General features: G+C 43.3%; 4 protein-coding genes across 6 annotated transcripts in view; 3 read left to right on the top strand and 1 right to left on the bottom strand.

Annotated features, from left to right (window-relative positions):
- si:ch211-221n20.8 (uncharacterized protein LOC100034409 homolog) overlaps positions 1–2,597 on the top strand; it is a 20,993-nt gene extending 18,396 nt beyond the window's left edge. For both annotated transcript variants that reach the window (XM_065008952.1, XM_065008951.1), the window contains 5 exons: positions 1,180–1,275; positions 1,376–1,477; positions 1,629–1,734; positions 1,877–1,993; positions 2,173–2,597. In XM_065008952.1, the coding sequence (XP_064865024.1) occupies positions 1,180–1,275; positions 1,376–1,477; positions 1,629–1,734; positions 1,877–1,993; positions 2,173–2,335 (584 nt within the window). In that variant the 3' untranslated portion in view covers positions 2,336–2,597. The remainder of the gene's footprint in view (positions 1–1,179; positions 1,276–1,375; positions 1,478–1,628; positions 1,735–1,876; positions 1,994–2,172) is intronic.
- Positions 2,598–10,227: 7,630 nt separating this feature from the next.
- Positions 10,228–22,930, bottom strand: LOC115108108 (SUN domain-containing protein 2-like). Of its 2 annotated transcripts, none has more exons than XM_029632074.2 (14): positions 22,699–22,930; positions 20,583–20,685; positions 20,340–20,464; positions 19,780–20,061; positions 19,520–19,591; positions 19,076–19,215; positions 18,882–18,935; positions 18,740–18,793; positions 14,214–14,281; positions 12,206–12,338; positions 11,645–11,977; positions 11,322–11,492; positions 11,067–11,156; positions 10,228–10,921 (listed from the first exon to the last, which is right to left on the bottom strand). In XM_029632074.2, the coding sequence occupies exons 2-14, from the start codon at positions 20,681–20,683 to the stop codon at positions 10,799–10,801; spliced, it is 1,746 nt and encodes a 581-aa protein (XP_029487934.2). In that variant the 5' UTR covers positions 20,684–20,685; positions 22,699–22,930; the 3' UTR covers positions 10,228–10,798. The 2 variants fall into 2 exon arrangements, with proteins under 2 accessions (XP_029487934.2, XP_029487935.2); XM_029632075.2 differs by having other exon boundaries at positions 19,076–19,191.
- Positions 22,931–34,465: 11,535 nt separating this feature from the next.
- Positions 34,466–36,226, top strand: LOC115108107 (cytochrome b-c1 complex subunit 6, mitochondrial-like). Its single transcript, XM_029632073.2, has 4 exons — positions 34,466–34,627; positions 34,934–34,966; positions 35,237–35,398; positions 36,053–36,226. The coding sequence occupies exons 1-4, from the start codon at positions 34,583–34,585 to the stop codon at positions 36,083–36,085; spliced, it is 273 nt and encodes a 90-aa protein (XP_029487933.1). The 5' UTR covers positions 34,466–34,582; the 3' UTR covers positions 36,086–36,226.
- An 86-nt stretch (positions 36,227–36,312) lies between these two features.
- LOC115108106 (fatty-acid amide hydrolase 1-like) lies at positions 36,313–59,185 on the top strand. The gene is made up of 15 exons (XM_029632072.2): positions 36,313–37,369; positions 37,665–37,778; positions 44,972–45,112; positions 45,466–45,599; positions 45,936–46,142; positions 46,797–46,837; positions 47,115–47,239; positions 48,007–48,132; positions 50,667–50,764; positions 51,001–51,100; positions 51,229–51,272; positions 57,169–57,208; positions 57,476–57,584; positions 57,801–57,946; positions 58,347–59,185. The coding sequence occupies exons 1-15, from the start codon at positions 37,154–37,156 to the stop codon at positions 58,467–58,469; spliced, it is 1,764 nt and encodes a 587-aa protein (XP_029487932.1). The 5' UTR covers positions 36,313–37,153; the 3' UTR covers positions 58,470–59,185.
- The last annotated feature ends 10,089 nt before the right edge of the window (positions 59,186–69,274 follow it).

The following is a 69,274-nucleotide window of genomic DNA, read 5'->3' as shown; positions in this document are numbered from 1 at the left end:
AAATAAAATGCATTGTTATTCCAATACCATTATTACAGAGAATCAGACAAATGATGATACCCTCTGCCTATTGGCTACTTAGCTTATTCAAAACTGTATCAAAATACAACACTGCCTCCAACACAGTCCTCTTCAAATTGAATGGCACAGATCCATATATGGCAACGGTCTATTTGCATATATGCCTACTTCAGCTCTGATTGGTTATGCTGCACCGGTCTGTGTAGAGTAGGGGCTGAGTATGGCCTCCCGATGGGCGCAGCGGTCTAAGGCACTGCATCGCAGTGCTTGAGGCGTCACTACAGACCCGGGTTTGATCTTAGGCTGTGTCACAGCCGGCCGCGACCCGAGAGACCCATGAGGTGGCGCACAATTTGCCCAGCCTGTCTGTATGTCGTCCCGGATAAGGGAAGGATTTGGCTTGCCGGGATGTCCTCGTCCCATCGCACTCTAGCAGCTCCTCGTGGCGGGCCGGGGGCATACACGCTGACTTCGGTCGCCAGCTGTATGGTGTTTCCTCTGACACGTTGGTGCTGCTGGCTTCCGGCTTCTGGCGAGCGGTGTGTCCAGAAGCAGTGCGGCTTGGCAGGGTCGTGTTTCAGAGGACGCATGGCTCTCGAACTTCGCCTCTCCTGAGTCCGTACGGGAGTTACAGCAATGGGACAAGACTGTAACTACCAATTGGGGAGAAAAAGGGGTGAAAAGTAGAAAAAGGGAAAAAGGGTCTGAGTTGTTAGTGTCAAGGCAATAGCATCCTACTCCGATGCCGTCTGCCTACAACAAAAGCACTTGCATAGTTAGTTTTGCATACTAAGTCTTGCATAGTATGTTTTGTTTCGGGTATGTTGCATTCAAAGTGGATATTATTGTGTTGAAACCTTGGTAGTGTTAGCTAAGGGGGAAAACTCTTGAAAGTTGAGTGAAGTTCAGTCTTGTGCTTCTCTGTGCAGTTTAGAGGGAACATTGTATGTAACGTGCTATATTTAGTTAAAAATGTGAATTTCCGTGCCACAAATATACAGTATAATAATAATATGCCATTTAGCTGACGCTTTTATCCAAAGCTACTTACGGTCACACATTTTACATATATATGTGTCTGTGTGTGACGTGTGTGTGTGTGTGTGTGTGTGTGTGTGTGTGTGTGTGTGTGTGTGTGTGTGTGTGTGTGTGTTCTAGCTCTGTGCACACCAGCCTGTCAGAACGGAGGGAGGTGCGTAGATGTCAACAAATGCACGTGTGTCGTAGGGTGGCAAGGCGCTCGCTGCCAGATAGGTAATAAGATAATGATATGCTGCCCTCTAGTGGTGATAGTACTGTATCTCAGTACTACAATGTGAAGGCATCACTGATTGTGTGTGTTTTTTTCACCCAGAGCCTGTGCAGTGCCAAAAGCCCTGTAAAAATGGTGGCGTGTGTGTGGGCCTCAACAGATGTCGCTGTTCCAGTGACTTTACTGGGAGTCTCTGTGAGACAGGTGAGTGTGTGCGTGTGTGTAAGTGTGTGCCCGTGCGTGCACATGCCTGCGTGTGAAAGACAGACAGGGATGTGTATGTTAATGTGCTTGTACAGTATGACTCAGGTGACTTTGCGTGAGAATAATACATCTAGATGTGTTGTGTCTGTAGCGGTGACCACCCCCTGTGTGCCCCCTTGTCACCACGGTGCCACCTGTAGTCCTCACAACAAGTGCACCTGTCCAGAGGGCACGGCCGGGATCCGCTGTGAGAGGCTGTGAGTACCAACCAGCCAACCCAGCACCAACAAGCTGCACAGCATTCCTTATTTGTCGGCAGTGTAGTGCGCAGCGCTGCAGCACCCCTTTGAATGAATCCCGGCCTGAGTTTCTCTCCGTTTGTTTGCGTGTGTTGATCAGGACGTGTCCTGTGGTCACTACCGTGGTCAGTATGGCCCGTGCCGTCAGGAAGGGTGTGAGGGAGAGTTACGTTGACCGCTGTGGACCCCTGGGAGTTCAGCTCTGCACCAAGTACAGGTGACAGATCTCACACACATGGACACATGCACGCACACTCGCTCGCTCACTCACTCACTCACTCGCTCACTCAGACACACTCACAAACACTCCTTTATAGAAAACACAACCAAACCATCACTCAAACACACTGCACTACACACACTATCCCTTAGTCTGACTGTTCTCTGTGGTTGCAGGATCAACCAGGCGCGTGTGTATCTGCAAGCTTACAGGGTGGGCTATAGGGTCCAATGTCCTGAGAAGAATGGGAGATCTGTTGCCCTGGTTACCAAGACCCCACATCCCCTGGGAAGCTCCACACACATGGTCTCTGTGAATGGTAAAAAAAGACACTTGTGATATAAGAGGCTGTTTGATTCACAACTCAGTAGGAAAATCAACCAATAGAGGTCATACTCATGAGCCGACCCCAAACATTGACCCAACGAGCCAACATGTCTCAAATTTCCTCGGTGTCTGCACTGATCGTTTAATGCAATATCCCAAACCTTTTTTCCCCATTATCTATGACCTCGAAATGGGAAAATGTTCATTTTTACATGTTGTTTTTAATGCTCCTGTATGGCAGCTGGACGTTAGTAAAACATTTTGTTGGATTATTGCCTGTGGATTACTCTTATTATTTGGTTTATTGAGATATACAATACTGCTTCTTCTTCTTTATTCTCCCGAAGCTTAAAAAAGTTTCTGGCACAAGACACGGTAACAGGAAAATACAAAGAAGTCACTTTTTTGAAATGCTAAGAGAAACGGAGGCATTGCAGCCATGGCTTTTAATACATGATCAATCCAGAAGAAACAATCAGACTCAATTATCAATAGAGGTTTTATTATTTCCTGGTCAGGTCAAAGGGTTTTTCCTGGAAAGACGAGATCAGGCGGGAACATTTTTGCCTGAACAACAGACAACTCGTCCAAGGTAAACCTGTCTAAATGACTTGCACTCGCATCTGTAGCCATGAAAAGCTTTGAAAGGCTGGTCATGGCTCACAACAACACCATCATCCCAGACACGCTGGACCCACTCCAGTTCGCACGCCGCCCCAACAGATCCACAGACGACGTAATCTCTATTGCACCCCACACTGCCCTCTCCCACCTGGGCAAGAGGAACACCGACAGTATGTAAGAATGCTGTTCATTGACTACAGCTCAGTGTTCAACACCATAGTGCCCTCCAAGCTCTTCAACTAAACTCAGGAACCTGGGATTGAACGCCTCCCTCTGCATCTGGATCCTTGGACTTCCTGATAGGGTACCCCCAGGTGCTGAGGGTATGCAACAACACCTCCGCCACGCGGACCCTCAACACGGGGGCATCTCAGGAGTGTGTGCTTAGTCCTCTCCTGTACTCCCTGTTCACCCTCAACTCCAACACAATCTTTACGTTTTCTGACGACACGACGTTGATAGGCCAGATCACCGACGACGACGAGACCGCCTATAGAGAGGTCAATGAACTGGCAGTGTGGTGCCAGGACAACAATATCTCCCTAAATGTCAGCAAGACAAGGGAGCTGATCATGGACTACAGGAAACAGAGGTCCGAGCCACGCCCCCATCCACACTGACCAGGCTGTAGTGGAGCGGGTTGAGAGCTTCAAGTTCCACGGGTGTCCACACCACTAAGGAATGAACATGGTCCACACACACTATGCAGAAAAAGTGCTGTAATTTCTAAACAGTTCACCCGATATGGATGAAAATACTCTCAAATTAAAGCGGACGGTCTGCACTTTAACCCCATCAAATCCAACCTCAACTTTTCAGATCAAAAATGTCAAATTAAAAGTGCTGGAGTACTGGTACCCCCTGCATATAGCCAAGTTATCGTTACTCATTGTGCATTTATTTATTCCTCGTGTCATTATTTGTTCTATATCGTTCTCTCTGCATTGTTGGGAAGGGCGCGTAAAGTAAGCATTTCACTGTTGGTCTACACCTGTATTTCACAAAGCATGTGACAAATAACATTTGATTTGATTTGAAGTCCAATATAACTAATTGGAGAGTTTCTATTTTGTCAGGCGGTGTGTCAGGCGGTGTGTCAGGCGGTGATTGTCAAGCAAATAACTGCTGGTCTCACGGTAATTGACCGTTAATAAACATAAACATGTTTAAGCATCTCCTGGCTTCCACACATAGCCCTCAAGCCACTGATGCAGAGATTTGGAACATCTACATTTTAAAAAGTCTAATAAATCCATGTAATATAGCCTACACTTTTACAATAAATCCATTATCTAATTTTAGACAGGTCTAAAGAAACATGATATGAAGAAAATGTCATCTATTTCAGAATAACAGAATGAGTTGTCCTTATGTTAGGCTCTGATCTGGCTATGCCATAATATGGCTGTGGGCTACACTAGTTCATTTAGCAGACAAGATTTGTGTCGAATTTTGTGGCATTATTTTATAGTAGGAAGAATACAATTGAACATAGCTGACTAAAATAGAAAGGATATTTTCTCCAAACTACATGAGGGAGTGCGCACATGAGGCTATTCTGTGTGTTTAGCAGTTAACAAAGAAACAGGTCCTCTTATATGCTTAATTTAGAGCTATTTATGGAACTTTAGTTGTGATACAAATGTTGGGCTATATGTTTAGATTTTTAGTACATTCTAAGGCTGCTGTCGTGACTTTACTTTCATTAAATGTATGACTTATTTATTTAATCAACTAAATCTGTTGAATTTTTACCCAATTAAATTAGTAATGTAACAATTAACTCATTAGAATTTGGGGCACCACGGAAGAGCTTGTTTAAAGAGTTACCGTCTCCCGAATTAAACTCTAAATGTATTTACCTATCACATCCATAAAACAGTCAACGTATTAATCATTACCTCATACCATATTATCATTCTGAACCGGCGTAACCTCCTTGCATCCACAAAAACCCCAGCCTTAATCATGATTCAGTCCTACACAAATTGGTTTAATTATTTATTTACTAGCTAACTAAATAATAACACAGAATAAACATACACCCTTCACATGAGACAAAGGTCCCTAGTGGACTGATACAATATGACGGCTTATTACAACAGAGAATGGGGGGAGGACACACTTATCGTGGATACATTTATAACTATTCTCACATGAATCATATACTTTGCACTCAAACTGCCAACCATTTGGAATAAGACATCATTCATGTATTTATGTGTGAGTGCCTTTGTTCACCATTTATCTCTGTCGGAACCAGTCCTTCTTAGGAAGGATGTGGGTTGGCCTTTCAGTGGCACGCTTGTAAGGCTCTGATTGACCTAAAGGGTCTGGACCCGTCTTTTCTACTGTTGTTCACTCTGGAAGATAGCCAGCTGTGTCGACGGTCCCCATTGGTGATGATGGTAGGAGAATCCGGTGATTTGAGACTCGTAGTTGGATGGGATGGTTTGAAGAGTAGTATGATGGTCCCGCTTAGATTTGCTTTTCTCGATATCTGACTTAGGGCAGCTAATAAGCCGTACCAGTGATTGTCTTGGAGGTGAGCTTCTCGCCTACACATCGTGTTGATTATTCAAGGTTCAGGATTCAGACCACATTACATGCACAGCTGCAACCTGGCAATGTTCTGGTCTGAAATGTGCATTCTTAACTAGTCTTTTTAAGCACTCTGGTCAAAAGGGAAAGTTCCATTGGGCTGACACGCTCTTCTGACCTCATTTGGGACGTGACTACTTACTGTGCGAATCTAACAAAAATAATTTCATACTTCTTTATATTATAAGCACAACGTATTGGATGGAAGCTTGACTGATAAAGGAGATATACTTTCCAAGTTACAGTATTTCGCCCATACAATTTGTTATGACATCACAAAATAAAAATCAATATGAAATGAGTTGTCTATAGCTCCCAACTAACCACTCCCCACATTCCTATGTTAGAATTATTGTTCCGGTATTCACGTTTGACTGTGTTAGAGTTTCGTCAGGAAAATGTCTGTTAACAAAGAACATTCCTTAGGTTAAATACAGGAGGGGGAAAGAAAGTCTCCTTCTCCTGTAATTTACATCAAGGTGTGAACTGTTGACCATCCAGATTGAATGGTCCACATATATTTTTCGCCAGCCAACAAGATGAGTAGGCCTAACAAACAGCAAAAGCACTAGCCTATCAACTTTTGTACTATGGGGATTGACAAAGGCTCCCATAGTACAAAAGTTGACCTATTCTGTGAGAGAAATAAATATTCCAAACATAGTCTAGGACACATGCCAGTGTGTCCATATATTTATATGTATATATTTTTATTCCATCCCTTTACATGTGTTTATTAGGCAGTTGTGAAATTGTTCGATTACTTGTTAGATATTACTGCACTGTCGGAACTAGAAGCACAAGCATTTCGCTACACTCGTATTAACATCTGCTAACCATGTGTGTGTGACCAATACAATTTGATTTGGGCAGTTGTGGAATTAATACAACCCCTAGCATCAAACAAACTTTTTTTAAGCAATGAGGCTGAGGCAACAGATCGTTTAGCTTAAACTGTTTATAAACTAGTAGGCTATTTCTTCACATTATCAGCGCAGCAATGCGCACACGGCAGTAGCCTATAAACGCAAATGTTCCAAAATGCAATAAATTAGCGGGAGAACGCCGTTCTCAAAAGTGACCGCAAATGCGAATATGCATGTAATGCTTTTATTATAAAGGGGCATATTTATGGAGAAAATAATTTTCCCCAAACTTGAAACTCAGTTGCTGCTTGGTGTATGTATGCCAGTTATGCTCTACACCAGTTGTAAAGCTGATTTAATGTGCTTAATTTTAAGAAGTTATTTGGCCACTTTAGTTGTGGTGGGCTCTCATGAAGTGTTTGATTCGATTTTTGATCACATTTGCATTGATGTCAGAGTGATTAGAGGAGCAATAGAATGCCGAGTACCAGGCAAATTTGGTAGGCTACTACTGAACATCAGCAGCATCAGAGCTAATTGCCGTGACTAGGCAGTGTGGAATTTGACTGCTGTCATGACTGGTGACTGCCGGTGTGGCGGTAATACTGTCACCGTAACACCCCTAATCGCGTGTCTCTATTATGTGTGGGAATACTTGGGAACAGATTTACAAAATGTAAATCACTTGAAGTAGATTTCCTGGTAATTCTACAGTCTTTTATGCCCGTTGGCCACCTGTCGGGGAATCCTACTCTAAAAAATAGTTAGTAGAGAGGAAGGCTACGTTAGGGATAAAGGAGGGACAAGAACCTCAGATGATCCAGGAGTGACTACAGAAGGTTCAGGAGACCAAACACTCAGTAGAGCTCAGCAAGAAAGATGCAGAGAGAGTGATAGCAGACCGCTTGCATGTCTTCACTGCTCTGGCTCTCTCCACTGAGAGAACCCGGGCTGAATTCATTGACGTTGTTCAGGAGAAGCAGGAAGCAGTCGAGAAACTGGATTTAGGGCTGATTAAAGAGCTGGAGCAGGGAATCACTGATCTATGTAGGAGACACACTGACCTGAAGCAGCTCTCACATACTGATGACCACCTCCACCAAAGCTCCCTATCCCTGTATCTCCCTACACTTACCAAGGGCTGGTATGAGATCAGTGTTTACAGTAAGCTGTGTATGGAGAGAGCTGTGTCTCAACTGGAGGAGACAATAAATACATAAATAGCTGAAGAGGATGCAGTAGCTGTGACTCTGGACCCTGATACAGCAACTCTTCATGCCTGAGGACAGGAAACAAGTGTGATTGGAGGCAGAACACAGAATCTCCCTGACAACCCAAAGAGGTTTAATGTAGATGTGTGTGTGGGGGAGGGGGGCTTACTGGGAGTTAAGTGGCCAGAGAGTCCCATCAACAGGAAGGATTTTGTGTTGACACGGTGACCTAAGGATGGATACTGGAATGTGGGACTGAGAAATAGGGATAAATATGAGTCCTTTACCACTCCTGTTTACTCACCTCTTTCTGAATGAGAAGCCTCAGAAATTGGGGGTGTTTGTGGATCATGAGGAGGGTCAATCTCCTTCTATAATGTGGAGGCCAGGTCTGAAATCTACTCTTTCATTGGCTGCAACTTCACAGAGAAACTGTATCCATATAGCCACCCTGGTAATGTTATTGGTGAAAACTCAGCCCCATTGGTCATCACTCCTATCAATCACTGAATCAGGGTCCAATAAATTTACAGGGCTTTCACTTCATATTAAATGTAACTAAATGTAATCAAATGTAATCGAAGTAAATGCCCAAAGTAATAATTTATCATGAGCAGGCCATAAACAATAACTAGTAATGCTGGTTAAAATCTTAGCAATTTATAACTATAAAGTTGAGGTGTAGTCACTTTCAAGGACACAAGCAAGTACACAGTACAAATATGGTACAAAATATTAAATATGATGTATTTCCTATTCAACTTAACTATGAATACAGTACATTAGGAAAGTATTCAGACCCCTTGACTTTTTTCCACATTTTGTTACAGCCTTATTCTAAAATGTATTAAATAGTTTTTTCCCCTCATCAACCTACACACAATACCACATAATGACACAATACCACATAATGACAAAGCAAAAACGGGTGTTTAGAACTTTTTGCAAATTTATTAAAAATAACGACACATGGACACTATCAACACCATCTCAGTAACACACATCTATCATTATGGTTAGCTGGACCATCTAGTTCATCTTAAAGTCCAAAAATGGATGTAACAATTCCAGATGACCCTTTTTTTTAAAGCAATCCCTGATAGAAAGTGAACAAGTGCACATTTCAGAGAGTATAGTGACATAACTCCATGTGAATCCCTGTGATTTAAGGTTATGGTGTGTATAAAACCTAAGCACCATAGTACTTAGCTATACTTTAACAAAATAAAATATAATCTTTCCAAAATCTTTATATATAAAATCAATGAATACATCGAATTGCTGAACGATTGCAGTGAAAATAATCAGGAGGTAAAAGCAGAAGTTAGGTTTCATTAGTCACCTCAATGTCACTCTTAACCTTATTCTACCACAGGCCAGCACCCCCGGCTATAACAGTCAAAGGGAAGACTTCTGCTGTCTCAATATATTAGCCTGCATTAATTACATGCTACAATATTGATGCATCATCAATAACAAATCAATGAAATAAGTTGGACCACTGATTAAAGATAAATTAAAAAAACACAATGACCCTAATGAAATAAGACTATTATGTTCTCCTGGGCCGTGTTCTGTTGAGCACCATGTAGCAAAAATGTTTTGCAACAAAATAATTGAGCATTTTTTTATGGAACAAGTTCAGGTACTACCAACATTTTTAAAATCCTACTGTTTAAAAAGATTTTGTTTTGTGCCAATTGAACACACACCTAGCTAAAAGTATATTAAAAAAAAAAAAAAAATTCTAAACATCTGAAATACCTGTTAAGATGCCTCGCTTTCAAATAACTATTGCATGAAAGTAACACAACAAAAAAAAGGGTATTTTAAAAAGAGTAGAAAAAGATGTCATACACATTCATTATTTATATATTGCCAGTCATTTCAGGAATTTAAATTGCATTCCTAATGGAAACATTCTTTGTCCAATTCAACAGAAAATAAGTAAACAGAAATTGACCCGGAGTTGTAACTTCAGATCAAAACAAATACCTCAAAGTGCTATTGAGAGCAAATCATATGATTATTTTCTCATATTAGTATTTTCTTACAATCAGTCTTTTGTTAGTCTGTACCACTACTGCAAAATGTTTAAATCAATAATACTGTAAATGTACAAAAAGTTACATATGACTCCTAAAAACATTCAGATTATTTTAAATCATACAATAGCAATGAGTAGGTTACTTTTGTACCATTTACAAATGTTTGGAAGTAGAAACCCTGACATTTGGACTCACTGACATTGAAATGGCCTCATTGCTTTTGAGAGGAAAGAGTTATTCAAGACAAAATAAATATGTATTTATTTTCTATGATTTGTACCTTGCATCTGGGAAGTTGCCTGGATGTGCTTTCACTACTATCAAAATGATTTGAATTGTTCAACAACAACAAAAAGGCTAAATTTTAAAAGAGTAACTTTAAATAAATAAATGTGACAAGCCATGTAAAACTAAGATGTGCTTTGGGTAAAGACAATACTCATGGAGTGTGCCTGCCTATTTCTTTCTATTCGGTATTATTGTGTAAGGAAACGGAAACGCCTTTATATCAAGCATCTCAAATCATATACATCCTTCAATAGGATGCCTATTGGCAAGGTACTTCAAAAACTTTTATAGTCATTCAGAGCAACAGAAAATAATCATTTGCAACCACATTACATCCTAATCGCAATAAAATATATGAACAATACATCTTGATACTTGCCAAATATACACCCACAACAACGTTCTTTCTCAACATAATTCAACTGTTGTATAAGATACAAATAAAAGAAAACAAAATAACTGAATAAGAGTCCAGTAACACAGGCAGGACTGTTATACACACACCTTCAAGGTACAATCTGAAATGTCTGCCTGCTGTGGCCAGACAAAATGCAAACAAACAATCTATGCTCAAAAGCACACGCACACAAACTTCAATCTCAGAAAAACCCATCCCCTTACTCCCACCAGGTCAGCACAAAAAAAAAAAATCACTATAGATCTTTAACCTCACGACCTCTAACCTCGCACTAGACAGAAGCCAGTGTATGAAACCACCCTGATTCTGCAAAATAGAGGGATTTATTTAGACTGTTCTGTCATGATGTTGACGGAACATGAAAGCGTAGCCTCTCTGAGAGTCTGCGGATGGGATAGATGGTGGACGGTGAGCCCTTCTCATGTGGAGGATGGGGCCATGTGTCCGTGAACACGGAAGCGGTACACGCATGTGTACTTTAGGTGACCCCAGTTACTCAGAACGCGCAGCTCCACATAGCGATAGATGGCTGTGGCAGGGTTCTGAGAGAAAGAGAGGGAGATAACAGGAAGGATAAAGAGTTAGCATGAGAAACTCAACCGAGTGTGGCAGATTTCAGCTGTAGCAAGCTCCAAAAGTTCAACCTAGCTAGCCTAACCCTGACTAAGTTTGAATGACGCGACTCACGGGCAGTTGGAAGGTTTGGATTGGCTCTCCATGCTGGTCATAAGTGAAGGTTCCCAGGCAGGTGCCGTCTTCTGTCTCGGTGGACATACCCTGCACAGAGAGAGAAATAGACGAGTGAGATCTTTTAAGGGAGAAACCAGTCCTTAGCGTACTGCGCCAGACATCTCGGTGGGAAATGTCCGACAGAAGATTCTACATGGAATAGGGAGGGTGGTCACGGTATCACAGTTAGGTCAGGTGTCAGAGGTGACTCACATAGACAGAGAAGGCCTTGGGGGCGCTGTCGATGCGTCCGGTGGGGGCGGTGGATACAGGCAGGTGTTCCAGGGTGACGTGGGTGAGTCGAGCGGGATGAGACAGGGCGATGACTAAGGTGCCCTGCGCACCGTGGAACGCCCAACACTTCCCAGCCTGCGCAGGCTGGCCCTGAGGGGCGGGGACAGGTGAGGTTCACGTTTAGTTAGATTAGAAAATGCAAAAAGGAAAGGAGACAGAGAGAAAAGGAGAGTGGAGATTCCTATTGACATGGTGGCAACAAACAACAAAGAAAGGATATAAAAAGAGCTAGAAAGAGGTACCTGGATAACAGTGCGGGGGCTCTCAGAGGAGTACCAGAGAGGTATGCCCAGGAAGGTCACACATGCCGAGCGAGTGCGGTACGTCTCGGAACACCGAGTGCTCACAATGCTGGCACCTTGGGACTCTAAGGCAAAGTCCGGCATCCTGTCGGCCAATGGAGGACTGCAGTCCTTCACAATCTCTTTCACTATCCGTGGCTCATTATGGGGCAAATTCTCATGCAGCCATTTGGCCATGGCCTCTTTGAGCTCGGTGGTCAGGTGTGCGTTGGCTTTGGTGGGGCTGGGCTCTGGGGGAGGCTGGTTCTGGACAGAGTAGACCTGTTGCTGCAGCTACACAACAGACACCAAATCCATTAGGTTAGGAAGGCTCATCATTCATGTTGTCGGAGTCCAAAAACGGCACCCATTCCCTATAGGTGCAGTACTTTTGACCAGGGCACTACATAGGGAATAGGGTGCCATTTTGGACTCAGCCATTCATATTTCAGTTATTCAGCACAAGTTAAGTGCTACAAATTTGACCGGGTTTGTGTACCTGTTTGTGGGTGTGTACATTACCGTGGCAGTCTGGTCCTCCAGGGCAGCGATTCTCCCCCTGACGTGTGTGTGTTGCTCCTTGAGGTCGTCTACCTGACTGGAGAAGCCGGCTGTCTGCTGGCTCAAACGACGTTCCCAATCCAAAGGATCCACACTACAATAGAATAGAATAAATTAAAATAAACATGTGTATGAATATTTGTATGAATATAATAAGATTCAACAACTGAGACATAAACTGAACAAGTTACACCGACATGTGACTAACAGAAATGGAATAATGTGTCCCTGAACAAAGGGGGGGTAAAAATCAAATATAACAGTCAGTATCTGGTGTGGCCACCAGCTGCATTAAGTACTTCAGTGCATCTCCTCCTGATGGACTGCACCAGATGTGCCAGTTCTTGCTGTGAGATGTTACCCCACTCTTCCACCAAGCCACCTGCAAGTTCCCGGACATTTCTGGGGGGGAATGGCCCTAACCCTCACCCTCCGATCCAACAGGTCCCAGACGTGCTCAATGGGATTGAGATCCAGGCTCTTCGCTGACCATGGCAGAACACTGACATTCCTGTCTTGCAGGAAATCCTGCACAGAACGAGCAGTATGGCTGGTGGCATTGTCATGCTGGAGGGTCATGTCAGGATGAGCCTGCAGGAAGGGTACCACATGAGGGAGGAGGATGTCTTCCCAGTAACGCACTGCGTTGAGATTGCCTGCAATGACAACAAGCTCAGTCCGATGATGTTTTGACACACCGCCCCAGACCATGATGGACCCTCCACCTCGATCCCGCTTCAGAGTACAGACCTTGGTGTAACGCTCATTCCTTCTACGATATCCGTGAATCCGACCATCTCCACTGGTGAGAAAAAAACGTGACTCGTCAGTGAAGAGCACTTTTTGCCAATCCTGTCTGGTCCAGCGACGGTGGATTTGTGTCCATAGGCAATGTTGTTGCCGGTCATGTCTGTTGAGGACCTGCCTTACAACAGGCCTACAAGCCCCCAGTCCAGCCTCTCTTAGCCCATTGCGGACAGTCTGAGCACTGATGGAGGGATTGTGCGTTCCTGGTGTAACTCGGGCAGTTGTTGTTGCCCTCCTGTACCTGTCCTGCATGTGTGATGTTCGGAGGTATCGATCCTGTGCAGGTGTTGTTACACGTGTCTTGCCACTGTGAGGGCGATCAGCTGTCCGTCCTGTCTCCCTGTAGTGCTGTCTTAGGCGTCTCACAGTAAGGACATTGCAATTTATTGCCCTGGCCACATCTGCAGTCCTCATGCCTCCTTGCAGCATGCCAAAGGCATGTTCGGGCAGATGAGCAGGGACCCTGGGCATCTTTCTTTTGGTGTTTTTCAGTCAGCAGAAAGGCCTCTTTAGTGTCCTAAGTTTTCATACCTGTGACCTTAATTGTAATATTTAGTGAGAAAAATATGTTTGACTGTGATGGTATGAGGGACAGCTGAGAATTTAGTCAGGACACCAGGGTTAACACCCCTACTCTTACAATAAGTACCATGGGATCTTTAGTGACCACAGAGAGTCAGGACACCCGTTTAACATCCCATCCAAAAGACAGCACCCTACACAGGGCAGTATCCCCAATCACTGCCCTAGGGCATTGGGATATATATATTTTTGACCTGAGGAAACAGTGCTTCCTCCTGGCCCTCCAACACCACTTCCAGCAGAAGCAAGCCAGCAGTGGGATGCAGGGTGGTATGGAGGGTGGTATGCTGCTGGCTAGGTTGGGATGTTAGATTGTCTCATACTTTTCCTATTCACCAATGTCTTAAATCCTTTCAAATCTGCATAGGGAGCATGGGTAAGGAGCTAGGGGCATCTCAGTGCTAGAGGCGTCACTACAGACCCTGGTTCGATCCCAGGCTGTATCACAACCGGCCGTGATCGAGAGTCCCATAGGGCGGCACACAATTGGCCCACGGCGTCATTGTAAAATAACAATTTGTTCTTAACTGACTTGCCTAGTTAAATATACGTTAAATAACTAAATTAAATAAACACTCACCTGTCCACTCTCACATTCCTCATGTCTGTCCTCACGTCTGTCAAGTCTGTCTGTAGTCTCTCTACCATCTGTTGGGATAGATAAGCACAGAAACCACATCTCAGCCCTGTACGTAAATAACAACACTGCTATAGTATAAAACCCTGGAAATGAAACTAGTGCTGAGCGATTAACCAACATTACATTTTTTTCGGTTATTAAACAACTAATTGACCGACATCGGTTCAAGTACTTGAATTCCATTTAGTTCGGTTTTTTTCTGAGCCCAACGCACCGTTTCTGTAGACAGAAATCAAATCATTCACGAAAGAAATCAAGTCAAGAACTATGTGGGACGCTGGGCTGAAGGGAGTTGTCGTTTTCATTAAGCAAATATTCAACCTAGTTCAGCGCAGAAATGTGGTAATTAACCTCAATGTCCATAACCCACTGCACCAGTTTTTTTTCCACCTCAGACAGATCAGAGAAGAAGAGGCGAAGTGAAAGGTTTCACTCTCGCCAGAATCTGTCCAAAATAAGCCCAATGCATTTCTATGGGCTTATTTTGGACCTCAGCTTGTCGCCTTCCTTCCCTCATTTGAGACAACGATTCCCAATGTCAGAGCAGAGACATGAGCATCTCGTTATTATAAACAGACCTCTGGACATTGTACACTTTATTATCTGCTACGTTAGGTTAGATACACACAGTCATTGAAAATAAGAATTTGTTCTTAACTGACTTGCCTAGTTAAATAAAAGGTAAAATAAATGAAAATAAATATATGCAAAAGTACTATCTCACAACTTGATGAAACCCTCACTCTTGCGCAGACATTTAGAAACGAAACATGCCAATTTGAAAAATAAACCACAGGAGTTTGAGTGAGAATTAAGGCGACGTTAGAGTAGTAAAACATGTACAGTTGATGTCGCAAGTTTACATACACTTAGGTTGAAGTCATTAAAACTCATTTTTCAAACACTCCACAAATGTCTTGTTCAGAAACTATAGTTTTGGCAAGTCAGTTAGGGCATCTACTTTGTGCATGACACAAAATTAATTCACTGTATCACAATTCCAGTGGGTCAGAAGTTTACATACACAAAGTTGACTGTGCCTTTAAACAGCTTGGAAAATTACAGAAAATGATGTCATGGCTTTAGAAGCTTCTGATAGGGTAATTGACATAATCTGAGTCAATTTGAGGTGTACCTGTGGATGTATTTCAAGGCCTACCTTCAAACTCAAAAGAAATCAGCCAAGACCTCAGAAGAAAAATTGTAGACCACAAGTCTGGTTCATACTTGAGAACAATTTCCAAATGCCTGAAGGTAACACATTCATCTGTACAAACAATAGTACACAAGTATAAACACCATGGGACCACGCAGCCGTCATACCACTCAAGATGGAGACGCGTTCGGTCTCCTAGAGATGAACGTACTTTGGTGCAAAAAGTGCAAATCAATCCCAGAATAGCAGCAAAGGACCTTGTGAAGATGCTGGAGGAAACAGGTACAAAAGTATCTATATGCACAGTAAAAACGAGTCCTATATCGACATGACCTGAAAGGCCGCTCAGCAAGGAAGAAGCCACTGCTCCAAACCCACCATAAAAAGCCAGACTACGGTTTGCAACTGCACATGGGGACAAAGATCGTGCTTTTTGGAGAAATGTCCTCTGGTCTGATGAAACAAAAATATAACTGTCTTGTCATAATGACCATAGTTATGTTTGGAGGAAAAAGGGGGAGGCTTGCAAGCCAAAGAACACCATCCCAACCATGAAGCACGGGGGAGGCAGCATCATGTTGTGGGGGGGCTTTGCTGCAGAGGAGGGACTGGTGCATTTCACAAAATAGATGGCTTCATGAGGCAGGAAAATTATGTGGATATATTGAAGCAACATCTCAAGACATCAGTCAGGAAGTTAAAGCTTGGTTGCAAATGGGTTTTCCAAATGGACAATGACCCCAAGCATACATCCAAAGTTGTGGCAAAATGGCTTAAGAACAACAAAGTCAAGGTATTGAAGTGGCCATCACAAACCCCTGACCTCAATCCTATAGAACATTTGTGGGCAGACCTGAAAAAGCGTGAGATCAAGGAGGCCTACAAACCTGACTCAGTTACACCAGCTCTGTCAGGAGGAATGGGCCAAAATTCACCCAACTTATTGTGGGAAGCTTGTGGAAGGCTACACGAAACGTTTGACCCAAGTTAAACAATTTAAAGGCAATGCTACCAAATACTAATTGAGTGTATGTACACTTCTGACCCACTGTCAATGTGATGAAAGAAATAAAAAGCTGAAATAAATCTCTACTATTATTCTGACATATCACATTCTTAAAATCAAGTGGTGATTCTAACTGACCTAAGACAGGGAATTTTTACTACGATCAAATGTCAGGAATTGTGAAAAACTGAGTTCAAATGTATTTGGCTAAGGTGTATGTAAACTTCCAACTTCAACTGTATAAAAGTGACATACCATTAATAAGAAGGGGCTAGAAGCGCCTTATATGGTGAGCTACCGAGTGGCGATGACAGGCAAGCCCCATACTATTGTGGAGGACTTCATTGTTCCTGCTGCCACAGATATGGCTGGGACAATGCTGGGGGAAAAGGCCCAAAAAAACTATACAGACAATATCTCCATCAAACAACACGGTTTCACGACGCATCAGTGACACGGCAGGAGATGTTTTGAAACAATGACTGCTTCGCATACAAGCCAGTGAATTCTATGCGTTACAGCTGGATTGGTCAACAGACATGGCGGGCCTGGTACAGCTCCTGGTATATGTCTGTTACGTTTCTGGGGGATCAATTAAGGAAGACATCCTCTTCTGCAAACCACTGGAAACCAGGGCAATCTGAGATAATATTTTTAAAGTACTGGACAGCTTTGTGACATCAAATGGACTTTTGTGGTCAAGATGTGTTTGTATCTGTACTGATGGTGCAAAAGCCATGACAGGAAGACATAGTGGAGTGGTAAGGCGCGTGCAAGCAGTTGCTCCCGACGCCACTTGCATACACTGCAGCATCCACCGAGATGCTCTTGTTGCCAAGGAAATGCCTGACAGCTTGAAAGACGTTTTGGACACTATAGTGAAAATGGTTAACTTTGTTAATGCAAGGGCCCTGAACTATCGTGTATTTTCTGCACTATGCAATGTCATGGGCAGTGACCATGTAACACTTTTACAACATACAGAAGTGCGCTGGTTATCATGGGGCAAAGTCTTGACACGTTTTTTTTTTTTTTTTTAATTGAGAGACGAGTTTAAAGTTTTCTTTACTGACCATAATTTTCACTTGTCTGACCGCTTGCATGATGACGAGTTTCTCACACGACTGGCCTATCTGGGTGAGGTTTTTCTCACCTGAATGATCTGAATCTAGGATTTTTTAAATATTTAACTAGGCAAGTCAGTTAAGAACAAATTCATATTTACAATGACGGCCTACCGGGGAACAATGGGTTAGCAAAACGACAGATTTTTACCTTGTCAGCTCGAGGATTCGATCCAACAACCTTTCGGTTACTGGACTAACGCTTTAACCACTAGGCTACTTGCCGATTACAGGGACTCTCCTCAACTATATTCCATGTGCGGGACAAAATTGAGGCTATGATTAAGAAGTTGGAGCTCTTCTCTGTCTGCATTAACAAGGACAACACACAGGTCTTTCCATCATTGTATGATTTATTTTTGTGTGCAAATGAACTCAAGCTTACGGACAATGTCAAATGTGATATAGCGAAGCACCTGAGTGAGTTGGGTGCGCAATTACACAGAAACTTTCCCGAAACGAACGACACAAATAACTGGATTCGTTAACCCTTTCACGCCCGGCCTCCAGTCCGCTTACCGATATCTGAACAGGAGAGCATCATCGAAATTGCAACAAGCGGTTCTGTGAAAATGTAATTTAATCAGAAGCCACTGCCAGATTTCTGGATTGGGCTGTGCTGAGTATCCTGCCTTGGCAAATCGTGCTGTTAAGACACTGATTCCCTTTGCAACCACGTACCTATGTGAGAGTGGATTCTCGGCCCTCACTCGCATGAAAACTAAATACAGGCACAGACTGTGTGTAGAAAATGATTAAAGACTGACACTCTCTCCAATACAACCCAACATTGCAGAGCTATGTGCATCCTTTCAAGCACACCCTTCTCATTAACCTGTGGTGAGTTATTCACAATTTTTAATGAACAAATAGTTTTATATGTAAGATGGCTAAATAAAGAGCAAAATGATTAATTATTATATAATTATTATTTGTGCCCTGGTCCTATAAGAGCTCTTTCCCACAAGCCGGGTTGTGACAAAAACTCACACTCATTCTTATGTTTAATAAATGTATTGTATAGTGTGTGTGTGGCAGGCTTTACAATGATGGCAAAAAAACAACATTTGAGAGTGCGCTGACCCTGGTGCTAGAGGAGGGGGTGCGCAGCTGAAGGTTGAATGTCTGAAGGAGTACGGGACTATAAAAAGTTTGGGAACCACCGCTGTAGAGTACTCACCTCGGTAACAAATTTCTGCTGGTGGTCTTTTTTCTTAAGTGTTTCTATTTCTGTCTGCGGGAGAAACACGCACAACTCAGTTCAGCAAAAATGAATACACCCAAATGAACTATAGTTTGTATTCTCTCTCTGTCTCTCTTACCAGGATGGTGTTCATCTTGGCTTCCAAAGCAGAATTGAATACCGACGCTCCATCCTGCAGAAGGAGTTGGACAAACCTTATTGTACAATCCAGGAGTAGGTTACATATGCAGTGCGTCAATGCAGCATCCTTTCAAATCAAGAGAAAGATGATAGAGAGATGACTCGCGGGTATGTGGCCCTATCAGATCCTACCATAGCCTTGGGAGGCAGACTGAAGACAGGGGGTGGAGTCGGGGTGATGAATGGTCGGTTCAGGGTCATAGTCGGAGTCAGGGTGGACCATACTAAGGGGGCAAGGTGCCAGCAGCCTAGCAGAGAGAGGCAGAATAGACCTGAATACGCCAAGGGGAACCGTATCGTACAGGTTTCACAGAAAACATTTAGATGTGTGAACATTATTGTGTCTACATTATTGCTCGTATAGTATGTGTTGTACTTCTGTTAGTGCCATTTTATACGTTCCCTCAGTGAATTAAATCGCTAGTAAGTACTAAGGTTAGGGATGTCATGTGTGGACAATTTACATCTAGCACCAATAAAGTAAAAGTGCAAGTATACACAGCTTGCTGTTGGTTCTTTTCATGGCAGTTCTATATAACTATAGACTGTATGATTATGGGGTGTGATGCCACTCACCAAAAGTCAAGAGGAAGAGGAAGGCAATTAGAATGGCCTTCCCCACACCGGCAGGGACAAACGGAGGGGCTACTACAGGAGGAGACAGAGTTAAAGCCGATGCTAAAAAAAACAAGCTACAATCATTGAGACAAGCTAATGCTAACAAACAGACTACAAGCATAGAAACAAGCTAATGCTAACAAACAAGCTTCAAGCATTTAGACAAGCTAACGCTATGCTAATGCTAACAAACAAGCACACACCCACACATTACTCACTCCAGCTGGCGCTTTTCCTGCTGGCGCCAGAGCTCTGGCTGGCGCTAGCCCTTTGTCCATACAAAGAGGTGTATCCAGAGTATCCTTTGAAACGTCTTGCCTCTGAAGAGGAGTAACCAGAGCTGTCCATGGCGCTGCTCTGGCTCTGGGCCTGGTTAAGGCTGGTCTGGCAGGAGGGGAAGCCCTTGGGGCTAGGAGCCAGATTCAGGCTGGGGGCTGGTGCTGGAGCCACACTGGGAGGCTCCTGGAAGGTCTTCCTCCTCTGAACCAAACTTGAGACCCCTGAGGGGCAAGGGTTGCGGGGAGAAAGAGAGAGGGTCAGATGGTCCGTTTTGAATAGCCATAATAGATAACTATAACCACAGACAGAAAAGGCTTGCCAGCTAGCTAACTAACAACAACAAAAAAACAGCTACCCTAGCTATGTAACTACAATTCAAAGCTAACCTACCTAGCTCACTGTAATACAACGCATACAGTACTGAGTGCACAGTAGACGGTGAAAGTAACTGAGGGAGTGTCATTGGGACCGTGGATGCAGAAAGTGGGGTGAACCGTACCAATGTTGTCCTCAGCATTACTGAGTGGCTCCATCGTGCTAGTGGTGCTAGCCACGCTGTTGGCCCGGCTGGAGGTACGAGTGGAGGCCACGTTATGACCCCCTCTTTTCCTCTTGGTAAAGACCCTGATAGAGAGAGAAAGAGGAGGTTGATGAGAAGAGAGGGGGAGAGTTTGACATGGTGTTAAAGAAAGTATTAGGCCTACTGTATAAGGTTATACTGTACAACATGGAAGACACACACCTCACAGGGCTCTCCCTGTAGGAAACTGAGGAGGATTCGTCATCCTCGGAGGATTGGTTGTAGTATCCCCCTAAAACCAGCCTCATACTCCGTCGCGACATGTCTGACAGAGAGAGAAACAGAGAAGTGTCAATGCCACATATAGGCTACTGCGTGACAAGCCGATTTAAATTGGAGGAATCACTCACACACCTATCAATAACAGCACACGTTGTAACATTCACTTGGTTTACAGGTCTTCACACGTAGGACTTTATTTACAGTAACGGTCAAATAAAAGTTGTTAACACAAGAGTTACATTAAAAAAATTAAATTAAAAAATGTTTCCAATAAATAGCCTCGGTAGCGTAAGGGTAGTCTAGAGCTAGTGGTAGGAGAGCTCTCTGGCAGATGCTCTCCTGTATAATCTCTAATCCAGTTACTCCCAAGCACCTCACACTGCTTTCTCTCTCTCACACACGCTCTGGGCATGGTACAATGGGTGTGAGTGTGTGTTTGGTTGTGCAATAAAAAAGGTTTCTCAGTAGATCTTGTGTAGGACTGAATACAACACAGGTAGAATTGGTATAGTCATATGAAAAGGCTAGAGCTACCAAATCCATTTTACTCAGACAGCATAGAAAGCCAGGCTGTTTGGGAATGAACTTCAACTTCCAAACAGGGCTAACACTGGTTAGAATTAGCAGACAAGTACTGCGGAGAAGCTCATATACGGGGAAAGGCACGTGCGGAGTGAGATGATGTGAGTTTGTATGTTCACAGAGACAGGAAGCTAGAGCGTGTATCTGTGTGACTGATATGCACATTTAGAGGACAGGGTTGACAGCGAAAAGGAAGTTGACTCACACTAATCGCCAGGTTTAACAACTACAGTAACAAGTTTAGGTTGCTTAGGCCGCTAGTAGGCCGGATACAGTGCATGTTAGTTTCCATGGTTACTGACAGACAAACAGCCACTGGTCGGACTAGTGACCAAGTGGGATAGAGCCAACACCACGAGCTCGGGAAAATAATAACCAGCCCGGTGTGCATTCAGTTCATTAAAGTTCAAACGTTTTACTAGCCTACATTGTGTGACAGTTTGTACTGAAGGACACGTTTCTCCAAAACAGTGCACCCTGTTCTTCAACAATCCTTGTGGTAGCCTTTTTGCTCCAGTTTGTTGGGTGTGGCCCGGCCCGACAGGCCAGGTATGGCCTGATCAATATGGGTGACCATTTGAAATAGCAAAAAGCTTATTGTGAGGTCCCTTGTTAATTCCCAGCCCTATTACCGTTCTCTGGGTATGTAATAACCTTTATCTTCACCGAGAGTGGAACATATTGTACTGTAATTCTCTCAAACCTCCTCTATTCCACTGAAAAGGACACTGATACTAAAGACACAAAAAGACACGAGCAAACACGTGAATGTGTTGCCACAACAACTTGAAGCTGATCCTAATAAGTACATTGAATGATGTTCCTCCTATGTGAACTACAGCGGAGAGAGTGAGGGTTGGAAAGTGAGGGCTCTGTGTTCAGGGTGGGGTAGAACGGGGAAGCCATTGAAGGAATAGATAGGATGACTACTGGCATAAAGCCAGGTAAAAGAGACCACCACACACTTAGACAGACAGACAGTGTGCACAGCAATGCACATATAACGACACACATACTGAGAAACAACATCCATGAATGCATCGCGTGTACATATTTTGGCAAACTTTTTAGATATATGGTTCTGTGTACAAATCTAATAAGATTGCATGGCTCATTTTACAAAACAATGCTTAGATCGGCTATAGCAGCTTGCAAGATGGTCATTACCCCCACAAGTCCTCTTGACAAGTGGAAATATTTCAATTCTAGCTTCGTTCTAGCCAGCAACATAGCCAGCTAAAAAAACAGCTAAAGTTAGTTAGCTACATTTGATCAACAAACTGCTGCTGGACCTTATCGGACGCTGTCTGTCCAGACATAAACAAACGCATCATCAACAAAAGAGTAATTCATCTGCTTGGTTACTAGCAACATGACAGCACATCACGAGTTCACAGCATAGCTAGTGTAGTACAATTAAAAGTGCATAAACAACGTTGGTGTAAAAATAACGGAGATATTTGTCCTGACTTACTCCGTTGTTGGGGCGCCTTCGTGGGCAAGGCATAGGCAGCGGGCTGTCAAACCACTTCCAATTTGAAAGATAACTTGGCCAGTTGCAACCATGCAGCCCAATACATTTCCAACCACTAACCTATCGGCAGAACGGGGTAATAAATGAGCCAACCACTTTGTTTTTGCTCTTCGTAACACTTTTACAATCTGATACAGTTACTACATGGACAGCTACGTGAAGGTTGCTGTACTTGACAGCTTGGAAGAGGAGGAGCCGGCGGGCCAGAAGTCGCTTGCCTGTCGGCTTCTCATCGTTTCGAACAGAAAACACGACCATGTGCGCCACCCTGTGGCAATATCGTGTCAGCAACAGTTTTCCCAATTTCTCTTGATAGATTAATCATCGTGGCAATTTTCCACTGAATCTTGAAAGTTAAAATTAATTCATCAAAAGTGTGAGACATGCCCATGTAAAATCAGGGAGATCACATTTAGAAAATATTACCGTAATCTTGTAAAATCTCCTCAATCAAGCAGATACCTGATTTGGGTTGTTGCACTAACGATATCCATACTTAACTTGATATTGTGTTGTGTTACATGTATGTTATGTTTTTTACAAATAAATTCACGCAATTCAGTGTGAGGCTTGAAGTCATAATCAGTTGATTATGACGTCAGGCGTTTGTCCACAGGCCTAGGCAGAAACACACACAATGAAGAGTTTGTGAATTTATTTCTAAATTATAAATCCGTATTTAGGAAAAACGAATTATTTTATTGGGAATAGGCCTTTTGGAGAAAGTGATTGTCAGACATAGCATTGACTAGCTCCTTTTCAAAATACCCAGTATTCCTACAGTATGTAGGATGTAACATCCAGAAGGAAGTAGGCTACTTCGTTAGGATGTATGCAGTGTTCATGTGCTAGTCGGAACTACTCTGAAATGTAGGCCTCTGCTGTGTGTGTGGGGCCGGATTAATGCAGGGGTTTACAGGGACAATAAACCCAGGGACTAAAATAGATAAAGGGACTAAAATATAGGGACTAAAATATATTTTAAAAAAATACGATTTTATGTTAAAAATATACACACACAGTGCATTCGGAATGTATTCAGACCCCTTCAATTTCCCCCCATTTTGTTACGTTACAGCCTTATTTTAAAATGGATTACATTGTTCCCCCCCCCCCATCAATCTACACACAATACTCCATAATGACAAAGCAAATGTATTAAAAATAAACAACTGAAATATCACATTTGGCAGTGGTTACAGCCTCGAGTCTTCTTGGGCATGACGCTACAAGCTTGGCACACCTGTATTTGGGGTATTTCTCCCATTATTCCCTGCTGATCCTCTCAAGCTCTGTCATGTTGGATGGGGAGCATCTCTGCAAAGCTATTTCCTGGCCCCTCCAGAGATGTTCAAGTCCGGGCTCTGGCTAGGCCACTCAAGGACATTCAGAGACGTGTTCCCAAAGCCACTCACGTCTTGTCTTGGCTGTGGGCTTAGGGTCATTGTCATTGTCCTGTTGGAATGGGAACCTTAACACCTCTCTGGGATAGGGGGGATGCAAATGTTCCACTTGGCCAATTGCCAGGGAAAATGCAGAGCGCCAGATTCAAATAAAATACTATAAAATTCAAACTTTCATTAAATCACACATGCAAGATAGCAAATTAAAGCTACACTCATTGCGAATCCACCCAGCATGTCAGATTTCAAAAAGGCTTTTCGGGGTCCTGAGCACTTTGGAGCTGGTTTTCATCAAGGACCTCTCTTACTTTGCTCCATTCATCTTTCCCCTGATCCTGACTATTCACCCAGTCCCTGCCACTGAAAAGCATCCCCACAGCATGATGCTGCCACCACCATGCTTCACTGTAAGGATGGTGCTAGGTTTCCTCCAGAAGTGATGTTTGGCATTCAGGCCAAGAATTCCATCTCCACAGAGGAACTCTAGAGCTCTGACAGAGTGAACATCAGGTTCTTGGTCACCTCCCTGACCAAGGCCCTTCTCCCCCGATTGCTCAGCTTGGCCGTACGGCCAGCTCTAGAAAGAGTCTTGGTGGTTCCAAACGTCTTCCATTTAAGAATGATGGAGGGTATTGTGTTCTTGAGGACCTTCAATGCTGCACACATTTTTTGGTACCTTTCCCCAGATCTGTGCGTCGATACAATCCTGTTTCGGAGCTCTACGGACAATTCCTTCGACCTCATGTCTTGGTTTTTGCTCTGACATGCACTGTCAACAGTGGGACCTTATGTAGACAGGTGTGTGCCTTTCCAAATCAGGTTGTAGAAACATCTCAAGGATGATTAATGGAAACAGGACGCACCTGAGCTCAATTTCGATTCTCATTGCAAAGGGTCTGAATAGTTATCTAAATAAGGTATTTCTGTTTTTTATTTTTCTTATTTTTTTTCTCTCCCAGTTTTCACTTTGTCATTATAGGGTATTGTGTGTTGATTGATGAGGATTATATATAAAAAACATTTAATCCATTTTAGAACAAGGCTGTAAAGTAACAAAATGTGGAAAAAGGGAAGGGGTCTGAATACTTTCCGAAATGCACTGTATATATTAGGATGTATGCAGTGTATATATATATATAGTGCATTTCGGAGTATTCAGACCCCTTCCCTTTTCTACATTATGTTACTTTACAGCCTTATTCTAAAATGGATTAATATATATATATATATATATATATATTTCTGCAACCACAGGAGGATTCAGGAGCCCGCTCTCAATGATTGTAGACAGCCTGCTGCCGCTCTGCTAATCGTCAGATTGGGAGGAGAGGAGGTAGGGGGCTCATATGGGTAACTGGGGGGCCCTTCCTTGATTGGGTAACTGATATATATATATATATATATATATATATATATATATATATATATATATATATATATATATATATATATATACATTTACATTTACATTTAAGTCATTTAGCAGACGCTCTTATCCAGAGCGACTTACAAATTGGTGCATTCACCTTTATGACATCCAGTGGAACAGTAGTGTATCTAAATCTTTTAAGGGGGGGGGTGAGAGGGATTACTTTATCCTATCCTAGGTATTCCTTAAAGAGGTGGGGTGTCAGGTGTCTCCGGAAGGTGGTGATTGACTCCGCTGTCCTGGCGTCGTGAGGGAGTTTGTTCCATCATTGGGGGGCCAGAGCAGCGAACAGTTTTGACTGGGCTGAGCGGGAACTGTACTTCCTCAGTGGTAGGGAGGCGAGCAGGCCAGAGGTGGATGAACGCAGTGCCCTTGTTTGGGTGTAGGGCCTGATCAGAGCCTGGAGGTACTGAGGTGCCGTTCCCCTCACAGCTCCGTAGGCAAGCACCATGGTCTTGTAGCGGATGCGAGCTTCAACTGGAAGCCAGTGGAGAGAGCGGAGGAGCGGGGTGACGTGAGAGAACTTGGGAAGGTTGAACACCAGACGGGCTGCGGCGTTCTGGATGAGTTGTAGGGGTTTAATGGCACAGGCAGGGAGCCCAGCCAACAGCGAGTTGCAGTAATCCATACGGGAGATGACAAGTGCCTGGATTAGGACCTGCGCCGCTTCCTGTGTGAGGCAGGATCGTACTCTGCGGATGTTGTAGAGCATGAACCTACAGGAACGGGCCACCGCCTTGATGTTAGTTGAGAACGACAGGGTGTTGTCCAGGATCACGCCAAGGTTCTTAGCGCTCTGGGAGGAGGACACAATGGAGTTGTCAACCGTGATGGCGAGATCATGGAACGGGCAGTCCTTCCCGGGAGGAAGAGCAGCTCCGTCTTGCCGAGGTTCAGCTTGAGGTGGTGATCCGTCATCCACATTGATATGTCTGCCAGACATGCAGAGATGCGATTCGCCACCTGGTCGTCAGAAGGGGGAAAGGAGAAGATTAATTGTGTGTCGTCTGCATAGCAATGATAGGAGAGACCATGTGAGGTTATGACAGAGCCAAGTGACTTGGTGTATAGCGAGAATAGGAGAGGGCCTAGAACAGAGCCCTGGGGACACCAGTGGTGAGAGCACGTGGTGTGGAGACGGGATTCTCGCCACGCCACCTGGTAGGAGCGACCTGTCAGGTAGGACGCAATCAAAGCGTGGGCCGCGCGGAGATGCCCAACTCGGAGAGGGTGGAGAGGGAGGATCTGATGGTTCACAGTATCGAAGGCAGCCGATAGGTCTAGAAGGATGAGAGCAGAGGAGAGAGAGTTAGCTTTAGCAGTGCGGAGCGCCTCCGTGATACAGAGAAGAGCAGTCTCAGTTGAATGACTAGTCTTGAAACCTGACTGATTTGGATCAAGAAGGTCATTCTGAGAGAGATAGCGGGAGAGCTGGCCAAGGACGGCACGTTCAAGAGTTTTGGAGAGAAAAGAAAGAAGGGATACTGGTCTGTAGTTGTTGACATCGGAGGGATCGAGTGTAGGTTTTTTCAGAAGGGGTGCAACTCTCGCTCTCTTGAAGACGGAAGGGACGTAGCCAGCAGTCAGGGATGAGTTGATGAGCGAGGTGGGGTAAGGGAGAAGGTCTCCGGAAATGGTCTGGAGAAGAGAGGAGGGATAGGGTCAAGCGGGCAGGTTGTTGGGCGGCCGGCCGTCACAAGACGCGAGATTTCATCTGGAGAGAGAGGGGAGAAAGAGGTCAGAGCACAGGGTAGGGCAGTGTGAGCAGAACCAGCGGTGTCGTTTGACTTAGCAAACGAGGATCGGATGTCGTCGACCTTCTTTTCAAAATGGTTGACGAAGTCATCTGCAGAGAGGGAGGAGGGGGAGGGGGAGGAGGATTCAGGAGGGAGGAGAAGGTTGCAAAGAGCTTCCTAGGGTTAGAGGCAGATGCTTGGAATTTAGAGTGGTAGAAAGTGGCTTTAGCAGCAGAGAGAGAAGAGGAAAATGTAGAGAGGAGGGAGTGAAAGGATGTCAGGTCCGCAGGGAGGCGAGTTTTCCTCCATTTCCGCTCGGCTGCCCGGAGCCCTGTTCTGTGAGCTCGCAATGAGTCGTCGAGCCACGGAGCGGGAGGGGAGGACCGAGCCGGCCTGGAAGATAGGGGACATAGAGAGTCAAAGGATGCAGAAAGGGAGGAGAGGAGGGTTGAGGAGGCAGAATCAGGAGATAGGTTGGAAAAGGTTTGAGCAGAGGGGAGAGAGTAGCGGGGGAGAGAGAGCGAAGGTTGGGACGGCGCGATACCATCCGAGTAGGGGCAGTGTGGGAAGTGTTGGATGAGAGCGAGAGGGAAAAGGATACAAGGTAGTGGTCGGAGACTTGGAGGGGAGTTGCAATGAGGTTAGTGGAAGAACAGCATCTAGTAAAGATGAGGTCGAGCGTATTTCCTGCCTTGTGAGTAGGGGGAAGGTGAGAGGGTGAGGTCAAAAGAGGAGAGGAGTGGAAAGAAGGAGGCAGAGAGGAATGAGTCAAAGGTAGACGTGGGGAGGTTAAAGTCGCCCAGAACTGTGAGAGGTGAGCCGTCCTCAGGAAAGGAGCTTATCAAGGCATCAAGCTCATTGATGAACTCTCCGAGGGAACCTGGAGGGCAATAAATGATAAGGATGTTAAGCTTGAAAGGGCTGGTAACTGTGACAGCATGGAATTCAAAGGAGGCGATAGACAGATGGGTAAGGGGAGAAAGAGAGAATGACCACTTGGGCGAGATGAGGATCCCGGTGCCACCACCCCGCTGACCAGAAGCTCTCGGGGTGTGCGAGAACACGTGGGCAGACGAAGAGAGAGCAGTAGGAGTAGCAGTGTTGTCTGTGGTGATCCATGTTTCCGTCAGTGCCAAGAAGTCGAGGGACTGGAGGGAGGCATAGGCTGAGATGAACTCTGCCTTGTTGGCCGCAGATCGGCAGTTCCAGAGGCTACCGGAGACCTGGAACTCCACGTGGGTCGTGCGCGCTGGGACCACCAGATTAGGGTGGCCGCGGCCACGCGGTGTGGAGCGTTTGTATGGTCTGTGCAGAGAGGAGAGAACAGGGATAGACAGACACATAGTTGACAGGCTACACAAGAGGCTACGCTAATGCAAAGGAGATTGGAATGACAAGTGGACTACACGTCTCGAGTGTTCAGAAAGTTAAGCTTACGTAGCAAGAATCTTATTGACTAAAATGATTAAAATGATACAGTACTGCTGAAGTAGGCTAGCTGGCAGAGGCTGCGTTGTTGACTATGTAGGCTAGCTGGCAGTGGCTGCGTTGTTGACACTACACTAATCAAGTCGTTCCGTTGAGTGTAATAGTTTCTACTGTGCTGCTATTCGGGGCTAGCTGGCTAGCTAGCAGTGTTGATTACGTTACGTTGCGTTAAAAGAACGACAATAGCTGGCTAGCTAACCTAGGAAATCGATCTAGACTACACAATTATCTTTGATACAAAGACGGCTATGTAGCTAGCTATGTAGCTAGCTACGATCTACCAAAAGTTTGGGGTCACTTAGAACTTTCCTTGTTTTTGAAAGAAAAGCAATTTTTTCTCCATTTAAATAACATCAAATTGGTCAGAAATAGAGTGTAGATATTGTTAATGTTGTAAATTACTATTGTAGCTGGAAATGGCAGATTTTTTATGGAATATCTACATAGGCGTACAGAGGCCCATTATCAGCAACCATCACTCCTGTGTTCCAATGGCACTAACCAGAATAGAAAAAAATCTGCCGTTTCCAGCTACAAGTAATTTACAACACTAACAATGTCTACACTGTATTTCTGATCAATTTTATGTTTTTAAAGTTTTTATGGACAATTTTTTTTTACATTTCTTTCAAAAACAAGGACATTTCTAATTGACCCCAAACTTTTGAATGGCAGTATATATGTTAATATTTGTAAGAACTTAACAAGATTCAACAACTGAGACATAAACTAAACAAGTTCCACAGACATGTGACTAACAGAAATGGAATAATGTGTCCCTGAACAAGGGGGAGTGGGAGGGTCAAAATACTCTTCCCTCTTTGACTCCCATGTCAGGACCCTGAAACAGACACCTCTCTCATCCTCTCACTGTCACTGGCAGAGCTGTCCAAACAACTGAAGGGTGGAACATTAACTCCAGAAGCTGTGTTCCACTCATACGTGGAAAAGGTAATGCACAACTGTAGGTTACTCCAGCTTTTTGTAATGTGGAATTTTGTGGACTGCATTATTTCTTTAGGTGGTGTGTTTTGTTTTCACTGCAAGCATTGGTGACATATTGTACTCCTGCAATGTTTTCTGCAAACCATTAACCACCTTTAACCTGTTTACGTATTTAAATCGGAAGTCACAGCTAGGGTTGCAAAGGGTCTGAAACTTTCCGGTAAATTTCAGGAATTTTTCCGGGAAATGTTCCATGGGAAGTTAAAGCCATGAAATTTGGGGAATTTTGCTTAAATTCATCAAAAAAGTTAGCTTATAACGTGAACCGTTTTTTTGTGGGATACACATAAGGCAATTCTAGGTCTTGTAGCATATTTTGGTTAACCCCAATTCAATGGAATTGCAACCCTCTGCAGTACATTCATCCATCATGTGTGCGGTGCACTCTTCCATCACATGTACAGCTGATGTTCAAGATCTTGCACACTAATGAGATGCTATTGTGTAGTAGTGTGGGCTCTATCTGAGCCAATAACTACATGCTTTCTGGTAAGTAATGATTACAATACTGGCTGGGGTGAATATATTTTATATGACATACATGATTTTGTAAATAGTAAATAGTTGAGATTGCCTGCAAAGACAACATTACGGACCCTCCACCTCGATCCCGATCCAGAGTACAGGCCTCAGTGCAACGCTCATTCCTTCGACGATTAACGCGAATCCGACCATCACCCCTGGTGAGACAAAACCGTGACTCGTCAGTGAAGAGCACTTTTTGCCAGTCCTGTCTGGTCCAGCGACGGTGGGTTTGTGCCCATTGGCAACGTTGTTGCAGGGGATGTCTGGTGAGGACCTGCCTTACAACAGGCCTTCAAGCCCTCAGTCCAGCCTCTCTCAGCCTATTGCGGACAGTCTGAGCACTAATGGAGGGATTGTGCGTTCCTGGTGTAACTCGGGCAGTTGTTGTTGCCATCCTGTACCTGTCCTGCAGGTGTGCTGTTCAGATGTACCGATCCTGTGCAGGTGTTGTTACACATGGTCTGCCACTGCGAGGATGAACTGCTGTCCGTCCTGTCTCCCTGTAGCGCTGTCTTAGGCGTCTCACAGTAAGGACATAGCAATTTATTGCCCTGGCCACATCTGCAGTCCTCATGCCTCCTTGCAGCATGCCAAAGGCACATTCACGCATATGATCATAAACCCTGGGCATCTTTCTTTTAGTGTTTTTCAGAGTCAGTAGAAAGGCCTCTTTAGTGTCCTAAGTTTTCATAACTGTGACCTTAATTGCCTACCGTCTGAAACCTGTTAGTGTCTTAACGACCTTTCGACAGGTGCATGTTCATTAATTGTTCATGATTCATTGAACAAGCATGGGAAACAGTGTTAAAACCCTTTTCAATTAAGATCTGTGAAGTTATTTGGATTTTTACAAATTATATATGAAAGACAGGGTTCTGAAAAAGGGATGTTTCTTTTTTTGCTGAGTATTTATATAGTTGATGTCGGAAGTTTACATACACCTTAGCCAAATACATTTAAACTCAGTTTTTCACAATTCCTGACATTTAATCCTAGTAAAAATGCTCTGTCTTAGGTCAGGTAGGATCACCACTTTACCACAATGATTTATTTCAGCTTTTATATCTTTCATCACATTCCCAGTGGGTCAGAAGTTTACATACACTCAATTAGTATTTGGTAGCAATGCCTTTAAATTGTTTAACTTGGGTCAAACATTTAGGGTAGCCTTCCACAAGCTCCCCACAATAAGTTGGGGGAATTTTGGCCCATTCCTCCTGACAGAGCTGGTGTAACTGAGTCAGGTTTGTAGGCCTCCTTGATCTCACGCTTTTTCAGGTCTGCCCACAAATTTTCTATAGGATTGAGGTCAGGGGTTTGTGATGGCCACTTCAATACCTTGACTTTGTTGTTCTTAAGCCATTTTGCCACAACTTTGGAAGTATGCTTGGGGTCATTGTCGATTTGGAAAACCCATTTGCAACCAAGCTTTAACTTCCTGACTGATGTCTTGAGATGTTGCTTCAATATATTCACAATTTTCCTGCCTCATGATGCCATCTATTTTGTGAAGTGCACCAGTCCCTCCTGCAGCAAAGCACCCCCACAACATGATGCTGCCACCCCGTGCTTCACGGTAGGGATGGTGTTCTTCGGCTTGCAAGCATCCCCCTTTTTCCTCCAGTCATAATGATGGTCATTATGACAAAACAGTTCCATTTTTGTTTCATCAGATCAGAGGACATTTCTCCAAAAAGTATGATCTTTGTCCCCATGTGCAGTTGCAAACCGTAGTCTGGATTTTTTTTATGGCGGTTTTGGAGCAGTGGCTTCTTCCTTGCTGAGCAGCCTTTCAGGTTAGGTCAATATAGGACTCGTTTTACTGTGTGTATCGATACTTTTGTACCGGTTTCCTCCAGCATTTTCACAAGGTCCTTTGCTGTTGTTCTGGGATTGATTTGCACTTTTTGCAACAAAGTACGTTCATCTCTAGGAGACAGAACGCGTCTCCTTCCTGAGTGGTATGACGGCTGCGTGGTCCCATGGTGGTTATACTTGCGTACTATTGTTTGTACAGATGATTGTGGTACCTTCAGGTATTTGGATATTGCTCCCAAGGATGAACCAGACTTGTGGAGGTCTACTATTTTTTTTCTTAGGTCTTGGCTGACTTCTTTTGATTTTCCCATGATGTCAAGCAAAGAAGCATTGAGTTTGAAGGTAGGCCTTGAAATACATCTATAGGTACACCTCCAATTGACTCAAATTATGTCAGTTAACCTGTCAGAAGCTTCTAAAGCCATGACATCATTTTCTGGAATTTTCCAAGCTGTTTAAAGGCACAACCAATTTAGTGTATGTAAACGTCTGACCCACTGGAATTGTGATACAGGGAATTATAAGTGAAATAATCTGTCTGTAAACAATTGTTGGAAAAAGTAGTAGATGTCCTAACCAACTTGCCAAACTATAGTTTGTTAATAACCTCTCTGGGATATGTGGGACGGTAGCGTCCCACCTCGCCAACAGCCAGTGAAAGTGCAGGGCGCCAAATTCAAAACAACAAAAATCTCATAATTAAAATCCCTCAAGCATACAAGTATTTTACACAATTTTAAAGATACAATTCTCGTTAACAAGAAATTGGAAAAAAATGAGTTTTAATGACTCCAACCTAAGTGTATGTAAACTTCCGACTTCAACTGTATATATATATATATATATATATATATATATATATATATATATATATATATATATATATATGTGTGTATAAATTAAACTGTATAATAAATAAATGTGACTGGTCAATATTTTGGATGAAATCAAATCAAATTGTATTTGTCACATTATCCGATTACAACAGGTGTAGGTAGACCTGATCAACTCTATGCGAAGGAGATGTGTCGCACTGCATTTGGCAAATAAATGGTGGTCACAACAGATACTGCCTGGTTTTCTGATCCTCGCTCCTACTTTTTGTTTAAAGGTATCTGTGACCAACAGATGCATATCTGTATTCCCAGTCATGTGAAATCCATAGATTAGGGCCTAATAAATATATTTCAATTGACTGATTTCCTTATATGAACTGTAACTCAAAAATATTGAAATTGTTTGCATGTTGCATTCATATTTTTGTTCAGTGTATGTTGTTTTATTTGTTATTTTACCAGGTAAGTTGACTGAGAACACATTCTCATTTACAGCAACGACCTGGGGAATAGTTACAGGAGAGAGGAGGGGGATGAATGAGACAATTGTAAGCTGATGCCTATATGTGTAGCCTATATCACCCCCAGCTTGTGTGTGGGTGTAATGTTGTTGCTCTGATCCTACCATCATTTGAACATGGGCACTTGAAGGGCCAATCAAATTCTGCCTTTTTCCTGGACTTTAATCTTTCAGTCTGTCCTCCAAACAATAAGTGCTTACTTTGGTAGAAAGTGTGTGTGTGTGTGTGTGTTGTGGTTGACTGAGCAGTGGATTAACAATTAGAGGCTGTGTGGCAATGATCAATGATGGCAGTGCTCAGCTCACCAGTTAATGTACAGGGCAAACAGCGTAGCCTAGTGGTTAGAGCGTTGGACTGGTAACCGAAAGGTTGCAAGTTTGAATAACCGAGCAGACAAGGTACAAATCTGTTGTTCTGCCCCTGAACAAGGCAGTTAACCCAGTGTTCCTAGGCCGTCACAGCTTAGGAACACAATCAAAGAAACTCTGAAGGCCTAGGAACACTGGCAGTTAACCCAGTGTTCCTAGGCCGTCACGGCTTAAGAACACAATCAAAGAAACTCTGAAGGCCTAGGAACACTGAGTTAACTGCCTTGATCAGGAACAGGTTAAGAACAAATTCTTATTTTCAATGATTGAAAATAAGAATTTGTTCTTAACTGACTTGCCTAGTTAAATAAAGGTAAAATAAAAAAAAATATATATAACCAGAATAAATTATACAATCTTACTTTAGACCATTTGCTGGGTGTTGCGTTTAGAAATTCTCGGTATTGGGTTTGGAATTTAGGAAATGGATAAGTCTACATGTGAATTGACAGCCTTGTGTGACTGAATCCCTTTTTTGACAGTGTGTAACTTCTCCGGGGCACACGGTGGCAGTAGCTTTGGTGGCGTACAGGGATTCGATTGGGTGCCGTTTCATTAACGTAGAATAAGTAACGTATCGACACGATTACGTCTGGTAAGTGACCTGGTCCGTCCTCCAGCATTCAATCAAAGAAACTCTGTGGACAAGTTATTCATCTGACAGCGAGTCATATCAGGGCAAGAGTAGTAACATCATGGTTTTAGAGGAGAAAAGGATCTCGAACGGGGAACCCGAAGATGTAAGACATTAATGAACCATTTTCCATTCAATATGTGGTTAAATAATGAACGGAACCGTGTGTTTAAGGCCTAGATTTGCTACTATAGCTAACAGGAGAGACAGTGTCTAGCCAGCCGGTACGTCAGCTAGCATAGTTAGCCAGCATAGTTAGCCAATAATCTACTCGGTTGTTTTCGAGCAACCAGTGGCAATAAATAGCATGCAAGTTAGCTAACTAGCTTGGCTAACAACAGCCTTGGCAAGTAGTCCAGTGTGTTATATTGGTGTCATGTTTCGAGTGCTTTAAAATGTGTTTTTCTTTCAGGAAGAGGAGGAAGAAGAGGAGGAAGATATGGTGGTATGTATCGATTTGGTATGATGCAACGTAATCTGCCCACCTTGCATTGGTTCTAAAACCTAAAGAATATTTTGTCAACTAGCCAACTAGTTAGTTGTCATGCAACTGGGGGGAATAAATAGCCAGCCTCATATCTGTTTGTGCTATAGCCAAGTCTGATGTATGGTTGTTTGTTATGCCAGACATGTTGGTTATAGCACAAACAGATCTGGGACCAGGCTATGGAATAGATGACTTATGTTCTCAGTAGCCCTGGTCCTTTTGTTCCAGGACCCCCTTGACACAGTGCGGGACAAGTGTGCACAGGCAGAACACTGCATCCACACCCGGGCAAAACTGGAGGACTGCGAATCCAGGGTCGGCTCCAAGTCCGAGACCGCAGAGGACTGCACTGAAGAGCTTTTCGACTTTCTCCATGCCCGGGACCACTGTGTACGTGAAATCTACCCAGACACAGTCAGCAGCGGTTAACCATGGGGTACAAGGGGAAACATACAACCAGGCATGAGTGGATGTTAAAGCAACCAGCTGATTTAAAGCTAGCAGTTCTTGATAGAATGTTACAGCAGGTTGGCTCTCGCTTAGTCTGCCAAAAAAATAACCTGAGACTAAGTCTGGTTGTCAGACTGCCAAGAGAGATGTCAGTGGGTCCAACTCCTTGTCTCCTCAGTCAACTCTATGCGAAGGAGATGTCTGCTACGTACCACAACTGATACACAAATACATTTGTGTGACTCAACATTTTAAACTTCTACAGCCAGATGACACCCATTTTCAGGAGTCAGTGATTTGTATTTCTCTATAGCATGCTTCTCCATTGTTAAGTTCTTCATGATTGGAGAGCTTAGAATTTGAGTACAATAGTTGGATGATGGCGCAGGACAGAAGAATGTGGAGACATGGGTAAAGAAAAGCACACCGACCCTCATATGGTTTTACGGTTATATGCTTTGTCACCAGACGAGGAATGAAGCGAGAATACATTTGATGGTATAACTAGCTACTTTAGGAGACAAGTGTCACTCACTTTGCATACATTTGACTAGACAGTTTGCAATAACTTTACCTCTCATTTCTGTCCCCCAGGTGGCACACAAAGTCTTCCATTCTGTCAAATAAAGTCCATCCAGCTCCCTGCACTACTGGCAGAAATTCCCTGTCAGATATAGAAACAAGTACCTGGTTTTAAACGAAACCTCTGTGTTGTAACCTCAAATACACACTCTGTTCATGTGAATAAATTGTAAATTAAGTGTTGAATCTTTTTTGTAACTGGTTGGATTTCATGAAGTAATATACTTGTGTTAGTTGTGACGCATCTAATCTCATCTACCAGCTGGCGGTAGCTATTGAGACTGGGATCGAGGTTATGCTGTATCAATGTGGCAAGTGCAGCATAAATTAACTTGGTCATTGGTCTCACAATAACTGGATAATTGCAAAGAATTACAATTGCTTTTATGTTCTGCTTAAATGCAATCTCACATAAAGGAAACCTTGTATAGCATGCCTCCATGCAATCAACAACCCCTGGTAAGATCTTACTTTTTATAGTGTGCAATAAAAGCTGTCACAAGTTCCCCATCTGAAGGCAATGAGGCAAATTGGAGCCTCGACTACTTGCTATTGTTTGGCGAAGATTATCTAGACTTTGCCTCTCCCTCTGCTATTGGATAGCCCATCCCTGTGTTGTGATGAGATGACACAAGAAGGGTGCAGTTTCCCCACATGTACTGCAGTGTCGTGAGTTTGGAACGTGCGTTGTCCTAGCTGCATAGTTGCCGATTTGCAGTGGTCATAAACTACAGCACAAGCGGAGAATAGGTCTGAGAAAATTGTAATTGTGACTGCAGCTGAACGTTTCTTTAGGATTTCACAGCCGAGGCCTTGCAAGAAATCCTGTTGGCGAATGTTCTGACCTCACAGGTCCCTTAGCCCGTGTAGGGATGTATTTTGGAATATACTGTGATTTCAGCTGGTGGCTGTAATACACTGTTAACATTGGATGCCAACCACCCTTAATTAAAACCCCTACGAGTAGGGATAAGCCCAGTTCTGCAGTTCGGGGCCGGGCTCACTGTGGGCGGAGTCAAACGCATTTAACCCGAACCGTTCGAGAAGCACTGACACACTGACTGCATCAGGTGTACTTGGAAGTAGGAGGTGGAAGATAGCTGTCAGAGCGTTATGGACAGAATGGACAACTTTGAACAAGTAATTTTTGGGGCTGAGCCGAATTGGACAGTGATTCTGACAGCCACTGCATGCGGTACAGGTGCCCTGATGCTTTTCCTGAATTGGTTCAGACACAAACAGTCGTGGAAGAAAATTCAGAGGGCGAAAGCCCGAAAAGAAACGTCACTGCAACGAGCAGAGCTTGCTGTCCTTCAGTTCAACGAATCTGTAAGTTTTACTTTAGTTTAACAAACGCTAGGTTAACAACCTCAACGAATGAACATCCGACACAGCTGTGACTCTAGCTTGCAGATAGCCACCCCAGTACTATCACAACATCTTCATGTTCAAACCAGTTGCCACTTAGTCATGCATGCATGTATGTATTGAAAGGAGCAGTAAGTATTTGAGGACCCTACCTGAGATGGCATGACATTTCATTTGGATTTTCAGAGAGTAGCTAGATAGATATCTGGTGGTGTACCTAATGTTCATTCTCTTCCCTCTTTGACTCTCATGTCAGCACCCTGAAACGGACACCTCTCTCATCCTCTCACTGTCACTGGCGGAGCTGTCCAAACAACTGAAGGGTGGAACATTAACTCCAGAAGCTGTGTTCCACTCATACGTGGAAAAGGTAATGCACAACTCAATCAACACCCCCAGCAATCACATATACTGTAGGTTACTCCAGCTTTTTGTAATGTGGAATTTTGTGGACTGCATTATTTCTATAGGTGGTGTGTTTTTGTTTTCACTGCAAGCATTGGTGACATATTGTACTCCTGCAATGTTTTCTACAAACCATTAACCACCTTTAACCTGTTTATGTTCCATGGGAAGTTAAGCCCTGGATTTGGAGAATTTTTCTTAAATTCGTCAAAAGTTGGCTTATAACTGAACCTTTTTTTTGTGGGATACACTTAAGGCAAGGCAAGTTTAGGTCTTGTAGCATATTTTGGTTAACCCCAATTCAATGGAATTGCAACCCTCTGCAGTACATTCATCCATCACGTGTGCGGTGTACTCTTCCATCACATGTACAGCTGATATTCAAGATCTTGCACACTAATGAGATGCTATAGAGCCCACACTACTACACTATCTGAGCCAATAACTACATGCTTTCTGCTAAGTTTTGATTACAATACTGACTGGGGTGGATATATTTTATGACATTCTTTTTTTGTTAACTTGTAAATAGTAGCCTACAGCAAAGCTTGTTTAAATCATTTCTAACTTGTTAACAATTTCTGCTAGTTAGTTTTTGCTACCATGTTGGTTTTAGCTTGCTTGAGCCTGCTAACATAGGAGTGTTAATTCAGATGTTTTCATACATGTTTCATTGTAAAACATTTATCTTACAAAGGAGTTGTTTAATCTAACTGCTTAACTAAACTCAGCAAAAAAAGAAACGTCCTCACTGTCAACTGCGTATATTTTCAGCAAACGTATGTGTAAATATTTGTATGAACATAAGATTCAACAACTAAAACATAAACTGAACAAGTTTATTGGTTCCGCTTTTCTGGGCTCTGTTTATTTACTTAACAAATAAAGATCACTCAAAATGTGCACTTATAAATCCTAACAATTTGAATCAAAAAACAGCTGTAGACAGTCAAACATCAGGCTGATGTCTCTCCTGAGTTCTTTCCCGAATAAAAGAAAGACAGGATCTTATATACTCAAGTGACCTATGTTAAACCTACACGTGCAGCTAAAATAACAAGTGATTCTTATTAACACAAGGATTCTGAGAACCAGTCTCAAGTGGTATGCAAATCTGCCCTTGTTTCAGAGAAAAACAGACAGTCTCTCTGTGTCTTGCTATCACCCTCAGGCCCTTTTCTCACCTTCTCTCACAGACGCGGGGCTGCGGGTTTTGGCAGAGAGCTAGACACAGACAGAGGCCTCAATATTCAGCTATACAGTGAGCATAAGTACAATGGCATGTAAGCAAATTAATAACATCATAATCACTGTCGGGAGTCTTTAGAATTTTAGTCCTTCAAGTTCCACAGATGTGTGACTAACAGAAATGGAATAATGTGTCCCTGAACAAAGGGGGTCAAAAGTAACAGTCAGTATCTGGTGTGGCCACTAGCTGCATTAAGTACTGCAGTGCATCTATTCTTCATGGACTGCACCAGATTTGCCAGTTCTTGCTGTGAGATGTTACCCCACTCTTCCACCAAGACACCTGCAAGTTCCCGGACATTTCTGGGGGGAATGGCCCTAGTCCTCACTGTCATAATGTTGGGGGAGGTTTATGACCCCCATAAATACTTTTCCCCTTTTTCTTCTCTCTACTCCACCGATGTGACTATTGAAAATCCCTTTGTTAACCTAGAGCGTCTGGGAACATCAAAAGGTGGGAAACGGAACCTCATTTTGGTAATCCAACCAGTTGAAAATGCGCTTTGGTACTTAATGAATATGTCATCAGTTGGCGTCTGAGACATTATTACTAATGACAGGATGACAAACTGTATCTTGGAAAGTCGACACATTCCAGCTATCAGTCACATGGAATTGTTGTGCAATTTAAATGTTTAAATATTAAACTATTTGTGAAAAGATTAAACGTAATTTTAGTTTGAACGACAGGAGCCTAACGAAATTAGCATCGACTCTCAACGTGAAGGTGACAACCTAAATGCCGGAAGGATGAATTTCAACTATACCAGCCAGAATATAGCATGAGCTTGAAAGTATGGCAACTTGGTATGAACTTTGAACTCTTATTCAGTCCAGAAGTGATACCTCCTAGCCATTGAGTTAGCAGCAGCCGCTGTGAACATGGGCTAGGAAAGGACGGACGATGTATTCAATCTAACACACAACGATACTACAATGTATCCAGTTTACCACCAGAGACATTCTTCAAAGGACAAGAGATCCCTGCTGGGCAACCCCGCCTTCTATCTACGACCAATCTACCGACGCGTAGCTCAGAGTAAATATTTATTGCATTTTCCTTTTTCAAATGGGCAGTTATTTAGTATGCATAAGATAATCTATTTACAATAGCATAGCTGCATACCGCCCAATAGACAATCTTTTTGTTCCTCGGATCTTCCCGCTCTTTCATTCAAAACCCAATCCCCTTTGTTTAACTAGCCGTCATATCTGTTCCGTCCGCTAGGGACCTTTTCCTTTATGACCTAATTTGTAATTATTGTATGATCCATTCTGTGTAAATGTAATTCTGTTTGATTATTTAGGTATTTAGTAAATAAATCATTAAACCAAGTTTTGTATTGCTGATTTAAACTTGTTAGCCAGGGTTCGTGAAGATAACCAAGAATTTACAACTTTCCGATGAGACTAAATAAGGTGACAATTAAATATTGACTGCTATTGAGGTAAAAGATGACCAGGTGTTTAAGCATTTATTCGGAAGATAACAGCTCTATAAACATTATTTTGTGGTGCCCTGACTTTCTAATTAAATTGACATGATTAGCTTAATCAGGTAATATTAATTACAGAGAAAATATTTTATAGAATAGCATGTCATATCACTTAATCCGGCATAGCCAAAGACACGAAATCACCCTCCGATCAAACAGGTCCCAGATGTGCTCAATGGGATTGCGATCCGGGCTCTTTGCTGGCCATGGCAGAACACGGACATTCCTGTCTTGCAGGAAATCATGCACAGAACGAGCAGTATGGCTGGTGGCATTGTCATGCTGGAGGGTGATGTCAGGATGAGCCTGCAGGAAGGGTACCACATGAGGGAGGAGGATGTCTTCCCTGTAACGCACAGCGTTGAGATTGCCTGCAATGACAACAAGCTCAGAGCAGTGATGCTGTGACACACTGCTCCAGACCATGACGGACCCTCCACCTCCAAATGTATCCCGCTCCAGAGTACAGGCCTAGGTGTAACGCTCATTCCTTCGACGATTAACGCAAATCCGACCATTGCCCCTGGTGAGACAAAACCGCGACTAATCAGTGAAGAGCACTAATTGCCATTCCAGTCTGTTCCAGCGACGGTGGGTTTGTGCCCATAGGTGATGTTTTAGCTTAGATTGTAGGACTGCCGGGGTGTTAAGCATATCCCAGTTTAGGTCACCTAACAGAACAAACTCTGAAGCTAGATGGGGGGCGATCAATTCACAAATGGTGTCCAGGGCACAGCTGGGAGCTGAGTGGGGTCGGTAGCAGGCGGCAACAGTGAGAGACTTATTTCTGGAGAGTCATTTTTAAAATTAGTAGTTCGAACTGTTTGGGTATGGACCTGGAAAGTATGACACTACTTTGCAGGCTATCTCTGCAGTAGACTGCAACTCCTCCCCCTTTGGCAGTTCTATCTTGATGGAAAATGTCATAATTTGGTATGGAAATCTCAGAATTTTTGGTGGCCTTCCTGAGCCAGGATTCAGACACTGCAAGGACATCAGGGTTAGCAGAGTGTGCTAAAGCAGTGAGTAAAACAAACTTAGGGAGGAAGCTTCTGATGTTGACATGCATGAAACCAAGGCTTTTTCGATCACAGAAGTCAACAAATGAGGGTGCCTGGGGACATGCAGGGCCTGGGTTTACCTGTTGCCGGTGATGTCTGGTGAGGACCTGCCAAACAAGCCCTCAGTCCAGCCTCTCAGCCTATTGCGGACAGTGAGCACTGATGGAGGGATTGTGCGTTCCTGGTGTAACTCGGGCAGTTGTTGCCATCCTGTGCCTGTCCCGCAGGTGTGATGTTTGGATGTATTGATCCTGTGCAGGTGTTACACGTGGTCTGCCACTGCGAGGGCAATCAGATGTCCGTCCTGTCTCCCTGCAGTGCTGTCTTAGGCGTCTCACAGTAAAGACATTTGAATGTATTGCCCTGGCCACGTCCTCATGCCTCCTTGCAGCATGCCTAAGGGACATTCACACGTGAGCAAGGACCCTGTGCATCTTTCTTTTGGTGTTTTCCAGAGTCAGTAGAAAGGCCTCTTTAGTGTCCTAACTGTGAGCTTAATTTCCTACCGTCTGTAAGCTGTTAGCGACCGTTCCACAGGTGCATGTTCATTAATTGTTTGACTCATTGAACAAGCATGGGAAACAGTGTTTAAAGCCTTTTCAATGAAGATCTGTGAAGTTACTTGCATTTTTACGAATTAAATATGAAACACAGGTCCCTTTTTCAGGACCATTTCTTTTTTTTGCTGAATATATTTATCTGTAACTGATTGTTTATTTGTATTTATTTATTTGTATTTTCCTAATCTTTACAGGAAAATGCCACGGGCACTATCTGATGTGTGGAGACCTTTCATTGCAGCTAATGTAGAAGGAAAAGCTGTGTACATTTGCAAATATTGTGCCAAATTATATGTGAAGAATGTAACAAAGATGCAGAATCTTCTGGCCAAGTGCATAAAGTTCTCTCAGTGCTCACAACAAGCAACCTCTGACAAAAGTCCCTCTACTTCTATTCAAGGTGTAAATGATGAATGAGACACCTTATCGATAGTAACTCCTGGAATGAGAAGTTGTTTTTTTACTCAATGGAGGAACGTAGTCGGAGAAATGCTGATGAATGTCTGTCTTAAGCTGTGTATGCAACTGGTTCACCTCTGATGCTCACAGGCAATGTGTATTGGAAGAGATTTCTGAATGTTCTTTGCCCAGCATGCACCCCTCCAACCAGACATGCTTTATCTACTAATTTGCTGGATGCAGAGTTCAACAGTTCAAGTGAAGGTCAAGCAAATCAGACTGTATTGCAATCATCTCTGAATGGTGGTTGAATGTTATTTTTTATTTTTTTTACACCTTTATTTAACTAGGCAAGTCAGTTAAGAACAAATTCTTATTTTCAATGACTGCCTAGGAACAGTGGGTCAGCTGCCTTGTTCAGGGGGAGAAAGACAGATTTCTACCTTGTCAGCTCGGTTATTCAAACTTGCAACCTTTCGGTTACTAGTCCAACGCTCTAACCACTAGGCTACGCTGCCACCCCAGTGGAAAGGAATAATTAACTACATCTCCACTCCTCAACCAGTATTCTGCAAGAGCACAAACACAAGGGACAACAGACACACCGGTCTTTACATTGCAGATAAGCTATTATCAATGACCTTGGACCACAGAAGTTATTTGCACTGGTGACCGCCAATGCTGTTAAAATGAAGGCTGCTTGGTCTAATGTGGAGGATACCTACCCTCACAGCACACCAATTGGCTGTGCTGCTCATGAATTGAACCTGCTCCTCAAGGACATCATGGCACTGAAAACAATGGATACACTCTACAAGAGAGCCAAGGAAATTGTTAGGTATGTGAAGGGTCATCAAAGTTATGGCAGTAATCTATTTTACCAAGCAAAGTGAAGAATAAGCGCACCACATTGAAGCAGCCCAGCAACACCTGTTGGGGTGGTGTTGTCGTCATGTTTGACAGTCTCCTGGAGGGGAAGGAGTCCCTCCAAGAAATGGCCATATCACAGTCTGCTGATATGGACAGCCACATCAAGAGGATCCTCCTGGATGATGTATTTTGGGAGAGAGTGGTAAGCAGCCTGAAACTCCTGAAAACTATAACAGTAGCCATTGCACGGATTGCGGTAGACAATGCCATCCTGTCTGATTTCAGAGAATAAACCTGTACTGCCCTGCCCACTTCACTGTTGCTCTAAGCAGAGGAAACTGCAGTTCTGAAATACATCAAAAAGCGTGAAGACTTCTGCCTGAAGCCCATCCACGCCGCAGCGTACATGTTGGACCCCAAATATGCTGGCAAGAGCATTCTGTCTAGTGCAGAGATCAACAAGGCCTATGGTGTCATCACTACCGTGTCTCGCCACATTGGCTTGGAAGAGGGCAAGGTTCTTGGCAGTCTGGCGAAGTACACTTCCTAGCAAGTGCTTTGGGATGGAGATGCAATATGGCAGGCATGTCAACATACACTTGAAGTCAGAAGTTTACATAGTTTACAAATGCATTTAAACCATGTGCAGTTGCAAACCGTAGTCTGTTTTTTATGGCTGTTTTGGAGCAGTGGCTTCTTCCTTGCTGAGCTGCCTTTCAGGTTATGTCGATATAGGACTTGTTTTACTGTGGATATAGATACTTTTGCACCCGTTTCCTCCAGCATCTTCACATGGTCCTTTGCTTTTTGTACCAAAGTACGTTCATCTCTCGAGACCGAATGAGTCTCCTTCCTGAGCGATATGACGGCTGGGTGGTCCCATGGTGTTTATTCTTACGTACTATTATTTGTACAGATGAATGAGGTACCTTCAGGCATTTGGAAATTGCTCCCAAGGATGAACCAGACTTGTGGAGGTCTACAATTCTTTGAGGTCTTGGCAGATTTCTTTTGATTTTCCCATGATGTCAAGCAATTGTCTAATTATGATAAGGTTTCTGTCTCTATGATATGCTAAATATATCCAATGAAAAAACATAATTTAAATGGTATTAATATTTCCCATATATTCCCAGTAATTCCTATGGAAAGTTTCCACCTCCTGAATATTTCCCAAAATGTGCAACCCTTGTCACAGCCAACACAGCCCTGAAAAGGCCTATGCATTTATGATGACATGCCTGGATTATATTTGCACTGTTTACAAAACAATGCAGCATGATCAGTCATTGAATGGCTATCACACAATAGGCATAATGTATTTTGGGGCATGCTGGCTTGGTGATCAGTCTGTCCTGGTCCCAGAACTGTTTGGGATCTGTTTTGTGCTCTTGTTGTAGCAATGACCATAGGAGTTGGCAAGACAACACAAACTGATCTGGGACCGGGCTACTAGACCTTTCAATCTACAAGTGCTCCCATTGATTTTTTTTTTTTTTTTTTCCCCATGTCGTGTTCCCACAGACATTGGAGGTGAATAGGAGACTGAACTGTTGCACTGAGGTCCTGCTGGAGAGTTGGGATCAGCTGGAGGATATCGGCTCTCACAAGGATGGTCTCCTTTATGGGGTCCCTGTCAGCATCAAGGACAATATTGGATATAAGGTGTTGATTAGGTGTCACTTCAGTGTCTTTCATTAATTGTTATTTTTCCCTGTAAATATAGCTGGGGTTTCCTAGTCAGATTAAGCCTAGTCCTGGACCAATGCACTTTCAATAGATTCTCCATTGAGCGTGCTTGTTAGCCCAGGACAATGGCTTAATCTGTGTGCAGAAAAGCACCCCCATAGTAGGCAAGTGTCTTTGTTTGTGAACTTCAAGTTGAGTCTCTCGTGACACAGGCCCTACCAGTAACATGGTTCTAGGTTCAGAGATGTTCATGTCTACTAAAATAGTTTTAATTTTATTTTTAATTGTGAATTATTTACTTTTTTAATCTTCCTGTTTTTTGTATTTAGGGTCATGACTCTACGTGTGGCGTGATCTGTAAGTTGGACCTTCCTGCCACAGGGGACAGTGTGCTGGTTGAAGTGCTGAAGAGACAAGGTGCCATTCCCTTCGTCAAGACCAACATACCCCAAAGCCTGCTAAGGTGAATAGTTGTTTTAGACTTGCAAATGCAACAAATGAGATTCAGAATATAATTTGTCTACCATATACAATGTCAACTGATGAATAAACATAATACACTAGCAATACATTGACATAGATGGGGTAACAATGGCTTTAATGTGCCACACCACATTAGGTGATGTAATTTAGTGCAAGAGCTATGACTTGAGCAATGTGTTTGAGGAGTTTGAAGACAATCATCAAAGTCCAATGACCAGACTAGTCCGCACCCAGAGTAAAGCTGATTGGTCACCCCGTGACTAATGTTCTTAGCAATCAGTGTTTTCACCCACATCCGTCTTGTCCCCATGTCCAGCTACGACTGCGGTAATCCCATCTACGGTCTGACTCTGAATCCCCATAACCCTCAAAAGACGCCCGGGGGTTCATCGGGCGGGGAGGGAGCGCTGATCGGAGGAGGGGGCTCGGTCCTGGGCATGGGCTCTGACATTGGGGGCAGCATACGCATCCCTTCATCCTTCTGTGGGATCTGTGGCTTTAAACCCACGGCCAACAGGCTAAGGTGGGTGGATGAGTGGGGGGGGGGGGGGTGCTTGCATGTGTGTGTACGTTAGTGGGTCTGTCAGTGTGTCTTGTTGACAACCTGTGAGGACTTCAGTAATATTTTACAATGTTCCTAACCTTGAGCACAGTTCAAGAACGATTGCATCACAAGACGTTTATTTCCTCTGTAAAAGCATAATTGAGTGTAGCTGGTGCATCGAAGTCAGGTGCAGGAGAGCAGAGATGAGTGGACAAAGCACTTTACTAAGGCAATCATTTGCACAGAACGTAACTGCGCCACAAAGAAAATGCCCAACGAACAAGTGAGGCAGCACAAAGTACAGGCTGCCACAAAGCACAGGTAAATAAAATAAACCCGGCGCAAACCAGCCGGAAGCGTGTCACCAACCTCAACAATAAACAATTACACACACAGACATGGGGGGGGAACAGAGGGTTAAATAACGACATGTAATGAGGGAATGATGACCAGGGGTGTGGGAAAACAAGACAAAATGAAAGGTTGATCGGCGATGGCTAGAAGACCGGTGACGTCGACCGCTGAACGGCGCCCGAACAAGGAGAGGGACCGACTTCGGCGGAAGTCGTGACAGTGTTTGTGTGTTATTGACCTGATGGGCTTGGTTAGATAGTGACTTTTTTCTTTTTTCAGTTCGCGAGGTGCTTCCTCCTGTAGCCGGGGCCAAAAGTCAGGTAAGGCTCAAACGTACAACTTTCCACCCTGCACATGTATAGCTAAATAAATTGATCAACGTTTTCTTGACCCCCTCCATCATAACGCCTACATACATAGAGAAAATGGGGAGCAGAGCTCTTCTGTGGAAAAAAATGTAGAAGTGGTATCAAAAGGATGCTCATTACACACTAACTTTGGGATAGTAACGACATAGTAACAGATGTTATTGTTACCTTTTTAACAACTGACTCGCCACTTTCAAGATGACACCAATTGTTTGTGTTCTTGTTCCAGTGCTGTCGTCCTTTGGGCCCATGGCAAGGGACGTGGATGGCCTGGCTCTCTGTATGCAAGCTCTGCTCTGTGACCACATGTTCAGACTGGACCCTACTGTTCCCCCAATCCCATTCAACCAACAGGTGGGATCTCTCTCTGTCATAGGGAGTAGGGTGATGTTGCCCCTAGACGCTGATCTTGAGTCATTTCATTTTTTTTTCATTTTTTTTTGTGGGAGTTGAAGCTGATCCTAGATCTGTACATAAAGGAAAATTCATCCTGGAGCCTTTGGTATGATACATATCATTGTTCAATGGATATCCCTGAAGACAAACAAATGATATTATTATATTTAGTGATGGGCACCCTTTTGTAAAATCTAATATCAGTTGCAATTGTTTTATTATAACACATCAATGCATATTGATTTTACACGAAACATTGCAGCTGTCTGAATGTTCACTTTTTGTTTTTACTTCCACGGATCTGTGAAGTCGAGACAGCTGCTTGTTGATGTTCTGGTCTGAATGTTCTTGGAGCTTAACCTACTCAACCAGTTTGAATACAATTGAGAAGCCCATGAACTGTTGCTGGATCATCAGCAGGCAATTTAAGTAGGATTATGATAAGTTGACAGCCCGTGAGGTCTGCTGAGAGGGTTTTGTGCATGCAGGAACAGTCAAGTATGCTTTTTTTTTTTTTTTACATAATAGTGTAGGTTGACAAGAATAAACCAATATTACAATATGCCTTGCTCTTATCGATATCAAACAATAGTGTCCATATCAAATGATCAATATTGGATCCCAATATCCATTATAAGGTACATTATGCAGAAAGGACCTATACACCCCCCCCCAAGCAATCTACATTCTATGTATCAATACTGTGTTCTTCCTCTGTTCTCCAGGTATACCAGCGTTCCAAGCCCCTGAGGATTGGGTACTATGAGAATGACGGCTATGCCATGCCCTCTCCAAGCATGGGCCGAGCCCTGAGGGAGACCAAGGCGTTGTTGGAGAGCGCAGGGCACACGGTGAGTAACCCCCAGCTCCAGACTGATCTACTTTGCCTTCAAAAAGTATTCACACCCCTTGACTTTTTCCACATTTTGTGTTAGACTGAATTTAAAATGGATTAAATTAAGATTTTTTGTCACTGGCCTACACACAATACCCTATAATGTCAAAGTGGAATTATGTTTTCAGAAATGTTAACAAATTGTATTAAAAATGAAAAGCTGAAATGTCTTGAGCCAATAAGTATTCAACAACCTAGTTGTTATGGAAAGCCTGCAATTCAGGAGTAAACATGTGACTTGTTAAGCACACTCACACAGTTCTCAATAGGCTGAGTGAATGAGTAGCGGGTGTTGTCAACCTTTTTTTTCAGAGTGGTTGACAAAGTTGTCCACAGAGAGGGAGGGGTGGAGGATTAAGGAGGGAGGAGAAGGTGGAAATTGTTTAGAATATTGGGTTAGGAACAGAAGCTTGAAATTTAGTGGTAGGAAGTGGTTTTGGCAGTGGAGAAAGAGAAGGCAGAGAGGAGGGTGTGAAAGGATGATTGGTCTTCTGGTACTTTAGTTTTCCTCCATTTTCTTTCAGCTGCCCACAGCCCTGTTCTGTAAGCTAGCAATGATTCACGCCGCCATGGAGCAGGAGATGAGGGCAGAGCCGGCTGGGAGGAAAGTGGACAGTGCTAGTCATAGGATGCGGAAAGGGAAGAGTATTGTCGAAGAGGCAGAGACAGGAGGGAGAAGGATTTAGCAGAAGGGAGAGATGAGAGAAGATTGCGACGGCACATGACCATCTGGGTAGGGGCCTAGTGTTGGGTTCGAGACCTGCTCCCTGCCTGTTTCATTACATTGGTGTCAGAAGTGGGATCGGACCTTGCATCCAGGACAGTGCGTGTGCTTGGCCGGTGAACGCGTTCCTGTAAGACGTCCAGTCGCAAGCTGGCGCGGTGACGCTCTCTTTGAAAGGAGGGAGTAGTGTAACGACCCTGGGTTTATAAGCGCGGATATCGACTCTGCCGCTTGAGCATGCATTTGCGGCACAGTCGATAGCACGCTGGACTTTGGGGTAGAAGGTCGAGACCTGCTCCCTGCTTGTTTCATTACATTATTATTGAAATTCCATACATTTTGAAGGATACAAAGTCAAATATGTTACAAAAATCTATACATCCTTAAAACATGGAACACTAAACATCACAAACAGGCAAACAAACACATACAGGGTTTTTACGTTCAAAGAAATTTGAAAAGCTTAAGAGGGTCCATTGATTTCAATAACTTATTCTTAGAGCATACTATTCAATGTGGTAAAGTAATTATTTAAGGCTACCTTAAAAAATATAGATTAAGAAGTTGTTTTCCTTAAAAAATACAGGTCAAATCAAATTTTTACTTGTGAATCTTTCTACAAATCTCTTGGTAATGTGACAACAGTGACGGAACTCAGAGCGCGCGCAGATAAAAACTATGCAAGTATCTTTTATTCACAGCAGAATATTCATAGTCTTAAATGGACTTGTAATAATTCTTAAATTAAATTATGCTTGCAAGTCTTATTGAATGTGTTCAAAATTAAAGCTGCAACAAATCTTTCACTCATCGTGATAAAGGTTTGCGAAATTTAAAATGCATATTTGGGAGTTGTACATGCAACCACTAATCTCAATGTGTGACCACGAAACTCAAAATACAAACTTGCGTAGTTCTGTCATCTTTATAATCCCATACAATTCAACCACAAAGACCAGGAAGCTTTTCCAATGCCTCACAAAGAAGGGTACCTGTTGGTTAAAAAAAGCAGACATTGAATATCCCCTTTGAGCATGGTGAAGTTATTAATTCCACTTTGGATGGTGTATCAATACACCCAGTCACTACAAAGATAGACTACCTTCCTAACTCAGTTGCCGGAGAGTAAGGAAACCGCTCAGGGAGTTCACCATGAGGCCAATGGTGACTTTAAAACAGTTATGGAGTTTAATGGCTGTGATGGGAGGAAAACTGAAGATGGATCAACAACATCATAGTTACTCCATAATACATGTACTAACCTAAGTGACAGAGCGAGAAGAAGGAATTCTGTACAGAATAAAAAATATTCCAAAACATGTGTCCTGTTTGCAATAAGGCTCTAAAAAAACTGCCCCCCCCCCCCCCCCCCCCCAAAAAAAAATGTGGCAAAGAAATTAACTTTGTCGTGAATACATTATGTTTGGGAGGAAATCTGACATGAGATTCTGACATGTATTGACTCAGTGGTGTGAATACTTATGTACATTTCTAAGAACATGTTTTCACTTTGTCATTGAAATCGGTTCAATACATTTTGAATTCGGGCTGTAACACAACATAATGTGGAATAAGTTGAGGGGTATGAATACTTTCTGAAGGCACTATATGACCAGAGCTTGGTTGAACACTTATTTATCAGAGACAGATTTACTTGGACTGCCGAATAACAAACAAAATAATGTGGATGTTAATTCCTTTACAGGTCGGTCTATGACTGTATTGATATTAAATTGTATTACTCTATCTTATCTCACTCTCTGTAGTTGGTTCCCTTCAGTCTCCCCAGGCTGAGCTATGCCATGCATGAGCTGGTTCTCAGGGGTTTCTCAGGCGATGGATGCGCTACCATGCTCCGCAACCTGTGAGTCAGTCAAATCACCCTGGATTGTGTTCAGTTGGGCACACCATAGAAAAACATTTTGAAATGTGAAGCGACAATGAGTATTTCTTCAATGTAGTCCCTCCCTGTTTTCTTCTGTTTAGTTCCTAATGAACACAACCCTGGTAATCCCAAGAACATCCCTGGGAGAGAAATGAACTATCCAGTATTCACACTAAAATGATAAAAAGTAACTTTGTTGTTTGGTGTTATTGTAGGAAAGGAGGGCCTGTCGACCCATCTCTGCGGGTTCAGATTATTTCGTACGGTTTACCTCGTACTGTGAAGAAAATTCTATCCATTCTGATCAAGCCCATAGTGAGTGCTCTCCAAGTCTGCAGCATACAGAGAGGGAGGTTAAAAGTGTATTCTGATGTATATCAGACTGCTAATGTAATATTTGGCTGATACTTCTGTTTGTCAATGGTCTTATTTTTTCCTTTCAGTTTCCTCGTATAGGTGCCTCTATGGAAAGCCTGTGTGGAGCTAGGTAAGAAGAACCTATATCTATTCGTCCTATTGGATTCATATAATTATAATACCTAACATCCGATTTGGACCATAATTCTTAATAACGAGTAAGACTTGAAAAATTCCCCAATTGTCAAAAGCCACCCAGGGACCTCTCACCCAATGCCAAATCCACCTCAGGGAATAATTTAAATAGGATGAAGAAGCAATAGTCCAAGCCGCAGCTCCATACTACTTGTCAGACATAGATAACAGATACTGTATATTGGTTGTTGGGTTGGTAGGTTTGGGGGGCGTCCGTGGGTGGTTATTAATAATTTGTGACTCGTTTCAGGAAACTAGGCGTATGTCACAGGTCACTACTTCACAGGAGTACCATTTGAACTTAATAAAACTAATTTTGATTTAAAAAAATGTTTTTGGGAAAAATGCCTTCTGGAACATTTGAACTTTCTTGTGCCTTAATAACAAACGTGTATTCCATCTGTAAATACGAATAAAATTGTTAAATTATGAGCCTAGTAGGTTTAGCCACTGAAAAAGACGGTAACCTTCCTTCTAGACTTGATTGGCTGAGATAATGGATGGGCTGGACATGCCCGGAGATGAGTTTGGATTGGTCTGCTGTTAGACCAGATCATCTGAAGAAATTGACCATGTAATTATCAAACGTACATATATTGGTAGTAGAAAGGAAACACTCTTTGTTTAAGTATTAAAATTCTCCTTTAGTAATACAATTGCAGGCGGAAGTTGGTACAGAGTACAGTATATGATCGCTCTCCACAGGTTCTGCGAGGTGTCTAAGATATCCTGCAGCTTATATACTGTAGGTATAGGTTCATAACAAGGTGATATTTCACATCAGATTTAGTCTAAGCATCTTCTACCAGGTGGAGGTTTCCATCAGGCCTGCGATGGCCTTGTGTTCTCAGAAACCCAGTCGTATTTTCAGAACCTCAGTCACGGTGGAACCCAGACAGGAGGAGTATGAGTGTAGGCGGTTTCCACCTTCTGATAGTGTCTGCAGGCCATATCACTCAAAACAGGTGTTAACAGGCATACAGAGGTCTCCTGAGAGGAGACCTTAGTTTATCATCACATACATTATTAACCCTTTAAAAGGTATGTGACCTTGGTTTAACCCCTTCACTGCCATGTAGATTGCTTTTGTCTATAGCGTGAGCTGTTCAGTATTTGTTTGCAGTCCTTTCTACCATGCCGGTTTTGAAAGATATAACGTTAGCTATCGAGAACTACAAAAGTTTTGCTACTTTTCTCAACGTTGATGCCATGAATTTAGCTGGCGCTTTTGAAAGATCCGTGGGAAAAGCTACTTTCTGCACATGCCACGGTCAGTGTGAACTGGAGTGACTTGAAACAACGCTGGCCAAACACAATGTAGCTACAAATAAAACAGAGTTGAACGCTTCACGGCAGACTGGAACCATTTATCTATGTATACGGGTAAGAGTCTTAGCAAGATTTTTCAGATGTAAGTTTCTAATTGTGTCTCAATTGTTTTTTATTGCAATGAATGAATTTTATTTTTGTGTCAAATTGGCAACTAGTCCCTGACGGATTGATGCAAACAAACATTACAATAATTCAGAGAATTCTTCTTCCGATGTTCTCTGCAGTGCGCTTTGCATAAAGGGTGAAAAATGTAATGTAAAAATCAATACATAATAGTAAATATGGTTATCCAAACAATAATTATATCCTTAGAGCAAGTTAAAGCATACTGTTAACTAGCTAACATTAGCTTCTGGCTCGCTAGCTAATGTTACGTGCCTGATCTGTGTAGTAATATTATTCAAATCAGAAATCCATTTGCATTGCTAGTTAGGTTCAATGTTAGCTAGCGAACATTAGGCTATATCTTGTAATCTTTAGCTACCTGAAGATTCATACTATAGCTATGACAAATCAAATTTATTTGGTCACATACACATGGTTAGCAGATGTTAATGCGAGTGTAGCGAAATGCTTGTGCTTCTAGTTCCGACAATGCAGTAATAACCAACAAGTAATCTAGCTAACAATTCCAAAACTACTACCTTATAGACACAAGTGTAAGGGGATAAAGATATATGAATGAGTGATGGTACAGAGCGGCATAGGCAAGATACAGTAGATGGTATTGAGTGCAGTATATACATATGAGATGAGTATGTAAACAAAGTGGCATAGTTAAAGTGGCTAGTGATACATGTATTACATAAGGATGCAGTAGTTGATCTAGAGTACAGTATATACGTATACATATGAGATGAATAATGTAGGAGATGTAAACATTATATTAGGTAGCATTGTTTAAAGTGGCTAGTGATATTTTACATTTCCCATTATTAAAGTGGCTGGAGTTGAGTCAGTGTGTTGGCAGCAGCCACTCAATGTCTGATGGCCTTGAGACTGAAGCTGTTTTTCAGTCTCTCGGTCCCAGCTTTGATGCACCTGTACTGACCTCGCCTTCTGGATGATAGTGGGGTGAACAGGCAGTGGCTCGGGTGGTTGTTGTCCTTGATGATCTTTATGGCCTTCCTGTGACATCGGGTGGTGTAGGTGTCCTGGAGGGCAGGTAGTTTGCCCCCGGTGATGCGTTGTGCAGACCTCACTACCCTCTGGAGAGCCTTACGGTTGTGGGCGGAGCAGTTGCCGTACCAGGCGGTGATACAGCCCGACAGGATGCTCTCGATTGTGCATCTGTAGAAGTTTGAGTGCTTTTGGTGATAAGCCAAATTTCTTCAGCCTCCTGAGGTTGAAGAGGCGCTGCTGCGCCTTCTTCACGATGCTGTCTGTGTGGGTGGACCAATTCAGTTTGTCTGTGATGTGTACGCCGAGGAACTTAACTTACTACCCTCTCCACTACTGTTCCATTGATGTGGGTGTTCCCTCTGCTGTTTCCTGAAGTCCAAAATCATCTCCTTAGTTTTGTTGACGTTGAGTGTGAGGTTATTTTCCTGACACCACACTCCGAGGGCCCTCACCACCTCCCTGTAGGCCATCTCGTCGTTGTTGGTAATCAAGCCTAACACTGTGTCGTCCCCAAACTTGATGATTGAGTTGGAGGCGTGCGTGGCCACGCAGTCGTGGGTGAACAGGGAGTACAGGAGAGGGCTCAGAACGCACCCTTGTGGGGCCCCAGTGTTGAGGATCAGCGGGGTGGAGATGTTGTTGCCTACCCTCACCACCTGGGGGCGGCCCGTCAAGAAGTCCAGTACCCAGTTGCACAGGGTGGGGTCGAGACCCAGGGAGCTTGATGACTAGCTTGGAGGGCACTATGGTGTTAAATGCCGAGCTGTAGTCTATGAACAGCATTCTCACATAGGTATTCCTCTTGTCCAGATGGGTTAGGGCAGTGTGGTTGAGATTGCACCGTCTGTGGACCTATTTGGGCGGTAAGCATTGACTGACTGTAGACCCTGCCACATACCTCTTGTGTCTGAGCCGTTGAATTGAGATTCTACTTTGTCTCTATACTGACGCTTAGCTTGTTTGCCTGCCTTGCGGAGGGAATAGCTGCACTGTTTGTATTCTGTCATGTTTCCAGTCGCCATGCCATGGTTAAAAGCTGTGGTTCGCTCTTTCAGTTTTGCGCAAATGCTGCCATCGATCCACGGTTTCTGGTTAGGAAATGTTTTAGTTACAGTGGGTATGACCTCTCCAATGCACTTGCTAATAAACTTGTTCACCGAGTCAGCTTAGCCTCAGACAACAACATTGATGTATACCTGAAACATATCCCAGTCCACGTGATTGAAGCGATCCTGAATCGTGGTATCCGATTTGGTTAGACCAGCGTTGGACAGACCTGTGCACAGGTGTTTCCTGTTTTAGTTTGTCTGTAGGCTGGAAGCAACAAAATGGAGTCGTGGTCAGATTTGCTGAAGGCAGCGCGGGGGAGGGCTTTGTATCCGTTGCGGAAGTTAGAGTAGCAATGATTCAAAATGCTAGCAGCCTGTGTTCAGCATTCGATATGCTGATAGAATTTAGGAAGTCTCTCTCTCAGGTAAACTTTGTTAAAGTCCCCAGCTACAATAAATGGAGCCTCAGGATGTATGGTTTACATAGTCATGTGAAGTTCTTTCGGGGCCGACGAGGTATCTGCTTGGTGGGGATATCCACGGCTGTGACTATAATCAAATAGAATTCTCTTGGTTGATAATGCGGTCGGCATTTGATTGTAAGGAATTCTAGGTCAGATGTACAAAAGGACTTAAGTTCCTCTATGTTGTTGTGATTACACCATGAGTCGTTAATCATAAGGCATTTTTTCCCCCACCCTTCTTACTGGAGAGATGTTTGTTTCTGTCGGCGCAATGCATGAAGAAACCGGGTAGCTATCGACTCTGACAACATATCCCGAGTGAGCCATGTTTCCGTGAAACAGAGAATGTTACTGCCTCTAAGGCAACTCGTGCCTTAATTTTGTCCATCTGGTTATCTAGAGATTGGACATTGGCGAGTAATATGCTCAGGAGCGGTGCATAGTGTGCTCGCTTTCTGAGTCTGACCAGTAGGCCGCTCCGTCTGCCTCTCCTGTGGCGACCGTGTTTTGTCGGCCTCTGGGATAACATCCCATGTCCAGGGTGGAGGTCCGAAACAAAGGATCCGTTTCGGGAAAGACATTCCTGTTCGTAATGTTGGTAAGTTGTCATCGCTTTTATATCCAATAGTTCTTCCCAGCTGTATGTAATAACACTTAAGATTTCCTGGGCTAACAATGTAAGAAATAATACATAAAATGTATAAATAACAAATAACTGCTTAGTTTCCTAAGGACTTGAAGCAAGGCGGCCATCTCCGCTGGCGCCAATGTTTGTATTAGTAGTAGTATGAGTTCGGGTTGTCACGGTACATTGTTTAGCTTGCTACCTAGCTAGCTACATGTCTGAACAAAAGACTACTTCGGACATATTATTACATGACCCATCAAATTAGCCAGGTGTGTCTGGGGGTGATTATGGCCATCTATTGTATTTCATGAACATGTGTACATTCTCTAGGCAATAGTGACCTATCCACTTAGCTAGATGTGGCTGGGGGCTGGTTATAGCAATTCCTTCACATGACCCATTAATTTAGACAAGTGTGTGTCTGGTAAGCGTCATCAAATAATAAAAATAGTTTTCTTTCTGGACACTTTCTGTTGTTATTGCTACTATGCAAGTAACCACTTCAGTATCGTTTACACCTTCTGTATCCTGTGCATGTGAAAAATAAACTTAGATGTTATAGATTTGATATAGTGTTTGTTTACCACATGGCCTCACGTGAATCCTTAAAGAGATGGGTGGGGCTAAGGCTTAAGAGGGTGTGAACGATTCTGAATAGGTGTAGACAAAGAAGAGCTCTCTGGTATTGTAGGTGTAACAAAACATTAAAGTTGCAACCCCAGTTTTGAGAATGTAATTTTATCAACTTTCAAAGCAGAATGACTTTCCCATTGTTCCTCAACTGTAGTGTATGATATACCATTTTCTAGCTCTGAATCTCTACTTTTTTCCAATGTAATTTTTTTTTTTTAAATTTAACATTTGGCCATTATTAAAATAAGACCGAATCGAGGCGGTCAGTCACATTTTATTGAATTCCCCATTTCTTAATCAATGGTAGTTATGTTTGGTTCCAATTAGATGTTGGGTAGTATGTTTATTGAAATATTATGTGAATCGTAAAACTTAAACTGGCCAATTTTTGGGTGCAATCAAATGTCAACAAAATTTCAACAAAAAATAAATTTGCTGAAATGCTAATCTTATGTTTTTAACTCCAGAAATGATTTCATAACAATCTGAGATGGCGTGTGTCATGGCTTGCTGGAAAGACACTTAAAAAAAGATATATATATTTCAATGCCATGGTATGAAATGCAGAATCTTAATGACTCCATCACTTCCTTTTTTCACCAGCTCTGTGCAAGACCTGTGGAGACAGCATGCGGATGTGGAAGTACTAGACATTTTGAAGTTGTGCCATCTCGGAGTTTCCTGATGGTCTGAGAGGAGGCACAAATCGTGTCCTTTAAATGTCTTCATTCATCTGGTCTCTTGTTGTAATACAGAATGGCATGGATTATTGTATGCCAGTCACTGGCAATGTTATATTGTTCAACTAAGCTTGCAGCATGATAATCAATTTGACAAAAAACCTGAGGCAATGTTGTGTTGAAATCAGTGCGCTGAGGAAAATGTACAGTAGTTCTGTCTGTGTTCCAAGGACTACATGCACGAGGTGATGGCAGAGTGGAGAAGGTGTGAGCTGGACGTGCTGCTCTGTCCCATGATTGGTCCCGCCTACAACCATAACTACCCTGGGAAACTCACCAGTACCATCTCTCCTCTCTGATCTCTTATCAAATGGAATATAGATTTAACTAGCTCTTTAAAAAAAAACAATGTTTTATGAAGCTTGTTTTTGTTGCAGTCATGACCATTTTTTTAAAATGTAGAATCACCAGTTGGAATTGTTATGAATTCACCTGCTTTATTGAACTATGGGTGGATGTCTTATTGACCCCGCCCCACCCCTTCTCTCTCTTCAGGTGCGTTGTCCTACACCATTATGTACAATCTCCTTAACTTTCCTGCTGGTGTGGTCCCTGTCTCCACGGTAACAGCAGAGGACGAGGAGGAACTTAGGCACTACAAGGGCAACTATGGGGACCTCTGGGACAAGCTCTACAGAAAGGTACAGTCAAAGTCACAAATACACTCTTCCTCTTAAAATATTTACAGGATATTTAGCTATTTACAAACTTACCGCCATCCTGACTTGAAGTGGCCATTTTGTCCATGCCAGATGTCACAACCTGTAGCCTAACCGGTGAATCTTAGCCTGTAGTTCCATTGTAACCAGTAGATGGAAGCAGAGGCCTGTCCTGGTTGCTGAGTTGGAGTTCAGGCCACTGGGCCCATATTCAAAAAGCATCTCGGAGTAGTGGTGCTGATATAGGATCAGCCCCCCCTGTCCATATTATTCTCTAAAAAGGAAGACTGATCCTATACCAGCACTCCTATAGAAACTGTTTGTGAATACGGTCCCTAGTCAACATGCGTTTGGTTGGGACTGACTGTTTGTGTGTTTACAGGCGGTGACTGGTGGAGAGGGGCTGCCGGTGGCTGTACAGTGTGTGGCCCTGCCCTGGCAGGACGAGCTCTGTCTGCGCTTCATGAGAGAGGTGGAGAGGCTGTTCAGAGAGAAGAAGAAATGAGAGAGCGAGAGATGGATGTACTAAGAAGTAGAAAGATCGTAAAAAGGACCTGTTCAATCAAGCAGTGAAATTAATCAATATAAGAAAGTCCCTGTTGTTGAAGTAGTAAAAGGAATACATAACATTATTCTTATGCTGCAAGATAACTTGAATAGGGTCCCCTGGCCCAAATAATAGTAAATGTCCTCAGAAAGCAGGTTGGCGGAAGGACTGATCCAAGTGCACTGAGAAACACAAATGACTGTTCCTTGGCTGCTAACAGGTCACCTAACCTCAAATAGGGATACAAATACAAACATAATTTCTTACACACAAGAAAATTGGGAAATTCTGTTTACCTCAGTCGATTAAAAAAAAAAAAAACGCACTTATGAAATGACTTGGTATTTTTAAATTAGTCACCTTATGCACTTATTATTATATAGGAAAATTCATATAAATATATAGTATGTCTGATTTTCATGTCTCAAATTTAAAAACTTTGTTAATATATCCCTCTATGTAGTGCCGTTTGTGTCTGCATGGTTCAGGAATGAGAACATTTGTCATGGCTTTCTCCCCTTGAGGTCAAGTGTCTACCAAATGTGACATGCACTGCAATGTAATGCTTTTAGGTAGCTGAGATATAATATGGTCACTTATGTACTTCTCAATACATGCTGCAATTTTAATACAGAATGATTAAAGACTACACTTTAAAATTGTGTCAATCTGAATGATTGTTGTGTGTTGACCGTCATTTATTCATCCAATACCATCGATCTTGTCCATTTAGTAGGCTGTGCGACTGAACCAGGACTATAGTAACAGCCTCTGCCACTCTCCTCCTCCAGTCAATCACTAACATTCTGGTTCCTTTAATATCTCAGCCAATGTAGCATGAACAGGCACAACAACATTAAGGGGTGGAAGTTGTGTAGCTGGAGTCTTGCTAACATCAGACACTGGAAAATGACGACGCAGTCTGTCTCGGTTACTCAGACGATCGTATTGGACATGTCTAATGAGGAAATGGCGTTTACTGTATATACAGGTAGCTGCCAAAATAAAGGAAAAACTTGAGTAAATGAGCGATACAAAGTATATTGAAAGCAGGTGCTTCCAAACAGGTGTGGTTCATAACTTAATTAAGCAACTAAAACAACCCATCCATTTGATTTATTTAACCAGGCAAGTCAGTTAAGAACAAATTCTTATTTTCAATGACAGCCTAGGAACAGTGGGTTAACTGCCTGTTCAGGGGCAGAACGACAGATTTGTACCTTGTCAGCTCGGGGGTTTTGAACTCTCAACCTTCCGGTTACAACGCTCTAACCACTAGGCTACCCTGCCGCCCCATGCTTAGGGTCATGTGTAAAAATGCCCATCTCAGTGACTTTGAAAGAGGGGTCTCAAAGGAGCATGGGGGGTATAAGTCTGTCTGTCACCAGGTCCAATTGAACACTTATGGGAGATTCTGGAGAGGCGCCTGAGGGTTTTCAACCACCAACAAAACACCAAATTATGGAATTTCTCATAGAAGAATGGTGTCGCATCCCTCCAGTAGAGTTAGACACTTGTAGAATCTATGCCAAGGTGCATTGAAGCTATTCTGGAGGATTTGGAGGCTCAACGCCCTATCAAGACACTCCCTGTTGGTTTCCTTTATTTGTATATATTTTTTTATATTTAAAATTGTATACCCCTTTTTTCTCCCCAATTTCATTGTATCCATTTGGTAGTTACAGTCCTGTCCCATCGCTGCAACACCCGGACGCCCCATGGGTCCCCCGGTCGCAGCCGGCTGCGACAGAGCCTGGATTCTAGTGGCACAGCTAGCACTTCGATGCAGAGCTTTAGACCACTGCGCCGCTCGGGAGGCGTGTTTCCTTTATTTTGGCAGTTGCCTGTACCTCTTCTTCCGATCTTTGCTTTTCCTCCATCTGTATTTGTGCTACCGCACCTCTCTGTTTGGCCCTTCTAGAGTTCTGCTGCCCTCTGTCTTACTCTGTGTTTTGCTTCACCTCTACCTCTTTTTCTCTTGCCCCTTTCTGCCACAGCCCTCCTACTTTTACCTCTCTCACTTTCCACCGTGTCTTCCCCCTTCCCCCCTCTCCTATATTCCCTTCTCTTTTTATTTCTCTCCCCTTTACCCCTTGCCATAGTTGGCCTGCTCTTTCCCTCATAGTCCGTCCTCTCAATTTTTACCCTCTTTCTCTCCTCTCTCCATCTTGGTGCCACAGATGAGTAGCACAGATCATTTTCCCTGTGAGTGATTACTGCATCGCCTCAATAACAGGACATATCTTTAGCGCAGCAATAGATAAGGGGGACCTAATGACACATGGCGTTTCCATTGGCATGGCCAGCGCGCTGCGGCCGTCCGCGTATTGTGATTACCCCCCCCCCCAAGTATATTGTAAATATTTATTTTCGTTTTTACATAAATTTACATTTTTTTCAAACTCTCCTGGGATGGGAGGCCATTAGGGGACAATGTATTTTGTTTTCCATCGTGGTGCATTCCTATTCTCTTTGTTATTCCATTATTGAATATGAAATCATATCTGTTAGACTGAGGTAGACACATTAGGCAGGCGAGGAGGAGAGTGTAGATTGAGAGGTAGGGTTATTAGTGTTATCTGTGTCAGAGACATTCTGGATGTTTCATTCAGTCAGGGAGCATTAAGCAGTAAGATGCGGGGCGGGGCGGGGCGGGGGGGGGGTCCTCCGGTCTCTTCAGAAGAACGCAAATCCCTACAGTAACGGTGTGACACACACACTCGTTCTTGCTCTCTCACTCTTTGTCGTTCTCTAACACAGCATTAGAAGTGTTCTCCTTATTTTATTTAACATTTTATTTTAAGTCATGCTGAGGCCAAGGCCTCTTTCACAAATGAGCCCTGTATACATATAACATGCTTTGATTTCAAACTGTAATCAGGATGTCATTGTTCAATAGCGTTAGCTGATTGTAGTTCCGACTTGTGTTTTAGTAAGACTATATTAGGACCGCCTCAGTTTCAGCACAACTTTATTTTCAATCTCAGCGGAGCTAATTCTACGTTTAGATGGTACAGGGAAGACTCAAACCGGATGTCATTGTTTTCAATGAGAGCGCGATGGTAAATGCCGTTGAGGCTGGCGGTGAATGTCGTCGGCCACCACGGCAGACGGGACTATCCAATATTTCAACTTTTGCCGTCTGCTGTGGCGTTGTTTTCTACCAGATGTTTGATTTGCGCTGATTGTTTTCTGAAATCACCGTAGCAACGCATAGGGTCGTGCTGGCTTGCTTTCTTGTCCCGCTATGCCGACTAGTATGACAGTTTTTGCGTTCCTCGTCTAAACGCAGCATTAGATTGCAAGAAGTTGTGCTGAGACCGAGGCTTCACTAATATGGACGCCGTACTCCTGAGGAGTTTTCAGAGTTGGAGCTCAACACTCGACTGCAGATTTACCTGGCTCCAGACCAAGAAGACAGAACATAACAGGCAATCTAACAGGGAGCCTCTACCAGTGCCTCTAGCAGGGACCTTTTTATGTTCCAGCTCATTGGTAGGAAGTCCAAATACCTCATTTACAGAAATCTCAGGCTATGAGATCAGGTACTTTAAAAGCCATCCCAACCCATTCACACCCCGCTCGGGTGCAAACAAATAACAATACGATATTGCCCCAACTAAACTAGGATGATTCTGTCTTAATGTGCCATTTCAGGGACCAAGGAGCCCCTTGGTCGTTATAGTGCCGTAGACTCTCAGGTAGTAATGTCTGTCGCAACACGACTCTTGCCTTCCAGATGATCAAAGTCACGAGTTCTGCCTCTGAGACCTGAAAGCCACTTCCAAAGGGATATTGGATGGAGTGAGATTGGCAGCTTTCAGGACTTTGGTCCATTTCATCTGCCATTACTCCCCAATAGGAAGAGCCAGCATGTGGAGAGATGGAGGGAGGAGAGGAATGGGAGATTACCAGACAGCTCATACAGGTGTACATGGAGTAGCGTGCAGGGGCCTTTTTCTTTTACACCAGCCCACGCACAGTGCTTCTTGCATGGGGGCTGGGATGTCTGAGGTATATGCTCACCAATTTCTCTATGACGGGATTAGCCAAGAGCTCTGAATGATTTCCTCCAATTCTGTGACTCAACAATTCCGTGATCCAGGTTCTAGCGGCTTTAAGAGCCGCTATCCCAACTTTGAAAAGCTTACCCTCTGGACAAGGGACACTGTTTTTTTTCTGTTTTTTTGGGGGGGAGATGGTTCCGCTTCCCTTTTTCTGCTGCTTTCAGGCGTTCATCACCTCCCCTTTCCTCTCCCTCCTTTCCCTCTCTCCATCCCTCTCTTCTCACTACCTCACCATCTCTTTCCCCTCTTGTACATCTGCTAGGTTGAGTTATTTTTTCCCCTCTTTCTTCCCTCTGGCGGCTCGCTTGGCCCACGGCCCTTATAGCCAAATTGGTTTACATTGGGGAGATAAATGCACTGCAAATGCGCTTAAACACGTACAGTCAAAAATGCAGACAGTGCGTGTCAGGATTAGCACCGAAGTCAGGGGGAGAAAGGAGAGCGTCTCGGCTGCACAAAGCTGGGGAGCCGCTAGCGAAGCCTGCAGCTACAGGCCGTCTCATCCACTTTTCAGAAGAAAGAGAGAAGGATTTAGCATTTGCATGCAAGTCTGTAATTCCAAGAATTATAGGAACTTGTCGGCCAACAATCAAACTCCTTACGCTGTATTGTGAAAGTATTGTTTCACACGGGTGAGCAGACCTGGGAGTTACTATACGCCGCTGGTGGAGGGAGTCTTGGGGAGTTGGCCTAGTAGCTGGTCTAGGATCAGTTTCCCTGGTCTTGGTGATGCTCTATTGGGGAATTAGTAGTAGCCCATACCCTGACCTAGGGATATTTTGGCTTCCCCAAAGTTAGATAAACTTGCGGATACCATTTTTATGTATCTGCGTGCAGTTTGAAGGAAGTTGTTAACTAGCGTTAGCATTTAGTTACTGTTACTAACTAACTATCATGCTAGCTGTTCCTGTAGACCAATATTTGCGCTAAGACTAGTTGGCATTGGCTCGCGAAACTACCTCCTAACTTCCTTCACACTGGACGCAGATACATAAAAATGGTAAAATCCCAAACTATCCCTGTAACCACAAAGGGGTTACAACCTAGGAATGGACATGTGTAATTGAGTGCTTGAGTACTCGAGCGGACTTCAAAGCCATCCATAACCAGAGGCCTCCCGGGTGCGCAGTGGTCTAGGGCACTGCATCGCAGTCCTAGCTGTGCCACCAGAGACTCTGGGTTTGCAGCCAGCCGCGACCCGGGAGGTCCGTGGGGCCACACACAATTGGCCTAGCGTCGTCCGGGTTAGGGAGGGTTTGGCCGGTAGAGAGATCCTTGTCTCATCGCGCACTAGCAACTCCTGTGGCGGGCCGGGTGCAGTGCACGCTAACCAGGTCGCCAGGTGCACGGTGTTTCCTCCGACACATTGGTGCGGCTGGCTTCCGGGTTGGATGCGCGCTGTGTGAAGAAGCAGTGGTTGGGTTGTGTTTCGGAGGACGCATGGCTTTCGACCTTCGTCTCTCCCGAGCCCAATTTCGTGGTATCCAATTGTTAGTAGTTACGATCTTGCCTCAGAAAAGGGGGTAAAATAAATAATTGTTTTTTTTAAAACCATCCATAACCAGAGATCAATTATTTTTTTATTTGTGTGATTTTATTTCATAACTCTTGTCAAAATAAAAAATGTGTTATATTGAGATGTATTGTGATAGTTAACCCACTCCAACTTCTCTATTTAGTGATTCACTTTGCAGAAATCGCTCCGCCATTTCTTGGTTGCTAAATTTAGAATAGTTTGGCAAATTTTAGTTTGTGACAAAACAAGCAAGTGTAGTAGTAGAGAATTATTATTTAGTGTAGTAGAGGATTATTGTACCATCTACACCTCTTTTGAAATATATTTTCCATGCAATATTATGGGTATTTTCAGCTGTTTTAGGTGTATAGCGGGAAGTAGGCACTATCGGCATGGCGGCCAAAACGCAGCGAGGTTTGGAAGTGTTTTGATCAAACTGAATGAAACTCATGTGTAATGCAAACTATGCAATATCAAGTTCTCCTTTTCACAGCACAACTAGCTTCATTAGGAATCATATGCTTATCAAGCATAAACGTTATTGGAGTGGGACAAGCAGCCCCAAAATCTCTGACATCTTTTGCCACTGCAAAGCACCTTGACCCCGCCAGAGCCCGAGCAGCTAACAGCTCATTACAGTTTCAATGAATGATTTTCAAATGGCACTTATATATTCAGTCAATAAAAAAAGTGTACACTTGATTTCAGTTCATGTTTAATTACTTAACCTACCTTTACATTGTCCTTTTGATTCCTATTATAAGGCTTCGTCAAGCAGAGGTTGCTGCCTTTTTTTAATGATTGTGTTCAATAAAACCAATTGATAATAGTTTCAATATGAATTTGAGCCATTTTGCCACAACTTTGGAAGTATGCTTGGGGTCATTGTCCATTTGGAAGACTCATTTGCAACCAAGATTTAACTTCCTGACTGTCTTGAGATTTTACTTCAATATATCCACATCATTTTCCTTCCTCATGCCTCCTACAGCAAAGCACCCTCACAACATGATGCTGCCACCCGTTTTACTGTGGATATAGATACTTTTGTACCTGTTTACTTCAGCATTGTCACAAGGTCCTTTGCTGTTCTTCTGGGATTGATTTGCACTTTTTGCACCAAAGTACGTTCATTTCTAGGAGACAGAACGTGTCTCCTTCCTGAGCAGTATGACGGCTGCGTGGTCTCATGGTGTTTATACTTGTGTACTATTGTTTGTACAGGTGATCGTGGTACCTTCAGGTATTTGGAAATTGCTCCCAAGGATGAACCAGACTTGTGGAAGTCTACAATGTTTTTCCTGAGGTCTTGACTAATTTCTTTTGATTTTCCCATGATGTCAAGCAAAGAGGCACCGAGTTTGAAGGTAGGCCTTGAAATACATCCACAGGTACACCTCCAATAGGCTAATTGACATAACTTGAGTCAATCAGAAGCTTCTAAAACCATGACATCATTTTCTGGAATTTTCCAAGCTGTTTAAAGGCAGTCAACTTAGTGTATGTAAACTTCTGACCCACTGGAATTGTGATACAGTGAATTAATTCGTCTGTAAACAATTGTTGGAAACATGACTTATGTCATGCACAAAGTTGTGATGTCCTAACCGACTTGCCAAAACTATAGTTTGTTAACAAGAAATTTGTGGAGTGGTTGACAAACAAGTTTTAATGACGCCAACCTAAGTGTATGTAAACTTCCGACTTCAACTGTATGGGGCAATTAAGATTTGTTATCTCTAATGGTTATGATAAGTTGGGCATTGTTCTGCACTGTTGACATATAAATAAATGCGATATTTTGTTTCCATTGCGGGCCTTGTGTTCAAGTACTCTGACTAAAAAATGTGGGTAGGCTACTTTTTCACTCAGCCCCCCCCCCCCACTCTACGGGGCGCGTCCCACTGTGGGAACCGCAGGGCTCCTGGAACTGTGAAATGATTTAAAATGGCCATCCCTAAACCTTAACCCTGCATGGTTCTTGAAGTAATGATTTTGACAAGACGCGTCTCCCCTTTGGAACCGTTGGATAAAACGTTGACTATCAACCCGAGCTTGTTAGGAAGTCGGGATGCAAATCAATTAAGTTTGCGTTGTGAGCTGTGCTGAGAGTCAGCGTCAGATCCTAACCAAGCTAGCAAAGGACTTTCCCATCCTGGTCCCTTAAGGTTCTCCTTTGGTTATTTGAAATATAACTTTTCCCCAACATGTGTTAGCTGAGAAGTGACTAAGACATGTATAATGACCCTAAATGAATGCGTAAGTCATTTGTGTGATTGTGTCATAATGAAAGGGGTGTGGATTTGGATAGTTCTCCTTGTATAACACTATCACATTATAGAGAGAGGTTAATTGGCAAAGAGCTCAATGCAAATATAGACCCAGTCCTGGTGGAGGGAGTGTGGGTGGTGCTGAATGGAGTGTCGCTAACCTTTGACCCCTGTCATGGTGACGTTTCTCAGATTCTCAGCGGTGAACAAGGAGAAGTCAGTGAAGTAATCCTGTGGTCGTGGCTGTGGGTCCATTCACATGAATAATAAAGTCATACATGAACTATTTATGTCATTGTCTTCTATGTACTCCAGTCAGATGCAGTAGCACAACCCATCAAGTAAACCACGTAGTTGAGTAAAAGAAACACAAACCACCTGCTGTCGCTGAGTTATTAACTCAGCCCGTGTAATCTAACACTTCTTACTTTCCCGAGTCGACCAAACATCAACGATTTTACTGGAGAGATCACTGGATCATTCAGACAGCAATAGAGCGCAGACATGTATGAAGCAATTCCTCGTTCAACACATTTTTTTTGTATTACATGCCTGATTGACTTGAGATAATATTTCATGAATACGCCGTCATCCTACATGGTGTCATTTTGAATAGTATCTATTCGAGCAACACGGCTATACACCTGCAAAACCTACTGCAGGGCACTTGGACATCAAAGTGAATAATGACAACTTTGCCATGTCAAATGCGGTCAGTCACAGAGTTAAAACAGACTTGAAATGTAAAACGTACAGTTCTTTACAGCTCGACACAAGGGAATAATGTTCTACGACAAGACCAGGTTCTCAGGACGCTGCTCTTCACCTGATGCTGTTCCTCTTTGTGGGGACACCACCATGCCCGCCTCCTCCCTGTCCGGTAGCGTCAGTGTAACAACCCTCACTGTGCACAGCCAGTGGGCGTGTGTAACTTCCCAAAGAGACCGTAGTCATTCACCCAGCACCCCTCCTCCTTCCCCTCATCCCCTTTCTAACCCATCCCTCCCTCTGTATGCACGCCTCTAGACCTCCCAACACAATGCCCCAGCACAGCCTGAGCACACCCAATATCATAGTGCGCCATTCATTCAATCATTGTTTCCCCCCCCCCCCCCCTCTTTCACCCCTTCATGGGCCTACTAAAGGTTTTAGCTGGGCAGAGGAGGGCTGTCACCCAGGGAACCTTAGCCCATTGATGAAGTGACAGGCGCTGCCAGAATATGATCCTAATCCTGTTTCCAGCATTATCTTAGCCCGCTGGCATCGCAATTCCTCCACACATTCTCCGAGCTGTCAACGATGAAAATCCCTCTAATAGCGCATTGCCCAGATACACATCAAAGAGCTCCTGGAAACCTTCCTTCAGTGGCTTAGCAGCGCCGTAGACACACATACATGGTCTCACACACACACACACACACACACACGCAAAAGTGTGCACGCACACAAACAAGTGTGTGTACACACACACAGCATTCGCATAAACCATTTTGCACACAACTCGCAATATACAAAGTTGTGTACATGCACAAACTCCATTGGTTGACAACATAATCATGCAGGCTTGAACATCTTTTAATAAACCCAATATTTCTATGCCGGGATTTTTTTTATGTCAACAAATGATTTTTAATGACATAGCTAGGACGTTGTTTTTTTCCTTCAAATAATTATTTTGTACACTAACTTGATAGCCTTCAGTTAAAAGTGGATAGCGATTTCTGATTGTATGGGTTGTTGAGGGAGTGAGAGACAGAAAGGAAGATAGAGGGACCAGAGAAAACAGGTGTCTGAACTTTGCTGACTCTAGGAACCTTTTCAGTTCTATTTCATCTTATTCTATTCTTACTTAATCCATCGATATCCCAACCCAAGTTAATCTTATTATGGCAAAGCATTCTGTTTCGGTGTAGCCGAACCTCGGATGACAGGACCAAGAAGGGGAGTGGGGGATTGGGGACTCTTTAGAGCCTGACACTGTGCTTCAGTCATTTCATTTAGGATTAGTTACTCTGCATTCGGTGAACAAGTGGCAGGGGCTGTGTGTGTGTGTGTGTGTGTGTGTGTGTGTGTGTGTGTGTGTGTGTGTGTGTGTGTGTGTGTGTGTGTGTGTGTGTGTGTGTGTGTGTGTGTGTGTGTGTGTGTGTGTGTGTGTGTGGACGTGCTTAACTATACATGTGGGGACCAGAAGTAAACAAACAAAAAATATTAGACATTTTGTTAGTTCCCACAGGGTCAAATGCTATTTCTAGGGGTTAATGTTAGATTTAGTCTTAGGGTTTGAAATGGGTTCATGGTTAGGAGTTAGGTTTAGCTGTTAATGGTTTAGGGTTAGGGAAAATTGGATTTTGAATGGGACTGAATTGTGTGTCCCCAAAAGGTTAGTTATATGAGACTTTGTGTGTGTACTGTTTGACATGAACGTCCTTAAACGGGGACTTCAGTGCTCTGTACATAGGTGTTGGGTGATGGAAACAATTCCTACGTTTTTAAAACGTTTAGAAATACATTTTTGTAAGACTGTGTGTGTGCACACATCTGTAGGAGCATGCGCATGCCAGTGTTTTAGTGTGTTCATGTGTGTGTTTGTTTGTTTTTCTGTAGGCCAGGTTCCCTGCTGTGATAGTGATTTCACACTGCAGGGTGGTGGGAGGTGGGTGAAGCCTCCTGCTGTGTGATCCTCCATGGTTCAGGAGTTGTTCTGGTAGTCTGGTGAGCCACTCTGACCTAGCTGCTCCACCAGATAACCACCCATGGTCCCAAAGCTCTGGTAAGTACGGTAGCCCTAAAGGGCAAACTACACAAAAATATAAACGCAACATGCATGTAATATAAACGCAACGCAAGTGTTGGTCCCATGTTTCATGAATTGAAATGAAAGATCCCAGAAATGTTCCATATGCACAAAAA

This window comes from Oncorhynchus nerka, linkage group LG24 (assembly GCF_034236695.1).
Source record: "Oncorhynchus nerka isolate Pitt River linkage group LG24, Oner_Uvic_2.0, whole genome shotgun sequence".
NCBI classification, from domain to species: Eukaryota; Metazoa; Chordata; class Actinopteri; order Salmoniformes; family Salmonidae; genus Oncorhynchus; species Oncorhynchus nerka.
This window is presented reverse-complemented; position numbering and strand designations above follow the sequence as displayed.

Bases quoted from the DNA above. Each gene is read 5' to 3' on its own strand.
- LOC115108107 (XM_029632073.2), top strand. From the start codon at position 34,583: ATGGTTTTAGAGGAGAAAAGGATCTCGAACGGGGAACCCGAAGAT. The intron at 34,628-34,933 runs GTAAGACATTAA...TTTTTCTTTCAG, and splicing joins CGAACGGGGAACCCGAAGAT to GAAGAGGAGGAAGAAGAGGA. The intron at 34,967-35,236 runs GTATGTATCGAT...CTTTTGTTCCAG, and splicing joins AAGAGGAGGAAGATATGGTG to GACCCCCTTGACACAGTGCG.
- LOC115108106 (XM_029632072.2), top strand. From the start codon at position 37,154: ATGGACAGAATGGACAACTTTGAACAAGTAATTTTTGGGGCTGAGCCG. The intron at 37,779-44,971 runs GTAATGCACAAC...GTGTTCCCACAG, and splicing joins TCCACTCATACGTGGAAAAG to ACATTGGAGGTGAATAGGAG. The intron at 51,273-57,168 runs GTAAGAAGAACC...TTTTTTCACCAG, and splicing joins GAAAGCCTGTGTGGAGCTAG to CTCTGTGCAAGACCTGTGGA.
- LOC115108108 (XM_029632074.2), bottom strand. From the start codon at position 20,683: ATGTCGCGACGGAGTATGAGGCTGGTTTTAGGGGGATACTACAACCAA. The intron at 14,282-18,739 runs GTGAGTACTCTA...CTATCCCAACAG, and splicing joins AGCAGAAATTTGTTACCGAG to ATGGTAGAGAGACTACAGAC. The intron at 10,922-11,066 runs GTGAGTCGCGTC...TCTTTCTCTCAG, and splicing joins TCCAAACCTTCCAACTGCCC to AACCCTGCCACAGCCATCTA.